This window comes from Cyrtonyx montezumae, unplaced genomic scaffold (assembly GCF_038088225.1).
Source record: "Cyrtonyx montezumae isolate F1298 unplaced genomic scaffold, pur_monq_1.0 scaffold_13, whole genome shotgun sequence".
Lineage (NCBI taxonomy): Eukaryota > Metazoa > Chordata > Aves > Galliformes > Odontophoridae > Cyrtonyx > Cyrtonyx montezumae.
Window position 1 is genome coordinate 32354029 of NW_027071859.1, and position 72089 is coordinate 32426117.

General features: G+C 39.7%; 2 protein-coding genes across 2 annotated transcripts; one reads left to right on the forward strand and one right to left on the reverse strand.

Annotated features, from left to right (window-relative positions):
* The first annotated feature begins 4798 nt into the window (after window positions 1–4798).
* Window positions 4799–15426, forward strand: MRAP2 (melanocortin 2 receptor accessory protein 2). The gene is made up of 3 exons (XM_065731151.1): window positions 4799–4925; window positions 9742–9841; window positions 15027–15426. The coding sequence occupies exons 1-3, from the start codon at window positions 4799–4801 to the stop codon at window positions 15418–15420; spliced, it is 621 nt and encodes a 206-aa protein (XP_065587223.1). The 3' UTR covers window positions 15421–15426.
* A 4548-nt stretch (window positions 15427–19974) lies between these two features.
* On the reverse strand, window positions 19975–57795 carry CEP162 (centrosomal protein 162). The gene is made up of 29 exons (XM_065730967.1): window positions 57755–57795; window positions 57334–57437; window positions 53010–53142; window positions 50745–50855; window positions 48418–48567; window positions 46742–46888; window positions 46095–46280; window positions 45290–45343; window positions 43994–44061; window positions 43328–43355; window positions 42839–42961; window positions 41997–42188; window positions 41759–41840; window positions 40630–40894; window positions 39480–39735; window positions 37960–38102; window positions 36969–37196; window positions 36179–36316; window positions 35872–35984; window positions 35029–35134; window positions 34251–34377; window positions 33209–33372; window positions 31424–31531; window positions 30125–30349; window positions 28179–28852; window positions 27265–27406; window positions 25571–25669; window positions 22618–22752; window positions 19975–20169 (listed from the first exon to the last, which is right to left on the reverse strand). Exons 2-29 carry the CDS (start codon window positions 57391–57393, stop codon window positions 19975–19977), a joined length of 4452 nt encoding a protein of 1483 aa, XP_065587039.1. The 5' UTR covers window positions 57394–57437; window positions 57755–57795.
* Window positions 57796–72089: the final 14294 nt, after the last annotated feature.

Sequence of the window (72089 nt, forward strand, 5' to 3'; positions counted from 1 at the left end):
AGATAATGCTGCCTCAGAACTGTTTATCCTGGCTATAATTTTTAAGGCTTTTGGTAACAGAGTTAAACTAAGCTAGCTGCTTCAATGTGTAGCTCTCTACTAACTCTGACGGTTCCCTGTGCCTTTATTGTCAGCTCGGGATTGAAACTTTTTAAGAATAGAAGGAATTTGTACCTTTATGATGTCTCATTAAGTACAATTTGTCTTTCTTCAAAGACAAGGCTTAGATGTGAGTATGCACAGTATTAACTTTGTTATTTACTCAAATCCAGTAGCGCAGTACTGTATGATTTTGTGTTATTTTCTGCCAATCTTCGTGTGGCCCCTACTGAGTGGATGCTGATGTTTGCATATATGTTTACAACATCTTAGGAAAATACTTAGCCAACTGTTTTGGTCTCTTCTGTATTTTAAATTTTACTTTAAAGTCATGAATTAATTGCTTTTAAACTGGGCACAGACAGCACCAATACGGTTAGCATGCAAACTGTACGCAACAGTGTGGAGACTTCCTGCACTGCAGCAAAACTGCACAGTATATGAAGTGTTTATACGAAGGAAAACTAGATCTATTTGTCAGTAATTCATATGCATGTTGTACAAGCAGTTTGTTGTTGGAGTCTTGTTTACACTTGACAATTGTAAGGATATTAAAATGTATGCTGTGTGAGGTATAAGCAGCAATACACAGTACAGATGTCTGTAATTTTTCATTTCTTGACCTTAGTTTCCTGGATAAGCTGTGACTAAAAAACAGTGATTGTCCTTACCACTGTTAGAAAGTCCTGTGGTGATGAGTCCTATACCATTCTTACTGCTTTTGTGCAATAGCCCATGCAGAGGATGAGCTATTAACATTAGGTCTTTCAAAGAAGAGTCCCAGGTGCTGTGTACTTGAAATTAGCACTGATTTTTAATTGAGTGGTTTTCAAGTATCTTGTTATTTTTCTTACTAGATTTTGCATTTTTATTGTTTGCTTTCCTCTATTTTTTGCAGGCAGGAAGATTGGGTATTCCTCATACAAGACCTTGAGCTGCATCTCAAGTCCTGCACATCTAGGATCTTGTGAACTGGCAGAGAAGCACAGACCGTTTGGCTAAGTATTTCCTGCAGACTCCTTTCTCATCTATTCTTGAGAGTGGCATGGCTTGCTCAAAACAATAGCCACAGGTTAGGGCTATAGGAAGCTGGCATCTGTATATGTTTTAGCTCAGTCAGAGCAGAATAGCTGAGTTTGTGCTTCATTTTCTCACTGACTACTTTGTCTGTCGTTTCATTTCTTAGTCCCTGTGCTGGAATAAAAAACAGTGCAGTGGTGATGATGGCTGGTTCCTTTGCTTCCAGCGTGCAGAATATTGCTGCTATTATGGGGAGCTGGGGTGCAGGAACAGCCTGAGTTGTTAACTTCTCATAGCCAGCAGCTTCTGGTTTAATTGCACTGCCTAGCCCATGGAGCTGATGCATCAAACTTACTTATCCTTGGACTCCACAATTCAAAATGTTGCTGCTTTCCATGCCTGCTGGCTTCTGGGACCTTCATAGTTTGCAAGGGGCTGGCAGTTTGTGTATTCTATGAAGTCTATCAAGTTCAGACTCTACAGCAGCAAGCAGAATGGAAGCATGAAAAATTAATGCAGGTTTTGATTGAAAATGTGCCTCATTGCTTGAATCTTCCTTAATGGTAGTTTATCTTGCTTCAGATATTAAAAGTACATTGACCAGTCTGCATAAATTTACTGTTGTCCATGCAGGTCGAATTTGGAGGTGGTGATTGTTAGTTACATACAAGGCCAGTCCCAGATGTACACAAAATCAGATTTGCCTTGGTGGCCCCAGTGGCAGCTTAAACCGCGAAGCTGTGCTTCAGACATGGTGTGTGTCCATTTTTTCCCCTAGAGAGCCTTGGTGTCGTTGTGGAAGGTAAGCAGATGTGCAGAGCAGGTTTGCTGCTGATATCCCGAGTGATGCAAATAGTCCAGCAGCAGTTCAGAGATAGATCTTCAGAGTCAAACTAGCTTGCAGGGGTACCACTGGCAGGCAGTTGTTACCGTATGAACTTTTACAAAGCCTGAGTAACAGGTTACCCTGGGAGCTGGTGACCAAAATTTCAGGTAGTTTCTCTCCCTCTGATAGTGGCTTAGTGCTTACACCAGAAGTATGCGAAGAAATGCTTTTAGCTGGTGGTGATACACTGCAACTTTGCGTCTGAACCTACAAATACAGCAGGACAAATTTTCTGTGTTGTAGAAGTGACTCTTCTCCACGTAGGCCATAAATGGACACAGTGACTAGTATGCAAGAGGTACCTGAATGTGGCCCTATTAATCCCATTTGCTTGCGTTAGAGGTAGAAGAAGCATTTTTTTTTTTTTGACTCTTTACATAACCAGTGCTGAAGTTTTCTGCCTGCAGATTCCTGCTCAACTTTTATTATAATACTAGGAGAGAGGGGATGACAATGAACGAGCTGTATGTGAAATACTGAAATGAAAGACTTCTCTAAAATGCTGCAAAAGAGGAAAGCAGGCTTAGACAGAATGTGTAATAAAATTTGGCAAGAGATGCATCATCGAGAAAGCATTGAGGAGAAGGGGGAGAAGATGATGGGAACCCTCAGGGGTCAGTCACAAAAATGAAATGCAGAATCCAACAAGAGACAGCTGTGCTGGGAGCAAACTAGGACAAGAGTCATGGTCTTTGCTTTGTGCCATTTGCTTCTCCCGGAAGGCAGCAGTTAACTTAGCTGAATTTAAAACCAAGTCAAGTCTGTGTAAAGTTTGATTAGACATTCTCTTTTATTCCGGGAAATAGGGAATGTTTTTCAAGTCACTGAGAAAGCAAAGGAGGAACTTCCCTGTTAACACAAGCACTTAAAATGCTTACCTTTCTCTCCCATCTTCCTTTGGACACAGGATGGGCCATGCACTGGATTGTCCATTACAACCAGTAACCAGTCTTCATTCCTCACTCTCTGTGCTTCATGCTATTTAGTTTAGCTGGGGCTTTTCTTAGTGGCTGAAGGAGTGCGAGGGTAATGTGAAGCACTTCGTTTTGATGTTTCTTCCCCAGTGGGTGAATTGCTAATGCTGAAAGCTAACCTGGTTTGAGTTTGAAAACAAGGCCCATTTATTACTTTAAATGTTCTGTCACTGTTACAGAAGGAGAACCCTTTTTTTGGTTCTTTTTAAGGAGCTTGGAAGGAAGGCTGCTTGTATTTCTTGTCTGAATTTGTGTTCCTCACTTTGTGGCCAATTCCTGTTCTTTATACATGGCCCTCCTAGTGTTTGAGCAATGACCTTTACTTGCACACAGCTTTACTCAGTCTAATGGAATGACTGAAGTTTTGGCTGCTTTGAGTGACATGGGTACTTAAGAGACCTTTATTTTCTTCTTCTTTTTTTTTTCCTTCACGAAGCTTTATCTGGATTTGACTTTGTACTCTGAGAGATTTCCTTGTCCAGAGAACAACTAACTGCATTAGTTTTACAGACTGCATGAAGTCTTCACTCTGCTGGGTTTTGACTGAATGCAAAATTACCCGAAGCTCAATTTACCTTTAGAAAAGCACTGAACAGTTTCTTATGGAATGCTGTTTTATCATGAAGCTCAAATTAGATGTTCTGATTCCAGCTGCTGCAGCAAGTGTTTTGTGCAGAGATGTGCTCTTTTCTGATGTATGCAGGATTGTCAAATATTGTGAAAAATTAATTCTGAAAAATGCAGCTCCCTAGTGCAGTGCTGCGGTGTTGTAATGACAGAATGAATGTTGGGCTAATTTTGAGGCTAATAAGTGTTGGACTGCAGTTTTTTTTTGATCTATGGGAAAAATCAATGCTCTCTTACTTTCCTTCTCTAGTGGCACACTGAAACACTCCAACGCAGAAAAATCAAATCTGTGTTGGAAGGGACCTCTGGTGGTCATCTGGTCTGATCTCCTGCTCAAAGCATGTTCAGTTAAATCAGGTAAATTTTTCCACGTACCTAACTGAAATTTCCCATGTCTCAACTTGTACCTTTTGCCTCCTGCCCTGTTGTCCACCTCTGGGAGGAGTCTGGCCCAGTCTTCCCTCCACTCTCTGACTGTAACTTTGACTGTAGGGAACACTGAGGTCTCCCCTGAGCTTTCTCTTCTCCAGGCTGAGCAAACCCAGTTCCCTTGGCCTCTCGTGCATCCTGTGCTGCAGCTCCCTGACCGTTTTGGTGGCCCTCCACTAGAATTTCTCTTGCATACGTTCATGTCTTCCCATTTCTCAGGATATGATACCCCAGGTGCGGTCTCACTGGTGCTGAATAGAGAATGAGAAATGCTTCTCTTGATGCACTGGCTGCAGTTGTTCCTGTCACCTGAATTCTCCAGCTTGTCTAGGTCCTTCTGAATAGCAGTCTACCCTTCAGCCTTTTGTCAGTCCCCAGGTAATCCTCCGTGAACTTGCTGCCAGTGTGCTCTGACACACTGTCTAGCTCTTTAAGGAAGATGTGCAAGAGTATTAGCCCACCTCAGCCCTTGAGGGGGCCAGCTGGACTTTGTATGAATGATGTAACACTTTGAGCCTGGCATTCCACTCAGTTCTCACCACAGATTCTCATGGCAGCATTCATCCTAAACTGCCAAGGATGGTAGTCTTTGGGATTCAGTGTTTTTCAGCCATAAAAATTATATTCTGCTTTTCATACCTTGTATACTTACTGACATCTCTGTAAAGGTGTGATTCTCTCTAAAAATCAAAGATGGGTTAGAAATATGTATTCTTTACCAATGCATTTCCTATCCACAGGCATATGTTTATTTAGGTGTGAGATGTCTGACCTGAGGTTGATTTCTAACAGTACCTCCCAGCAGGCCTTGTCTAACTCTGATTACACCTGGGAGTATGAGTACTATGAGTATGGACCAGTGTCATTTGAAGGCCTGAAGGCTCATAAATGTAAGTTCAGTATGGATGCATTTTATTTCAGCTGTGCTTCCCCATCTTAAAGTTCCTGCTCTTCACTTAGAAGTGATTATTGTACTGAAATCTCTCCTATTTTTTTTTCAACCAATCATTTATTGGATTATTGTAAATTTTTCTGTCTTTCTGCTGGCTGCTTTCCTTATATATAGCAGTGCTTGAGTTTCTTGTCCTTATTAGGAATTCATTACTACTGAGGACTGTCTCACTTCTAGGAACTGTTTATAGCAGGAAGTGTTACACCCTGTTACTGTTTGCTCTGATCCTTGTTGTTCTGTCCCTGTTCCCATTAATGCAAAAAAGGCACTGGTGGGCAGCCTTACTGCTTTTGATTTTATTTACTAAAAATATGTTTCAGGCTTTCAGAGACTTCAAGAAGTGTCTTTTTCTGAAGAATTTTTTATTATTAGGAAATTCTTCATAGAACATTTGTGCTAAATTCAGTGTTGCACAAATGCGGAAGCTGTTTAATAACAGTACAAGTAAAAAGTGGAGAACAGAGGACAGAGAGACGAAAAATATGTGTAGAAGTGGAGAGGTCATTAAGCTAGTACAGGCTAGTGCACAACCAATGCCTAGTTTGAGCCTAGACAATAGCTTTGAGTTCTAGAAAATTCTTTGCTCAGAAACTAACTCAAAACTACGAGATGCAGTGCAAGCACTTTGCCAAAGAGAAGCAAACCATCTTATTCCACTGCTTCTGAGCTGAACACTCTGGACAAGTGTTTGAGCACCAGTCTTTGAAGTAGTGGAGAAGGATCCCCATCTGGTACTGGAGCACTGGTGCTGGGTGGGGTGCATTCTTCCTGCCTCATCACTATGGTGAGGATTCAGACTGGGGAGAAGGAGTACTTGCCATGGCAGTCAGTAGCCCAGGAAGGCCTGTCTGCCCTGCTTCTGCACAGCTGGGAGAGTCGGGAGGAACTTAGTGAAGTTCTTAACACGTCTGAAAGGCAACAACTAGAGCAGAAGTTGCTTTTTGGCCTGAATTGTACTTAACCTTTAAAATCCTTAGAGTTGGAAGGGATGTCTGAAGGTCATGAAGTCCAATTCCCCTGCAGTGAACAGTGGCACCGCAGCTAGATCAGGGCCTGATCCAGCCTCACCTTGACAATCTCCGGGGATGAGGCATCAGCCACAACACTAGGCAGCCTGTTCCAGTGCCTCAACACCCTCGCTGTGAAAGATTTTTTCCTTCTATCCAACCTAAACATACTCTCTTTGAGCTTGAAGGTGTACAACATCATCTTTTTAGCTCTGTGTGTCAGAGTGGAATGGGAGGAAAAAACACAAATGAGAGTTACCTCTGGGTTGGTGAAGGTCCAGTGGCAGACTGTACCTTGGATTGCCATTGAGCTGATTGCCATGCTGGGCGTGGTAGCTCAGTTTTACTGCCTGGTTGTGAAAAGCAGGAGGGTTCTGGACCACGCTTATTGTTGGGACAGAAAGAGCAACTGCTTTTAGGTGGAATGTGATATATTTATGAAAAAGAGGCTGACAGCAGTGTTGAATCAGTGACCTTTTACTGACATGTTGGAGTTGTGTTACTGCACGCATTCTCAAACAGGTTGATATTAATTTCATGAAACTGTGTGGGTAAATACATTCTTTGTCTGTTCTGCATATGTGATGACATATCCATAAGTTTCTTGTTCTAGATAATTCCAGCTGAGCTGGGCCTGCTGAGGAATTTGGAGGCAATTCAGACATTTAATTTAATAGAAATCCAAACCTGTGGAGGAAGTAGGAGAAGAGATTGTGTTAAGATTGCATTGTCATGGAGACTTTGAATACTGACAAGTCTTCCTTTTTTTTTTTTCTAACCACATAAGTCTTTGAAATCTCGTAACTTTTGGCATAGCTGTCTGCAAGGTGATTTTCAGTCTTCGCTGACAAAATCTTAACTTCTCTAGTGGCAGGCTTCACAAATGGCAGTGCTGGGGTTTTGTAGATGTAATCCCACTAAGAAATACTCAGTCTTCTTTGCCTGTGCTATTCTAAGTTTTGCTGTGATGGTTGAATCAGTGATTAAAAAAAAAATGGATGTGAAGGCAATGAGAAAGGCTCTGCTTTGGTGATCTGGCTTACAGTGTGAATTTAAAAGGATGCTGTCGACTCATCTGTTTGTTGTTCAGTGAGTTGTAATGAAGGCAAGGGAATAATGGCCTGAGCAGGTGGTGGGGAGGTGTGTAGTGCAGGCAGAAAATGTCTGTAGTGCCATCCACACAGAAAACACCAACTCGCCTGGTCTGAAAAGCAGGAGTGGCTGAGGGCCCTTCTTATTCTTCTGCCCTGAAATTAGAAAGGACCTCTAGTGGAATGGTCTTTGAATGCTGGTGGATGTATGAATATGAGTTCTACTGAAGTCTAGAAAGGAGTCTACAAGAAAGATGCTAGTCGAACTGGAGAAGGGATATTAATGTATGCCTGTAACTTATGCTGGAAAACTTAAAGGGGTGTGGACTCCAGTTTAGGTGATTCAGACTGCAGTGGCACATAGCTGCTGTAAAACATCGCTGGCCCCTCTTAAAGCAAGAGGTGTATGATTTCATTTCTGTTACACCAGGTATTTCAGCTGACTTGAGAGGGAGCTGCATTGTGCCAAGAGGTAAGGTGAATTCTGCAAGAGGCCAATTTGGGATTAACGTTGACCTTGCTATGGGGGAATAGAGGTTCCTAATAACTAAACATATAAAAAGGAATTCAGAAACTTGATTTTGGAAAGCAGGAAAAACTAGGTACAGTGATCAGTGGAGATAAGTGTTCACAAAGCAATCCAGTATACAGAAAACACTTTTTTTTTTAATAATATTAATAAGGTAAAATGCAAGATGCATCTTGAACCACTGAATACAGGCTAAACGAGCACGATTCTGAAACTGATTCAGGGTTCATAATGCACAGAATTGCAGAAATAAACTCTTACCATTATGCTTGGAGCTAAAAGGAGTATTCTAAACTTTGAAAAAGCGTGCTGGTTGTCAGCATGGGATGACTTTTTTGCCCAAATCTACTTTCTATTCATCATGCAGACCTATACTTGAATCACCCTTCAGTTTCTTTATAAAGATGTTGAGTGGGAAGGATGTGGAAGAGTATAGATGGAAAAAGCCTTGCAGTGAGAGACTTGAAACGTAACCTTCTTAGTGTACCAGAAAATGTGATTAAGGAGTGACTTGATTGTGATAAAGTATTTTCTCAGGGAGACGGTGTTGAGTCACAACAGGCACTTTTACTTCACAGAGAAAGATCAAATGATTTGAATTGATTTTATCATGGAAGATGTTTCACAGGGGGAGCATGATTAACCACTGGGGCCAAGTGGCAGGCAGGATAACCAAACTATGTTTTGGTTAAGGTGTGCTCTGCCTGCTGCAGTGGGGCAAGTGGATCTGTGAGGTTCAATAGTTGCTGGGAAATGAGAGGTTGTTCTGATTGAGACTTTCCTCTGGCATGCCCACATGTTAATATTTTGAACTTTACAGTGAAAGTTTTGCATATTTGCATAAACTGAAAATATCTGACTGAAGGACAAGTGAAACAGCAGCTGCAGGCTGTGGGTCTTGGACCACCCCACATTTTGGCTTTGTGCTCTGTAGCTTCGGGCTACGCTTACCAGCTGATTGCTGTATGGAAATATTTGTCTCACCTGTGTCATCTCTTAATCCCAAATGTACCTAAATGTTTTGAGATTTGTTCAGAAGCAGCTTTAGGTCTTCCTTGAACTTGTAAGTGGACCTAGATATGTGTTATGTAGTGCTGGTGATTTATGTGCAGGTCCATTTGCTATAAATGAGAACAGAAAGTACATTTTCTGCATATGGACAAATCCTCCCCCCCATTTTAGGGAAGCCCAGGCAGAAGCTATAGCAAGCTGGTTGATCTGTGTGTGGGATAAGAAACAATGGGCTTTTATTAGAGCAGGAGATGCCTAATTGGACATAGGAAAACAGTAATAATAGCATTTGGGTTAGGCTGCTGGTCTGGAACCTTCCTCATGAAGGTTTTTTAATGGTCTAGACAGCTATTTCTCTAGAATGAGTTAATTATGTTTTATCTTGCCATGAGGCAGGAAGGAATGTACTGCGTTACTTCTAAGAGGCTGCCTTTCAGGATAACAGTAAGACTGCATCTGTATGAGGCTATTGCATTGGTGTCTTCCTGTTAATTGATTTTTGTTTGCTTTTTTTTTTTTTTGGGGGGGGGGTCCAGATTTATTTGACTCCTTTGAAACTGTGTTACAGTTTTCCGTATGAAAGCCAGAAACTCAAAAACTAAATGTTAATTGTTGAGATTTGTTATTTTAGAAGCCTTTATTTAACCACTGAAAGAAAGCAAAATCTTCCTGGGCCTAAGGGATCCATCAAAAACTGGAAGCCTTGTGATCTCAGAAGAGAAATCATTCAGAATAACAGGAGCTCTGTGCAACAGGGACAGAGGTTTTTACTGAAAATCAAATAATCCTCTTGTCTGTGTCCTAGTACTAAAACTGTTTCTAAAGCAATGCTTGGACATCAGCCAGACATAACAAAGGGAGCTGCTCTTAGTTTAATAATAAGGAGAATCCAGCCCCTTCCCTCATGTAGTTTGTCTAGACATAACTAAAATACAGGCTAAGAAGGAGGGCTTCGGTGGCAGTTTTCTGTTTAAAAACAAAAGTCAATCTGATCATCCTTCCCCTTTTTTCAGCCAGTAATGAGATGCAAAACCTTTTGTAATTTGCAGTCAAACTGCAAACTTTCTGCACGTGTGGGTGAAATACTGATCATATTGTTTTCTCTTTTTTTGGCAGATTCCATTGTGATTGGATTTTGGGTCGGTCTTGCAGTTTTTGTCATCTTCATGTTCTTTGTCCTGACCCTGCTGACAAAGACAGGAGCTCCACATCAAGAGTGAGTCTGAAAAGCGAATGTGGCAACTCTGGAGTTCAGCAGTCCATGAGCAACCAGCAGCAGTGCCGATGTTGCACTGGATCAGTGCTGCCTTCTCTGCTCTGTTCTTAGGAAAGAATCACAGAATTGTCGGGATTGGAAGGGGCCTCTAGAGGTCATGGAGTCCAACCCCCTGCCAAAGCAGCTCCCTAGCCCAGGTTGCATAGGTTGGTCCTGAATGTCTCCAGAGAAGGAGACTCCACCACCTCTCTGTGCAGCTGTGCCAGTGCTCCATCTGTGAAGAAGTTCCCATGCACATTTGTGCAGAACTTCCTGTGTTTTAGTTTGTGGCCGTATCACCATGCACTGCTGAGAAGAGTCCAGCCTCGTCCCTTTGCCTCCCATTCCTTAGATATTTATAGATGTGAATCAGATCCCCTCTGAGTCTTCTTTTTTTGAGGCTGAACAGACCCTGGTCTCTCAGCCTTTCCTCGTAAGAGAGGAGTTCCACACCCTTTATCATCTTTGTAGCCCTCTGCTGGGCTCTTTCAAGGAGATCCCTGTCTTTATTGTCCCGGGGAGCCCAGAACTGGACACAATACTCCAGGTGAGGCCTCACCAGGGCAGAATAGAGGGGGAAGACCACCTCCCTCGACCTGCTGGCCACGCTCTTTTTAATACACCCCAGGATGCCACTGGCTCTCTTGGCCACCAGGGCACACCGCTGGCTCATGGGCAACCTGTCGTCCACCAGGACACCCAGGTCCCTCTCCTCAGAGCTCCTCTCCAGCAGGTCATCCCCCAACCTGTACCAGTGCATGCAGTTATTCCTTCCTAGGTGCAAGACTCTACACTTGCTCTTGTTAAACCTCATCTGGTTAGGCTGCTGTATGTCTTTATTTAAAATATTTTTTGTTCCAAGTGTTTGTAGGAGAGCAATTTTATAAAAGTATATGTTAATGCATTCTCTATTTAGCAAGTAGTTCATAGACACACAGTGAAGAGGATGAAATTGCCGCATGTATGCCCTTCAAGGCTGAAAGAAAGTCAGTGGGTAGGCTGCCAACCACACATGGCTTTAGATGACTGTTCCCCAGACAACTGGGGTCATTCAGAGTAGGCTTACCTTATGGTGGAGAGTGGAGCAGAGAAACGTGGCTATTGGCAGCGTGGATACAAATAAAATGCCACACAGACACTAACTTAAGAAAGCTGCAGTCTGGAAGATTTTATATGTTTACATTCGAGTCCAAAATGTGGGTATTGTTTGCATTTGCAAGATGTTCCCTAGCCCTGTAGCTCACCAAGCCTCCAGGTGTCTCAGTTTCTGCTGAAAAATTGCAGATGCTGTAGACCAGATCCAGCTCCATACTTCTTAACACCAGAGTCCTCTTAGTCACAATCTTAAGTCTTTTTCCACTTCCTTGTGACTGCTAAGTATGTGCAGACCATGTCCTGGCTGAGCCATTTACCTGGAAGTCTCATACTTAGAGCAGTTGTGCAGCTTGCAGCTGCCAGTATCCTATCTGAACTCGCATCTCTTCCTTTCAGGCTTGCTTCTCATTGAGTAGAAACAAAAAGGCTTGCTGGAGGATGAGGTGGCTTGCAGGCACGTAGCAATCATGAGAAGCTGATTGTGAGAGGCCATTGTCTGTGGTTATCACAGAAGCAGCATGCCTTTCTTTGCCTTTCGAGGACTGTGCACTGTTTAGTGGTAATGCAGGCTGTGTCTGAAAGCTTGTGTTAGCACATCTCTAGAGGCAGGTCCGTGTTAGGGAAGACCTGCAAGCATTGTGAGCTCCTGTGCATTGTTGCTTCTGTGAGGAGGAAGCGGAGGCATAAGAATTCAGCTTTCCAGAGCTGACTTGCTGCATTTTGTAGCTGGTATTTTTGCTTTCCTTCTGCATTATTTCAAGAAAAAAAATAAAGCCACACCATGCTCCCAAAGATACTTAACTTATGTAAATATTGGTGCACTGTCTTTTCCCTGGCGATCTTTTTTTCTTTGCTAAACATCCAAATCTGTAACTCGTGTGCACAACGGGACTGGAAGCAATGAAGTCAAATACATGATAATTAGAATTTTACATAGGTTTTTGTCAAAATGGTTGTATGCTTTTAAAAGCAGACTTGGGGGTAGCAGAGGGCTGCTTGGTATCTTCTGCATTTCTCCTTTCTTCATCAGTATTCTCAGAACAGGCTGTCCAGAGGGTGTGTGAAACCTCCATCTTCAGTCAGCTTCTGTGTCCAGAGGAACACTCAGGCAACCTGAGCTTGTCCAAGGCCATGGACTCAAGACCTCCAGAGTTCCCTTCCAGTCTACATCTTCATGCTTCTCTTCAGCTGTTGAGCAGACCTCAGTCAATTCCTTTCTACATGTATTTTTAAATCCCTTTGCAGCCCTGAGAGATATGTGCTTGAATATTTTCCCACTTACTACATCCGCTAAATTGGCACTTCTGACAAATTTGAGCACTGTTTTTATTTTTATTTTTTTATATTTGATATTGATAGCCTACTGTGTATGGTACCGCAAATAGTGCATCCAGAAATAAGCTAAGAGTGGTGAATGCCTCTGATGATTCTTGGTTTTGCTACACGTATATAAAGACTGGAGAGTATAAATACCTGCCTGCAAAGACAAGATAGACTGTGGGTTTGTTTTGCCTGCATCTTCCATCTTTAGAACTGGCTAGATTCTTCGTGACTCATTGTTTCATTTGTGGGCTGCCTTGCAGCTGTCCTTAAGAAATAGTTATTAATGGGATCCCTGGGTCTCAGGAGGAAGCCATCCTGATTGATGGACATGTCTCTGACTTCAGTAAGTCAATTTGGCTGTTCTTTAAAGTAACGTTAACGTGAGAGATAAATGTAACTGGATTCAGATGGATGGATCCAAAATAGATCACTGACTTTTCTAGTAATATGCTTTCCTTGGTTCAGTATAAAGGGGTATGATAGCATGCTTTTTAAAATTACACAGGATGTTCAGGTTTGGATTCATTCTCAGCCCAGGGGAAAAGGTTCAGGGCATGGATGAGGAGAGGCAGAAATGTAATTAGTTACAGGAATTACGCCTTTAGCACTTACCTTTTGTTCACTTGCATTAGTAGGTGCACAATCCTAGCTTGTGCAAAAAAGAAAAAAAGCTTTTTTTTCAGTATTTCTGCTTAATGCTCCATCCAGCAACCAGAGCCTGGCATGGCAGGCTGGAAAATTCCCTGAAGGGAGCTTAGTTCCCTGTGTTATTCATTGGCAACTGCTCGTTTTGAGTGTTATTTTCACTAAGTCTGATGCTCAAGATGCCTGGCATTCCCCATCTTGCTCTTGTTGACAACTTCTGGGACTCAGAATCCTTTTGGCCCAAATACCGCAGTAGGGATTTGGTGCCGAAGTAGTTGTTCTCACTGCTGTGGTCCCTATAGGATTATGCTCTATAATAAGTTCTCAAAATTTTGGTCATTTTAACATTTATCTGCATCTTCTATTCATCCACTGAGACCAGGTTGCTGTTGCCAGTCCTGGGTGCCCTTCTGTGCAGTGAGCCTTTACACCTTCACAGCTTTCTGGAATAAGAAAATAATAGGAATAAAAGAATTTCCATGACTGTGAACTAGCTTTCTTCCTAACTCATTTCTTTGTAAGCTTATAATATTTGTTCTTTATGTGTTTGCTTCACTCTGTCACAAAACCATATAAGCAATTCACGTTCAGATAGGTGCCTTATAAATTCATAACTGCAGTCATCTGTTCCAAAGGCTACTGCAGCATTATTCCTTCCAGTTTGGCTCCTGCTGTGTTCAGAGTAGATTATTATTTATCTACTCTGACGTCTTACATCAGTTTAAAAATTATATTGCTTCTACATTTTTCACTTTGAAATGTAGAATGAACTGACACTGTCTCCACCAACTATAGTGCTGTTGTTTCGAAGTCACAGAATCACAGAACTGTAGGGGTTGGAAGGGACCTCCAGAGATCATGGAGTCCAACCCCCTGCCAGAGCAACTCCCTAGCCCAGGTTGCACAGGTAGGCGTCCAGGCGGGTCTTGAATATCTCCCAAGTCTAACATAAGTGCTTTTGTTAGGCTCTAAATCTCACATCACGTAATGGAAAGTAAATTAGCATTTGGGCAGAAGGGACCTCTTTGCTTAACTCTGAGTGAAAGACTGATGGTGAGCATCTGAACTTGAAGGTTTTAGGGATGGATCTGTGAATGTGCCAGACGAGGCTTTCAGAAGCCTGTAGCATTTAACTCTTCCAGCAGACTCTAGAGTGTTCACTTTGTGTTTCTCTCTAAGTGTTGTGTGCATCTTTAGGAGTCCAAATATTTGGCTTCAGTGCCATCTGCTACTTGTTCACATCTAAATGGTATAATTCAGTAATGCTTACTTGTCAAAATGGTAATATCCTGAGAATGTTTTTATTTTTCACTACTCATCTCTGAAAGTCTTTACAGCCTTTCAGATGCAAATAACTTGCTTTTTGTGATGACAGCATATAAAGCCCGACAGAGAATGTATTGCTATCTGTAAAGCTTCATCATCTAGCTGGAGCTTTCCTCACCCCTAGCTGTTGATAGCTTCTCACAAATCTACGTAGACTGCGGCTGTTCTGCACTAATGCTTTTAGAAAAGAGAGATGTCAAGGCGTCTTTCCCAGGCTATGTTTCTGTATTTTTAAGTCACCCAGTCTTTATAGCACTCTTCTAGTTTGGAAAGCTGAATGTCAGTGGCTGTGGTCAGAGTGAGAGGCAGTTTGATATCTAGACAACTGACCACCCAAATTACATCTTTAGTGACTGCAGCGTTACCTGTGTCTGAAAAGTTCCTGCTATCAAAGGATCATTCTCGAAGTATTCTCTAAAACGTTTCTTTTAAACTTCCACTGCTCGCCCTAAGAGGAAATTCTGTAGAGTTCTGAGCTCACTCAGTGATCTGATTATTGACTTACACTGATGTCTAGGAGTGCCATTAATAAGTGCTGGCATTGGTAACTTATTCCCATGGAAAATTACCCCTCAAATCAAGGCTTACAGGAGCTTCAGGTGAAAACAATTAACAATGCTGGCTTGTAACTCTCATAGATGAAGCTGAGGGTTTACTTCCTTCCTGGTCGTAATGGCTGCTGAAACTAGATTTGCTGTTAAGAATGCCAGTGAGTCTAAATTCATGGTCTCACTGTAGGTTGTTTTATTTTCTCTAGGAATACAGAATCTTCTGGAAAAAGATTTCGGATGAATAGCTTTGTGGCAGATTTTGGAAGACCTCTGGAGTCGGAGAGAGTCTTTTCTCGACAACTAGCTGAAGAGTCTCGGTCGCTTTTCCATTTCTGCATTAATGAAGTGGAACACCTAGACAAAGCACAGCAAAGTCAGAAAGGTCCGGACCTAGAGAGTAATATCCACTTCCAGGAAGTTTCCAGGAGCAGTGGAACGCTGGAGGAGGACCTAAATTGTCTTACAAAATTTAACATTCCTAACTTCGTGAACACTGAGCAGAGTTGTTCACTGGGTGAGGATGATCTGCTCATCTCAGAGCCACCTAGAGTTTCAGAAAGCAAAATGACCGTGCCATCTTCCCATCGGATCCTTGACTGAAAATTCCTGCAGGTAAAAATTCCTGGCTTTGTCCAATTGGAAGCCCTTCTCCGCCTTCTAGCTATTTTGGTAGGAGGTATTTCAGGCATGGTTTTTTTTTTTTTTTTTTACTGTATATATGAATGGCTGTGCTGACAGAACAGTCCACACGACAATTAAAACACTGAATGCTTAATTCCAGTGCCTCCTGTGCTCTAACCCTCTTGTCTGGCGTTAAGTTTTCTTCCTGTTGGGTGGTTTGGTTTTTTGGTGGCGTTTTGGATTTGGTTTTGGTTTTAAATGACTGCCTACTTCCTCCAGCTTCTGAAGATACCATAATCTGTGGGGACTGTGAAAGCTGGAGACTGTTTCCGGGGATGACCAAAAAACTGTAAGCCCAAATTGAAGCTGAAGCAATTACTAAGCAGGCAGCACTTGGGGTGGTTCAGCAGCTTCTGCCAATCCCAGAAGGACATCTGAAACAGAGCAGAACAGCGGACACCTGCATGGTATTAACTGCTCCTTCTAACTGCTACCTGCTTTTAGGTACAGGTGAGACCCAATGAGCAACCTTACTGAGGGAGTTATCTTGTATATGAAATGGATCAGTTACAGTGTTTACAAACTGCTGCCACCACCTGCTGCTGCCTAGGAAAAGCAAATTGAGACCTGCAGTTACAGTACTTCAGTGTGACATTCTGTCAGCTGCTCAGTGGTGCCCTGAAACCACTGTTCCACACATGTGAACGTGATCTGTATTGATGTGAGCTTCCAGTAAGTGCCGAATTCAACTGCTAAATCACAGAAAATGGGATAAAAAATATTCTTCTGTTGCCATGTGATTTAACATGCCACGACTGTCGTTTCTTTTGCATGTAAGTTGTGCTTTGCTTCATGCTTTTCAGCTATAGGAACTGTCCTTTTTTGGCTGGCCAGCCAGTGAAGGGCTGCAGGGAGGCTCTGAGCTGGTCTGAGGTGGACTTGAAAGCCTGACTGTACTTGTTCCATCTTTCTGTAGCCAGCTGGGGTGGTATTGCAGCCACAGCTGTTTTCCCAGGTAAGGGTTTGTAAGGCAAACGAATATACATCATTTCAATCCTTGTGTATCTTCTTTAGAGAAGGAATAAGGTTCTGAACCTCAGCCATTACTACACTTTTGGACTGCTTTCCTGCAGGGTTGGTTAACTAACAGCCAAATAGCTTTAAGAGCAGATTTGCTGAGTGCGTTGTAACAGTGCTTTGCAGGAAGCTCCTAATTCACATCAGACTAGGGAAGTTGAGATCATTTGCCTAACTAAGTTTTTTTGGAAGTAATTTGCTTTTTATGTAACATCTTTCTGTCCCAGAGGAAATGTTACTGCCGATGGATTGCTTAGACACATTCAAATGAATTCAGTATTCTCCTTCCATGACAAATAGTGAGAAAAAGAAAGGGTTGTGCACTTAAGTAGAGGAGGAGGGGGAACCTCCCATTTTTCATCTCCTGTGCCTTCATTACAGCCCACCTACACCTACGTTTTGCCGCTTTCAAATGTCATTTTTTTGCACCGTATTCTTGCATGCTAAGTAGGGATCATGGTTAAAGCAAAGCAGAGATGTGATGTATTGTTTGCCTTTACCACACTTTGAAAACAGAAACGCTGCTTAAGTAAGGAAAAACGTGTGCAAAAGCAATTATCCATCTCCTTGGCTATTGAGAAATGAAGCTTACTTTGAAAGCATTTAAAACTACATATCAGTCATGCAGGCTTCACTCTAGTAAAAGCAAAACTTGCTCTTCACTGTAGTCTAACTGAAGCTTTTCTTCTCCCTCCTTGAATCTTCAAATCTCAGGTGCAGAACTGCTACTGCTGGAGAGAATGCTGACACAATGCCTGGATTTGGGTATTTAATCAAATGACCCAAGGGCTAATGCCAGCTGAGTTTGCTACACCACTGAACTGTATTCTTGGTGCCCTTCTGAAGCACGTGTTAACCATGTGGGGTAATTAAGCATTCGGTTCCTGCTTCTGTTACTCTACTTTTTCATCTTGCCACCCTTCTGTATTTATTATGTCCTCACACTCCTTCTTCCAGGAGAACAGCTTGGCAGCCTCCCTCATAGGGGAGGACACTGGTACAATAATCAGCATCTTTTCCCCAAAAATCACCATCAGGCAAAGGAAGATGTGTTGAGGGGGGTCATTGTGCACAAGGAGTTCTCACAATTCAGTGGTGCACCTTAGATTCTGCTAGGACAGAGTTGTTTTTCTTCATAGTGTCTGCGATGATACCGTGCTTTGGTTTAAGGAAAAAAAACATGCAGACAACATGCAGGTGCCTCCAGCTGTTGCCCAGCAGTGCTGTACAGAGCCATGGCTGTTCCAGTTTGCTCAGCTTCTTGTACTGCTGTACCAGCAAAGGAGCTGGGGGGCCCCAAAGAGCTGGGAGGTGACAGGATCAGGACAGCTGACCTCAACTGGCTGGATGGATATTTCATATAAAGGGACGTGGTTTACTGTGGAAAGCCTTTTGGCTTACCTGAGCTGCACTGAGTGAAGGGGAGGTGTCTTGGACCACAAACAGGTAGGCTGCTCTGAAAATAATTATTTCCACATAAGTAATATAAGTAATATTTATAATTAATTATAATAAGTAATATTTATTTCCACATAAGTACAACTGATACAAAACACACAATAATGCCAGTTGTTAGAGCCAATTCTCAGCTGTAGAAAGCTCTTTTTCAACACAGTCACCACCATTATCTCTGCATTTTTTTGCCAACAATGAACAAGAGCCTGCGTGCCATGCTCATAAACATCTGCACCAGCAGAAGTGACCCACTGTCACCACTGCTGAAACGTATCACACTGCCTCACTGTGCTCACATCCACTGTTTGCTCTCAGCAAGTGTCAGTGAATATCAATGGATGCCATTTTTCCCCACGTGGAGGTATTCAGTGCCGCACCTTTGCTTCAATTCACACTTTGATGTCAGACTCCATGTTGTCAGACCATTTCTTTGCTGCTGTCTGTCACACAGCAACAAAATGTAATGAAGTACTGGTGGGAAGGTTCAACCTCTGCTTCCATACCACCACCATCTGCCTCTTTCATCATGGGCCAACATAATAAAATTGGAGGTATTACATTCAGAGCAGCCCACATAAAGTATAGAACATAGTTAATAAAACATTAATTTTTAATATTATTTATTAAAACATAACATAAAACAGGAGGGCAACACAACCATAAAAATACTGGAATATTTGACCTTGTTTTTGTGAAACTAATGCAAGAGCCTGGCATGAGGGCAGTGGTTTTGACTCTTAGTGAACTCTCAGGGTGTTCAGTAGAGATTTTTGATAGAATTTTACTCCTTCCGTGCTACATCCTTGAAAACAGTTCCTCACAAATGTGTGCACGGCCAAACAGCAATGACATGAATAAGGCAGACTGTGAAGTGAGGGGTATTTCTTCCCCCTAAGCGAGGACTGACTTGGAAATACACCAAAAGAATGAGAATGTTTCAGCAGTCTTGAAAGCTACTCTCCAATTCCTTTGTCAGAACGGGCAGCACAGCTGCCTATTTTTCACTGTTCGTGGGGCTGTGTTTAGCCAGTGTATCAAAATGGCTAATGCAATGAGCCATAACTTCAGCTGGCTTAGCACCATGCCCTGGTTTCAGCCCAGATGGGGCTAATAGTGCACTGCTGTTTGGTCAGCCCTGAGTGATAGACAAGCCTAGGCAAAAGCACATAGGCACAGGCAGTAATTTTCTGGTATAATTGGTACTATTTGTGGTTTCATGCACATGCTTCACTTAGTCAAAATGCGTGGTTTACTGCTGGTCCTTAAAGTGTGACATAGATACATACAACCCTGAACAATTTCGCTTTTGACTTCAATCTTAGCTTCATAAAATAAAACCGATGATACAAAATACAGCGTAAAATGCACAGAGTTACAGGACAGAAGCTCAGGAGGACAGCCCCGCCTTTAGTTTGTCTTTGCCCTAAATATAGATGGTTGAGCAAAAAAATCTCAGTATGCATGCTATGCACTTTTTAAGGACTTGCAGTGCTGTCAAACTCAGAATTTACTGATTTTATTGTTCACAAATCTTACCAGAGGATCTCATGCCCTACTGCTTGAAAACGCTGGTAACACCAGACACTAAAAACACAACCAAACGTATTACTGAAGTTGTTTGAAAAGGATCCGATGCAATACAGACATACCTAAAAATTTTTAACTGTCATTCATGGTTCTACAGTATCTGAACCACATCACACCTGGAATTGTTGGCAAATTGGATCACCTGGAATGGTACCTGAGATTACAGAATAACCTCAATGTTCCTACGGTTTAGAACGAGCACGAATTCCATCTCTAACCAAATAAAACAATCTAACTGGGGCGTAGCTTAATGCTCTACGTTTGGACAAGTGAGATTTCAGATAAGATCAGAATGCAATTCAATTTATAAGCACTTTACTGATGATTTGAAAGGGGACAGACTTCCCTATCCATAAATTTGACCGTTAAACTCCTGCTTCAGTGAAACCACACGCATCTTCCAACGGGTACCCGTTACTTCGAACCCGCGCAATTAGGCGCTGGAATAACAACCCCTTGTTTCTGCAGCTCCCGCAAAACATCCAACATGGAATCCAGTTCCACTCGAAATCTCTCCAGCTCTTCGTTCTTCCTCTGCGCCAGTTTACGCCACTTGTCAGCTTCATGGCTCAGCCCTGCTTCAGCCATGCGCTGCGTGAGCCGTGTGGCCTGCCAAGGACAAGCGAGTCAGCATGGGGGATTGGGCAAATGCTCAGTCAGCCTGCCCCTCTGCAAAAGTAATCCACTTCATTACATCTGGTGCTGTCTCAAAGCCCAGAGCTGATGTTAAATGGGAACAGTTTGTTCTAAATATTACAAAAATTGTCCTGGTAGCAATAAATGCCTTTGAATATCTGCACTGATGACAGAAGAGGAGAAGCCATTATTGACTAATGATCCTCAGGAGAGTTTGACTTATCCTCTCCAAAGCAGCAATTAAAAGTCTGAAAACGTACAACAAAGCTGAGTGCACACACAAAGCCTTTTGGAACCAGAATGACTTTCTGAATTGCTACTTAAATGTGTTAATTAAAAGAACACCGCGACAGAAAAGCAAAAGCTACATTATATGTTCCCTGCTACTAACGTGCTTTTAAAAGCCACCGGTTGTAGGAATTACCAGAAAACATCCTATATTAATGCCCCAGGCTGCTGCTGGTACAAGGTTCACTTGAATCCATGGCACAATCCCATGAGATTATCCAAAAGGAACTGTCAGAGGAAATCAGAATCTGCCCGCCCCTAGGAAGTGTAATAGCCCTTTAAGGGAAGCTCCGTCACTTAGAGGCCTCTTGTAGTATGATACTAAGCACAACTTGCCAGTTTCTTGTTCAGCAGCCTTTTTCTACGTTGTTCAGTTTGTTATTGTTTGGTCTGGGGATTGTTTGATGTCCCAAAAAAGAGGAGGAAGGGTGCAAAATTAGGACAAACGTAAAGCTGAATGCACAGCAAGGATAGTAACAGCGAGATGGATGGAACTACTGAGTAGAGATTGTGTTAGATATTATTATTTCTGCTTTTTAAAAAAAAAAAAAACAAAAACAACATTACAAAACATCTCAGTCAATATTACAGGTCGTGTAAGGATTTCAGTGGAGATGGATCACAGACTAGGCAGCAGTTGCTAATCTCCTACCATTTCTGTCAATTATCACGTGAAACAAATGAATAGTGTAAAGAAGGAACTGCGTGACAGACGCCTGGAAGGACAGAACACAAGCAAAAACAATAAAGTCATCAGTGGTGGCAGATGCCCAATCTACACGCTGGCTACAGCCACAGTTCCTTTTTGGAAGAACACTGAGCACCTGATAAAGAAAGGTATGAATGTCTTCTACCATCAACAAGTCTGTACTTAGAAGTGAATTTCTTGACATCTGGTTCAAAACTGCAGAACAAATGCCACAAGCTAAGAACTGCAGCAGGTCTGATCATAATCCAAGGGATGAACACCTCTCCTACGAGGACAGGCTGAAAGAGCTGGGGCTGTTCTCTGGAGAAGAGAAAGCTCCAACGTGACCTGAGTGGCCTTTCAATATCTACAGGGGAGCTAGAGTTAAAAAGGGGACAGACTCTTTAGAAGGATCTGTTATGACAAGGAGAAATGTTTCAAGCTTACAGAGGGAAGAGTTAGATTGGATATAAGGAAGAAGTCCTTTACAGTGAGAGTGTGGTGAGGCACAGGAACAGGTTGTCCAGAGAGGGAGTGGATGCCCCATCCCTGGAGACTTTCAAGGCCAGGCTGGATGGGGCTCTGAGCACCTGATCAAGCTGTAATTGTCCCTGTTCACTGCAGGGGAGTTGGATTAGACGGCCTTTAGAAGTCCCTTTCAACTTTTAAGGATTCTATGATCCTGTGATCATCTTTCAGTCCAGCTGCCGTTCTTTGACTTCATGTATTTAGGTAAAGCCAAAGCCAAAACACTAATGAACAGCTATAGACACCAAAGTGATGAAAGCACTGAGAAAATCTATGTGGAAAGAAGCTCCCAGATAGAAAAGATCAGGATGGAGGCTACATAATAAAATAAGATTTAAAAACAAAACATGTAATAATTAAAAAAAATGCAAAACTCTTTTACTCATGAAGTGATACAAATGTCAGGTACTAAAAGCTGTGTCAAGAGATCCTACTGTCAAACAAACAGTAGATGACTATCAAAAAGTGCTAGTTTGTAAAGGATAGAGGTGGTTTTTTGGGTATTGAATGTGGGGGACTGCTGGAGGATGCTTCTCTACCTTTAATGCAGCTGTCCTAAATGGAACTTCTAAGACTGGAAGGTAAAATTATTAGTTGAGGAATACATCACATCTCAATCAGATTAATTACAGTTTTGTCACTAGCAATTTTCCATGGGGTAACTGAAATATGACATCACAGATAGGTGAGAGAAACTTCTAGAAGTCATGTAGCCCCACTGCCTGCTAAAGCAGGGCCTCAGATGAGGCTGTGAGGAAGTGCATATGTTAACTGGTACCAGCAGGTGACCAAGACAGAAAAGTATTTACTCCTCTCCAGTGTGGGGTAAGTGAATCTATGCTCATCTTATGAAGTTACAGTTAGGTTAGGGTTATAAATTTCACTTGAGAAGTAAAGGCAGATATGGCATGAGGTACCTTTTGAAGTTCTTGTTCTCTTACTGCATGTCGGGTCTCAATGTGCTTGATTTTCTTTTCCAGGCATAAGAAGTGTTTCATTTCAGGACTCTGGCTTTCCTTAGCCTCTCTCAATTCTTCCAACAATTTTGCCACCTAAAGTTTGAGATAATTGATGAAAATTGTTATTATGGTGTTAAGTAGTGTACAAAACAAATGCCTTTCAGAGTGTATTTGTATCGTTCAATCACTCTATTCAACAGCTGCAGAAGGGAAGACTTCAAAGAGAAATCTCCTTTATTCAGAAGCATAGAAAAGGCTCAAGGACTTAGATTAGGATCTTTCATTTGTACAAAGTGGCCTAAAGATAGGGAAGTCTGCTACTCTTTGATAAATCCTATCCTGTTCATAATACATCACTAAGTTATTATTCAGTCCATTTTTGTATTTCTGAACACATGCAAAAATTAACAGAAAATACTATGATTAAATGCTCTAACACTCTCTGCTCCTCACGCTCACTGGATGAAGACCAAATACAAAACGCATCGGTGAAGATCATTTCTACAGAATATATTAAGACACACTACTAATACACAGTGTTACCAGCCCCTTTGGTCTAATAACTGCTGGGTGAAACCAACAATGCAATGGCCTGTACCTGAATCTCTGGAGGCTTAGGAAATCAGTTAATTTTTCTTGTAAAGCTCTACTGGTTTTTTGTCACACTCTTAGTGTAAGTAAACTGAAGTCTTTGCCTTTTACCAACCTCAGCTCCCTTTATCCAATATCCGAGCTCTAAACTTTTTCAAGCACTTTGACATCCTTGGCTCTCTGCTGCCAAATCCAAGCAGCTGGAGGCACTGTGAGAAGATGCTGCTGTTGTTACTCAGAAGCATCTCCAAAATGGCTTACTGTTATTTCTGCTTTTCAAGCTTGGTTTTCTGAAGTAACAAGGCCTACATGACTCCTTTTTTGCCTACCCATTTTTCCAGCAGCTTCGATCCCACAGGCCAATTTTACCCCAATTTGTCAGAGGAGTTTAAGTCTTCATACTGTCATTTTCATAGGATCTCTGAAAATTGAGGCACTGCTGCTTGTCTGCTCAGCTGCTCTACAGAAGGAAAGAGCTGATGGGTGATCTCCAGCACATTGTGAGACAGAGAATTCATGCAGGTGAGACTGTGATGAGAGGAAAAAAGCCCCCCAAGAAAAAACAGGCTCCTAAACACAGGGCTTTCCTATGTGCAGGCTGTTAGCAGAAGTACATAGTTGTGGAAAACGTCCCTGAGCAGCATTTCTGCAATTAGTACTCATACAGCAATCTTGCAGCAAACCTCAGAACAGAAGCAGGAAGGTTTCTTCTCTCTTTTAGAGTGAGAAATCTCAATTGTGTCAGAAATGCCAGCAATTTTGCCTGTCATGACTTCCTACATTTGAAGTTTCAGTTGTTTTCATTTGCCAGCGTAATTTACTTATCCATTTAATGCTTAAAACCTATTTTCAAAGCAGCATAAATGAAGTAGTCATGTGAGAGGGCAAAAGCAGGACTTTGCTTTGGCATTACTTTCTGCACAGTCCTGAAGGGATTTTCGTAGCAGAGGCACTCCATTATATTTTCTTAAATGTCAGCACCTGAAACTCAGCTTGCAAAATATAGCTCAGCTGTGATGAACACCTTCTTTTAACCAGCACCATCAATAAGCCTTAAAACAAACAGGCAGCAAACAAAGCTACAGAATAACATTTGTCTCACTGTATTCCCTCTGCATCCTGCTGGGATGAAGCATTATATACACACACTGAAATCCCTGGCACGAAGCAAGATTAACACTCACTGTTCTATAAAGACTTGACAACAGAAGGGGAATTTTGCACGACTACGATAAATACTGAGTTTATTGAGATAAAGATTAATGGTATCAAGAATGTACTGGAATTTCTTTCATTTCTTCTAAATTGGAACAGTAAAGAAGATTGAACGCCTGAAGTTTTCTCAGTCCTGTATTGAAAAGAGTTCTCCTGTGGTGAAAATTAGCTGTGTTCATACATTTAACAAAGGACAGGAAAGGGAAGTTAAGTGTGGGTATGGTGCTCAAGGAGCCTCTGTCATCCTCTGAAAGAAGAGGTGAGAAAGCTAAATTTGTCAGCGCCTCCAGAACCAGAAAAAACATAGCTGATAAGTCAGAAAAGCTGAGCTCCAAACAGACAGAAATTTTACAGTGTTAATCTCTGAATGAAACCACAAATGATGATGATTTTTATGTATGTGACTTTATGTATTGTGACGGAGCAGTGGCACAGCTGCACAGAGAGGTGGTGGAGTCTCTTTCTCTAGAGACGTTCCAGACCCGCCTGGACGCCTACCTGTGCAACCTGGGCTAGGGAGCTGCTCTGGCAGGGGGTTGGAGCCTGTGATCTCTGGAGGTCCCTTCCAACCCCTACAGTTCTGTGATTCTGTAATTTGTGGCAATAAAGGATGAAAATAAGAAGGCTTTATCTGACCAAAAGCTGTGCAATCAGTAAGAAAATATCCCCTTGAAGAAGAGAAACTCCTGTGGTTTATTTACTACCTAGTGCAACTCCCAGAGACAAGGTTACAAACGCTTGCCATAACTTAGCACCATAGAGTCACCAAAGTTGGAAAAGGTCTCCAAGATCATCCAGTCCAAACATCCACCTATCACCAATATTTCCCCTTACTCATCAATTTGCATGAAGACATCAGGTATTTCTAACTAATTTTAAGAAGAAGAGATAGAAGTTCCACCTTCTGTACTCCGTGTTGTCTTGTTCATACTGGAGAAACACATCACATTTTTAGACAATGATTGATGCGGGAGATACTGATAAAGACTGTGCTACTAAGGCCTATTTAACTATATACAATTTGAGGCATTTTCGTTACAAGAATGAAAATGAGAACAAAAACAATCATCAGCATCAGGTACTCTAAATCCACATTCAAACATACCTCTTTTTGCAGGAATTCCTCTCTCATTTGTGAAACCAGGAGGGCTTCCTGATGTCTCTGCTGTTCGCTGATTTGTTCTTGGAGATGTTTTATTAAAATCTGTAAAAATATTAAAAGTGTGTCATTAACATATTCTCATGACAACATATGAAAACCAGTACAGGAAAAACGTGCCAGAAATATAGTCAGTATGGCAGTACTGCAGTTACAGGTGATGTAAATATTGACAATACTAACTTTCAAGTGACCTATATCGTTAAACAACACACCTGTTCTTTTATAATACATGTAGCCAAGTTTCACTCTCCTCAGTTAAAAAATAAATAAACACATTTGAAGATAATCTGAATCCACTAGCAGTTCCTCCCTTCATTCACGGGGTGCATTTTCCCCCAAGTCACATTGCACAAATATAACTATGCCCGGATCCTATGGACAACTTCAGTCACCCCAGTATTTGCTGGACAGCACAAAGCAATCCAGAAGCTGCCTGCAGGGCACCGATGATGGCTTCCTCACCCAGGCAAGAGAGGAACTGATCAGAAGAGATCCTCTGTTGGGTCTCAGACTCACAAACAAGGACTCACAGGGGACGTGAAGGCAAACAACAATGGCAGCAGGGATGGTGGAATACAGGATCCTCCAAGTCTAGTTGGAGACCAGTAATTTTGGGGAACCCAGGCGTTAATGGTGGCTCCAATCCCACTCAACATCTTCAGCAACAATCTGGACAACGAGGCAGGGAATTCTCCACAAGTTCGCTGATATGATACAAAACTGAGAGCGGTTGATGACTGTGCTTTCACTGAGTGACCGGGTCAGGCTGGAGAAATGGGCCATTCCATGAAGGAGGAACACAGACAGTCCTGGCTGTGGGACAGGGACAACCCCAGGCACCAGGACATGCTTTCCAGTTGGTTGGACTCCAGCAGCTATGCAAAAATTAGCCTGGGATCCTGGTGGACACCAAGTTAAAAACAAGGTGACTAGTATATGCTGGGTTGCATTAGGAGTAGTATCACCAGCAGGTCAAAAGGAGGTGATCCTTCCCCTCTGCTCAACACTGGTGAAGCCACATTTGGAGTATTAGGTCCTGTTCTGGGCTCCCCAGTATGAGAAAGGCACGACAGACTAGGGGATACTTGCAAAGGACTGCTAAAGATGATGAAGGGGTTGCAGCACCTTTGCTATGAGGGAAAGGTGACAGCTAGGAAAGTTCAGGCTGGAGAAGAGGAGGCTCAGGGCAGGAGGAAGCTCATAAAGGTTTATCTGTACCTGAAGGGAGGGAGCAGAGAGAGACGGGCTCTGCCATAGTGTTGCCTAATGGCAGGACAAGAGGCAAACAAAACTAACTGGAACACAAGATATTCCCTTGCTACACCAGGAAGCACTTCTATGCTGTGCAGGTAACTAAGAACAGGCACAGACTGCCCACAGGCTGTGAAGTCTTCCCCTGGAACTGTTCAGAAGTCACCCGGACACAGTCCTGAGCATCCTGCTCTGAGTGTCCCTGTTTGGGCCCAGAGGTCCCTTTGGATATCAGCCACAGTGGGACATTCTGTGAGTACCGTGATACAGGTCTAGTTTTGAAACAATACAATCTACTTAAAAAGAAAATAAAAGTTACAGTAATATAGAAACAAACAACTTTAACAGATATCTTTGTGTAAACGATATATCTACCGTGTACTTACCTCTTGTGTTGAAATTCTGCCATTTAGTTCAGCTACTTTGGAAGCAGAATGCTCCTTTGTGTACTGAGACAGAATCTTCTCTACTTCTCGTTGATGGGAAGCTTTCAGAGCTGCAATATATTCTTCTGTGTCTTCCTGTATCCTGGACAGGAGAAGAAAATCAGCTGCAGTAGAGCAACTACAGAAATTTCTTCAAAAGCGAAGTGAATGAAAATCAAGATCACGTGAACCATATAATCTGAAGAAATGTTACAGCAAACGTGTCTTACAAACTTCATACAACTCTGCAAGAGATACCACCACCATTACTTTTGCTGCCCTGGAGGGATGGCAGGGAGGGAGCCTACAGGGGTGGATATGTGTTTCATGTAACTTGAGCAAGAATACTGAAAGCTCAAACAGATATCTTTGTGGGTCTTCTTATGAAAACCAAGAAAGAGAATGTATATGCTTTTAGATCGTGGTTAAGCTGTGCTATTTGAGGTACGTACTTTAGAATAAAATGGAATGTAATCTAAAAGTCCTTATCACTTCTACCTCAAGGTACAAAAGGGAACGAATAGAAACTATGTGAAACAAAGTTTCTACTGCTGGTCAAATAGCTTGCACTGAAAGCACACCCAGTTTGAAGGACAGTGTATGTTCCAGGCATTTAGGATACAATGATTTATATCAAAATCTCCTGAGAGCCATGACAAATCGTAGCACTGATAAAAAGAATGAATACAGGTTCCCCTGTAGGAAAAACTGATTACATGCTGTTCTGAAAAGCCAAAAGAGCAAAATTTACAGAGAAAATTGACAAATTAGAATTACAGAGAAGTATAATGTAGCTTCACACATGCATGATCATAACAACTCATGACCACCAGCTGAACTAACAAGATTTTTAAACGAACACGTTGAGCGTTTACCTTCGTATGTGATTTTCAGAATAAGCCAGCATTGCCTGAGACTGCACCCTCTGATGGTTCATTTCTAGAGACAACTTTTCTAGCTCCTCCTTCAACCGCGCATTTTCTTGCAGAACTTCTGAGACATCAGAATCAGAAAAGGCATGTGGCTGGTATATTTTGTCATTGTTAAAGATGCCTATCAAGGGATCGCTGTTGCTGGAATTCCTTTTCTCCGTTGCTAAGGTATTCTTTTTCAAGATCTCTTGGCAGTTTTCCCTATTATCAGTTTTATTCCTCAAATTACTATCAGACAACATTGCCATCCTTTCTTTTTGAAGTTTCTCTACAGTTTTTGTAAGATCTTGTATTTCTCTGTTCTTTGTGATCAGCTCTTGATTTAGTTTCAGCAGTTTCTCTTTTGTGTTACCTTGTTTCATTTGCCAACCTGTTGATTGCGAGTCTTTATTATTATCCTTTTTAGTTCTGAGTTTTAATTGGGCGTTTTGACTCTTGAGGCTTTCAATTTCTGCCTGGAGGTTTTCAATGGTGATCTGATGGGTCTTCTCCAGATTCTGAAGCTGCTGCTCAAGTTCAGTTGAATTTGCTTTATCACCATCCAGTTTTGGTGATTCACTCTTCCATTTGTAAGCAAGTAGCTGCTCAAGCTCCACAAGCCTTTGCTCGTACTGCATCTGGAGAAGGGATGGGGAAAGAGGGGAGTGAGTGGAGGAAAAAAGAAGATAAGTACTGTACACTAATAGCTTCTTTTACAGTTCTTTATCTTCTCTCAGCAAGATTCTGTAAGGACACATATCAGTTACAAATAGCACCACTCAACCAGTTTAGAAGTTAGTGAAGTGTAATGAGTTTTTAAACTCAAGAAACAAAAACAACAAAACACACAAAGCAAACCTAAGTCTGCTGTAGAACAGAAAAACTCAAAACATTTGCTATGATTTCATCCTCTACACACAATGGATACAGTTGCTATGGAAAAGGAAACTAAATTGACAAGAAACTATTTCATTTTAATGTAATTTTGTTCTGTTCAGATGATACAGACTCAGGCAAATTAACATTTTATTTTCATACAGCAAGAAATCTTTATTTCTGTTAGAACTGTCATTATGTTTGCTCTGTTTGCAAACATTGCCTTATTTCTCAAAATTGCACTTCATGTTTTTAAAATTAAATTCTAACAGGACAGATTTTTACTTTCACTTATTTAAAATATGGAAACATCAATTCAGAGATATAGAATTTTTCTCTGTAATAAGCTGAGGAAAATCTAACTCTTCTTAGCCTGGATAGCCTCTAAGGAGAGCACAGCGAGTTAACTCAGGTTGGATATTAGGAAAAAATTATTCTCAGAGTGATGAGGCATTGGAACATGCTGTTCAGGGAAATGGTAGCAGCACTGTTCCAGGAGGAATTCAAGAAACATGTAGATGTGGCACTTAAGGATGTGATTTAGTGGTGGTGATATGTCAGTGGTGGGACTCGATGATCTTAGCACACTCTCTTTTCCGACCTTCATTATTCTGTGATTCCCACGGAGAAGGGGAGGAAGAACTTGCTCATTAAGAACCCAGGCAGTGCAGCTTTCCATGAAGGAAAACGCCAGGTTTCAGTGCTTCCTAACACAATTCTTAAAGAGTTGCTATCATATTGTTTTATGGGTAGAATGTTCCCTGCAGAAATGCCAAGCTGGCAGGAAACCACACTGCTGTGTGTACAGCAAGTACAGCTAGGCCCAGGAACTTCTCAGTTCTGATTATGATTTTAAATGCTCTTTATATCATATGTGCCAAAACCACTGAAATTCTAGTTATAAATTCTTCAAATATTTTCTTGCTTCAGCATAGTCTTTGACTTCTGTTTTCAACAATGGTCTCTGGTAGAGACTGGTGGCCTTACAACCACCAATTGTGGTGCAGGCTTCCCAACAAGCCTCCAACTTTTACCTTGATCTTTTGAAACTGTTGTTCCATGGCACGGAGACTTGTTTTAGCTTCGTCATCTTTACCCTCAAGTTCTGTTTCTAACTTTTTTATTCTTCTTTCCAAGAAATCAATTGTGTTTGTTTTAGCTGAAAGATTGTCAGTTTTCTCAGCAGCAGCAGCAGCAAAAATCAAAGCAGGCAAAGAATTTGGATAACGCCTTTTTAGAATGCCTTCCATTTCTTTGATCTGTCAAAAAGAAAATAGGCAGAAGTCAAAAAGAAGAAAGTTCTGATGAAATGTGAACTGAAATAAGTGACAGAGCATTAAGGAAAACGATCCATTAAGTTTGGTGAGGAAGTCAAGATGCATTTACTGAAGAGTTTTTGTTATAATGATTTTTTATACTTTGTGTTCTGTAAGACTCATCATCGCTTATCGACTGACTTCTGATACAACACCATAGATTTAAAAACAGCGTTGCTCTGGTCTTCAGATTCAAACAGATCTTTTATTTTCTTTCTATACATTTAAGCCATATAAGGCTTTTAATGCTGTTAAAATATTTGGTTTTCTTACAGACTTAACATTCACACTTCCACATTCCAATCTACTTTTCCATCTGCTTCAGAGAAATTTCATAACAGTTGGGAAATTATTCTCCCAGCAACACTTTAAATGTCTTTTTTTCCCCATCATTATTTCATTGCAGACTCCAAAATAAACTAACAGCTTGTGTGCAAGACTGACAAATGCCCCTTTTTAGTCTACAGCTAAGAGCCCTTTCTGTATCAGAATGCAGCAAAGACTCTTGTTCTGCATCCCGGCCTCTTCCCAAGCTGTTACCTACAAATACTCAGGAATGCACAGTTCCTCGTGCCTTCTTCCTCAGTAGAAACATGGGTTTTAAGATCTCTACCCTCCCAGTTTTTGTGGCTCTTGTAGGAATTTCAACTCCTACTCTTGAAACAATTTGGCTGAAATTGGTGAGAACATTAAGAATGTACTGAACAGAGACAATGGGAATCCTAGAAGGTAAACAGGAAGCTTGCACGTGCTTTTCCCCTCTTGCTCCTTTCCTGGAAACCGAACAGTACTTGAACATTAATGGATTTTGAAAGGGTATAAGTGAATAGCTTAATAGAACACAGTGGCAAGAGATTCCTTCGCAAATAAAGCAATTACAGCTGTTTGTGTTGAGTACTACAGAGTGCAAAAGTTCCTTTGTCACAGAGCCTCAGTGCTTCATCCTTATAAGAGCACTATTAAGAGTAAGGGACCTCATCTGAGATGAAGGGTAAGCACAGTTCCGTTATTACATACTTGTCGTTCGAGGTCCTGAATTCTTTTAGCATCTGCTGCTCTGTCCCCCAAACGCTTCTTCTGTTGCACACACTGATGATGTCCAGCTTCAGCTCTGAGCTTCTCGACCTATCCAATTTATAAGAAAAACTGAAACATATACATTCAGAGATGTTTTCCAGTAGCACAGAAGTAAACATTTCAAATGAACACAGTAATAGAAGTATTCTACAACTTAATAACTGGCAATAATTATTTGCACACAGATTGCTTTGTCAAGTTTTTAAACTAAGTTGAAGCTTCTTCAAGACACTTAAGGTCAAAGGACCTAAAACTGAAACTAGCCACAGAACTCTAGAAGAAAATGTTCACTCTGGGACATTCTTACCTGCAAACAGTAAAGCTGCTTCTTTCTCCCATCTCTCCAGTACGCATTGGTCAATATGAAATAATATAACATTCTACAGTACAGTATATGAATCCACTGCCATTTAAGGAAACAGTCTGTTATTTGCAAGGCCATGCTCAGTGATGAGGCACTGAAACAGCCAAAAAGCAGTTAAGCCTGAAGAAATCACGAGTGTCAGGATCAGGAGAAGAAGATGGCAGCTAATACTCCTGCACTCCTGTAAACTCTCACCACAAAGGCTAAAACCTTTCATTTAAAATTGAATTTCATAGAATCATAAAATCATGAAGGCTGGAAAAGGCTTCTAAGATCATCCAGTCCAACCCTCCACCAATCACCAATATTGTAACCACTAAACTGTGTCCCTAAGTACCACATCTACACATTTCTTGAACACCTCCACAGATGGTGACTCCAACACATCCTTGGGCAGCCCATTCCAATGGCTCACCACTCTTGTGGAGATGTTTTTCCTAATATCCAACCTAATATTCATACCTTTATCAGCCACTACTATCAACATACAGGAATATTTCAGCATGTCTAGCTGGAATTATTCCCATCTTGATTTCTCTGTCATATTGGCAATGCTGATATAAGCAGTATTCTTAAGCCAACATACTTCTTGACTAATTTGATTGTTTCTATAATTTAAAAGCTGTAAGGAGCTTTGATTCGTCAGCTGATCCTGGGGAAAATGCAAAGGAAAAACACTTTATGTCACAATAATGTTATTTTTTGCTATGGTGGTGTTTAAGGGATTTCATTCTCCAGCCTTTCTTTCAGAAACACCTCCTTCACCTGTGATCTTTCTAATAAAACATCACTGAAAATTTCTAAGATTGATAATACTTCATGACTGTTAAAAATCTGTGCGTTTTAAGTCAAATCTACTGACATGTAACTAATGCACAATCTGAAAAATATTCAACTTTCATGTATTAGTATTGCTTGCTCTCCATTTTGAACATTTTCCTCCCTGCTACATCAATCAGAGATTTTCACTTTTATGAAAAGAAAGCAATGGGAACTGGTACTTTGCAGAAGAGTTAACCTGTGCTACCATGGAATAAAAAGAAGAAAAGCAAATAACAAGAGAGATGTTCCAAATTGTTGATCTAGCAACAGTTTGTCTTAGTCAAGAAATCTGCAGGTCTTAAGGAATTATATTAGTTTTGTTTCCAGAAGAATCATCAAGTCCAATGCAGGCAGGTTTAAGCATTTTGGACTTGCAATTCTGACTGCATATGCAGTTATACTTATTTTGACTACAAAGACACCCACATTTGATTTAAAGCTTATGGTTTTTCTTCAAAAAGGTGTGAGCATTACAAAGAATAAAATTACTTCAGAAATCCTCAAGTGCCAACACCTTAAGTTAAGCTAAATATTATCACCTCTTGTTTTAGTTTTTCAATTTCTTCTCTTGCATCTTTAAGACGGGCTGCATCTCTATCCAGAAGGTCCTGATTCTCTGCATACCAATGAAGCCGCCTTTTTAAATGGAGAATTTCCTGTTTGTATGACTCTTCCATAACTTTAAATTCGTAAGACTTCTCACCTACAAGAATAAAACTCTTCTATGAGTTGAAAACATAATACATAATTCAGTGTACTTGAATCTACTACGCGTTGGATAGTGAATGCTATTCTCTTCAGCACAATTCATACCAGAGGAAAACTAGGATCCTAAATGCAACAGTACTTGAAAAACCAAACACAAAACCATAGAATAATAACTCTCTCACATATAGTACTAGTCAATAGTTCAAAATTTACCACAGGAAGTATTTAAAACAGAGTCCGAGAGAGATCTATTCTTGAATGAGGTTCTGGTAGACATTTTCAGTAACATGGATGACTAATAGAGAATATACACTTTGAAATGTACTGACCATACTCTTCCCACTCAGCGATCAAGCATTCTGAGAAGAGCTCTTCCAGCTCTTAATGCTTGTGATGCTTGATATGGGAAGTGAAGAAGTCCAATTTCTGGACCTCCTGATGACAATTCAGAAGAAGTTTAGATAAGAACATATAGAAAAATTCACAACGCGTAAGTTAGGGGTAAAAATGGAGTAAAAAGTTTAATGAGCAGATCTAAATAGCAGACTAAGAGGCAATGTAGTAAATCTTCCCTTACGAACAGAAGAAGTGTATAAGTGGAATCATTTTGCCCCCTAAAAGATGGGCAAGCAATCAAGCTTAGTATGCAACAAGGAGTTTCCTGGATACAAGAAAAGGCTTTCTCATAGACTGCCAGAGGTACAGTGGCTTCTCCTGCACTGCATATTGTTATTAGAAGTTTAAACAATGTCTGACACAGTGAAACCTATTGAGGCCTTCTCCATGCTACATGAAGAAGCAAGTTTTAGTTACATATTTTTCTAGGGAAGGCAAGAACAGACAAAAGTATTCAAGAAAGTAAAGGTGTTTTACTTGATGTGGATGCAACCTGGACTTTTGCTAGATCTCTCTCTTTCTTTGCTTGCCCCAGGTCTAACTCAAGAGCTTGTTTATCTTGTTTAAGCCGTCTTATCTCTTCTTGTAATTTAGTTTCTTCCTTCTGAGTTTTAGGGGAAATAATAAGATATAATAATAAATATAATAATAATAAATTATATACAATTATTTTTATAACTTATTGTTTATATAATACATATAATAATAATGGGAGAAAAACACACACTGTCATACGAAGAATACTGATCATGTTTTTCACTACATAATGATTAAATCATTATGTTTGTATTGAACTACATACTGGTTTTGCCATTATTCTCAGGCCTTGCTACTGCAAGAACTTAAGTTAAACACTAACAAATACAGGTGCTTGTGTTTCTGTGCTATGAGCAAAGGCATAGTCATTCAAGTTGTCCAGGCTGGGCCCAAGGACAGTGAAGCGTAGCAGCAGCAGCAGGTATGAGGTTAAAACTAGGGGAGTCCCTGGAGCCTTAAAAGCTCAAAGTCAGCACTGTCAGATCAGGAACAATGCCACTGGTCCTGAAGCTTCCCCTACAATCTACTTAACCAGTTAAAAAACAAAACAAAAACAAAAACACCACCACCAAAAAACCCAAAACCCATTGTGGGAAGTAATTAGTACTTCAGAAGAGCAGCATGTTCAACAACTTTCATTTATATCTACAATATGAAGGTTATACGTTGGTTTCTTGTTTTCTTTTTTATCTGAACACTTTAAACATTTAACACCTACCCGTGCAGCTCGAAGCTCTGAAATCAATTCTGTGAAACTCTGATTTCTGGTTGCTTCAGATTCTTGTACAATTTGGGACTGGATATTAGTCCTTTCTATCTTTTCTCTAAAAAGAAGAGAGAAAAATAAAAAAGGAATATGGTGACTTGTGTCATGCAAGGGGGCAACAGTGGCATATGAAAACAAAAAACAAAAAAAAAACCAAGCACAAAATGCTTAAGATTATAGTATAAAGTTGATTTGTGCAGTTTCAAGCCAAAGAAAGAAGTAACCACAGGACACATCTCTATACAAAAATAAAATAATTAAAAAAGTCACCTATAAGCTGGAATCTGGTCACTTTGCACAAACTTTTTTTTGTTGGAACTAAATGAGAGAAGGAAAGAAAACCTTCTCTGCACCACTGGAATTCTCTCTTCCTAGCAAAGACTTAAACATCAGCAGTACACACAGTTGCTAATTTTTTCCCCCTCATTATTGACACTGGGCACGAATCTAAAAGGATCTACAGTGCAGTGAATCTAATGGTTCCTCCACTAACAAGATCTCCTGTGACTCCTGATCTCCTGTCAGGGTTACAATAGCAACCAAACATTTTGACATTTGAGCAGAGACAGAATACAGAGCAAATGCAGTTCCCATAGCTTTCCAAGATCAGCAAGAAGAATTAAGTGTCCATAATCAGTGTCAATCTATTGTCAAAAGAGAAACCAAAGCCACAAAACCAAGAACCACCACAAAAACACGCATCCAACAGATTTGGCACTGATTCTTCATAAACAAAAATAAAAAAAGTAGCTGAAAAATCTAGATACTTTACGTTAGATGTTTAATTAAGCCTACCTTAGGGCTATTAATTCAGACATTAAACACTGATTCTCCTTATACATTTGTTCCTTGTTTTTTTTGTTTTGGATTTGCAGTTCTTTCATTTGTTTGTATAACCTCTCATTTTCCTAAGACAAGATAGACAAAGTTAACATTCATAGACAGGCAAAGAAATTTTTCCCCAGCTCAAGAACAATTATCTACGGCTTGCAGTCTGCCCTCTGAAACACCAAGTGTTTTAGTATCAAATTTACAAAATGGATATCTTTACACTAAAGTAGTACACAGTGACCTCTAAAACTTGTCCAGCTGTGCGGTATACCTGTTGATAACCTTGAATAATGACCTCTTGATCTGCCATTTCTTTTTGTATTTGTGATAGTTTTTCTTCAGGGACAGGAACTGTTGCTGTTTGATGGATCCACCTCTTCTCCTTGGACAGCTCTTCCATGCTTCTCAACTTTCAGAAAGAAACAGACAAACTGACACATACTTCTTAGCAGTATGGAATTCTCTACAAGACTACGTTTCACGTTATAAATAGGTCAGTACATATTAAGATATGAAAGCAAACCAATGAGCCAATGCTGTTACTGGAGTTTGACAGAAACATTATGAAACAAGTTTTAAGACATTGGAAAAATTTTTACAAAACTATACCCTCCCTTTTCTATTCTTCTCTAGACAGGAAGGTATAGTGAAATAACTTTAAATACGCCACACAGATACAACACTACATTGAAAAGTGCATCAAATTAACAAACAGCATCTCAACATACTTTTCAGCTTTCCAACAGGTGGTATCTGTTACTCTCTTGCATCCATTTGAAAAGAAAAATGGGTAAGAGCAAGTTAAACCTCTAAATACAAATATATCAACAAAAAATCCCTGCTGTAGGACTCTCATAATGTAAAAAAATTAGTGAACTCAGGATAATGCAAAAACATTACATCCTAATCACAGTAAATTTAGTTCTGGTAAATAATTACATACTACTTTCTACATGTAGGCTTTTTGCTTATTAACAACTCATCTGAAGTAAGATGCATTTAATTTTCAGAAGCAGCCATTCTCACTTTCTATACTAGTGGGATACAAAATGATACAGTACCTTGCTCTGAAGAACATAGTTTTCCTGACCCAATTGAGAAAGCTCTTTTTCATAGCGTGTTTTCAATTCTACTATCTTAGCCTCCATTTCTTTCTCCTTTTCTGAAACTGTGCTGTTAAGCTGTTGAATCACATCACGTGCACTGTTCAGATCCTCCTCAGCCGCTTGTGCTCGTCTTAGCAAATGCAGTTCCCTCTCACAACTTCTGACAGGAGAAACTGGTAAATCCTAGCAAGGAGAAATTCAGAGAACCATTACACTGAGTTGACTGTTTACAGAAAATTAATCAGTTTAATTTAACTAGCTTGTCTGGCTCTGAGACAAGGTACCTGAAGAGAAAAATCCCATCGCTCTAATATCAAAACATCCTATGCATTTTTCTTTTAATGAGTAAGTTTCCAATTTCTTAAATATGTACAGGGAAAACAACAGACTACTAGAAACAAACACCTCTCATATGAAGGCTACTGGACAGCCACCGGAGTTTTTCTATTGCCCACTTTCTTGAAAAGCAGTAACAACTGAAGCATTCAGTAATACATTCTTACACAGTTTATAAGGAAAAAGGAAAATCCACCATGGTGCTGCAAATTCAGTCATCCTGGAGAAGTGAAAATACTCTATCAACTCGTCAGTGCAACACAGGTAGAAAAACAAACAGAAGTACCATTTAAGATTCTCAACTGAATCGTTTTTTTTATTTAAAACTTTACTTAGAAGTATGTCCATTTCTACAGAAAAACTGTTTTAGAAAACAATAAGCACTAACAGTACATGTAACTATCAAGGCAGTGGAGTTATCCAAGCAACTGAAAAACAGTATTATACGTACAGATTCTAAGAGCAAAACCAAGTATTTGACTAAAGAAGTCTTTATTAAATATTTCAGCATTAGCCAATCTTGTGAATATTGCTAAAAGTCTTGACAGAACAGGTGTGTAAAGCCACACTGCATGTGCTATAATTGGGATCATCACTAATTAGTACTTACAGGATGATGCTGTCTGCAAGAATCCACAACCTGGTGTCCAAGATTACAAACAACTGATTGGTCAGACACAGCTCTGTAAGTATCTTCCTTAGAAATCCGTTCATTTGCTGCAGATCTTATTGTCCTTGTAGTAAATAAGACTTCTTCATTTAGGCAGAAAGCAAAGCATAACAAAATTAAATTCAGAATTGAGTGTCCTCGATAAAAATCTCTTCATGTGATCCACCCATTAAGCATGCAATTTATGTGTTCTACAACTCGTATTTTGAATTAAATACAGAAACTTCAGTGCAGTGAGTCATAAAAATGTAGTGATCACCAACTCCTTACACATGCACAAAAAAAGAAGCAAACACTACTACCACCAAAAACACAAAACAAAATGAAACAAAACTCTAGAGAACAACTGAGATCAGTAGCTGGATAATAAATCCTCCACAAAACAGGATTAGTCTTCTGAAATATAGATACTAGCTACAACTGTCATTTCATTTCTGCCTATAGCAATTAAATCTAAGAGCTCCTCCATCAGGATGCCATACATAAAAACAAGCAAGAAATGATCATTTTCAGGATGAAATAATTTTTGTAATGCTTACACCTCTCACATAGGTGCTTCCTTAGCACTGATAGTTAGGGAATTTTTCTCTTCAAAGCTACTTTCTTCCTAGCCACATGGGATGCTGCAGAATGCACCTTGTTGCAAGTAACTTCTCAACATACCCAAATGTGCTTTGGAGAATGGTCACAGGTAAAGAGGGAAGAACATATCTGAGTGAGGCTTAGTAGCCTCATTTTCTCAGGACTCATCTTTCTTTTCCGTCACCTCCATCTCCTGCACATCTGCCTCATTCACCAGCTCCACTGCAATGCTCTAAGGCCCCTTGGTCTGACAGCTGCCACTGAAGTACCTCCCTAAGCTGGGCAACATAATGTGACACTGGTTTTCCTAACACCCCCTTGCAGGGTTTTCAAAAGTATTACAAGACAGAAGAGTCCTAAAACCTGGGCACTGGGGGAAGTTATCTCCCCATGCCTCAAAGACTGAAAATATGACTTGGTGAAAGACGGTCAGCTTGCAATTTGACTTTCATGGAACTACTGTTCCTTAATGCTACAACAAGGGATGTGAACAGAAAAGAGGACTTCATTTTAAGAAGTGCCTTCTCTGTATTAATGAAAAATAAAAAATAAAAGAAAGAAGTTGAGAACAATAATTCAGCATCACGTGTGTGTGTGTGTCAGCAAATCTTTGCTTTTATTGTAATATGTCATACGTACTTATTTTTTGAACAGCAGCTCTAACTGTTGTTTTGGTCATACTGGTGAGCAACAGAGGTGGATTACATATAGAAAAACAGAGAAAAGCTTCAGAACTCCACCATACTTAGTTTTAGATTTGTTCTACACCACTTGGAAGTTTTTTTATTTTTTATTTTATTTTTAATTAACGTGAAGTATGAACAGTAAAGCTCTCTGTCTCTTAAAAGAGAAATTCAAACCTCTTAAGATAGAATTACCTTTAGATCTTGCTCTATCTGCAGGACTTCTAGATTTCATAACGTTTTTTTTCAAAGTTTCTTTTGGAGTTTTCCTTTCAGAAGCCGGAATGGACTGTTTTGAATATGAAGTGGATTTCCCATATCCAGAACTTCTACCCACTCCGTGAGGACCATATGAAGACTTCTTTTTATGTAAAGGTGTTGTACTTCTGATATTCTTGTACAACACTTGCTTAGTTGTTGCTGATTCTGATTTTTCATTTTTCTGCAGAATCTATAATAGAGGACATCTGTTTAGAAAGGTTTTAGGGCCTAATGTGACCTGAAGTTAGCTTTTGCTACCAGAAAACATAGAATCAGTTTCCAGAATTATATAGCAGTAAAACTACCGAGGAGGAGGGGATGAAAATAAAACAACCAGGGGAAATAACTATTTTTTGCCAAATGAATAACCCAAAATTATGAATAATTCATTATCCTTTCCTACTTCAGAAATATATAAATATTTCACACTGGATCTGTTTGATTGTTCTGTGACGTTGTATTTTATTACACCATCTCTACCTTACCAGAATGGGTAATTTTACATGTTATTTGACTGCAAGCTAAATCACAGTGAACACAGAAAAACAGGGCACTGGCACAGCTGCACAGAGAGGTGGTGGAGTCTCCTTCTCTGGAGACGTTCCAGACCCGCCTGGACGCCTACCTGTGCAACCTGGGCTAGGGAGCTGCTCTGGCAGGGGGTTGGAGCCTGTGATCTCTGGAGGTCCCTTCCAACCCCTACAGTTCTGCAATTCTGTAAACTGCATCAATAAAAACTAAGTGTCTGACTCTTAAGACCAAAAAATGAGAAAGTTTACACTGCTGGCCCTGGTAGAAAACCCACCAGGATGTTCTCCTCAGTGCCTTGCAGGCTGAAGGAGTGACTGCCTGAATGAGTGTGGGGTTAATTAAGGGGATGCAGGGAGAAGAGAATTTGGAGATTGTGGAAATCCTGTACTGCAAATTAGGTGGAGGTGAGGACTAATATGGATTAGGTAGAAGCAAGTGTGAAAAACAGACAGAAAACAAGATTAGAGAAGCCAGCCAGGTTGATGGCCAGCATGCTGCTTGTATATTTTGAATGTATTTTCACATAAATTATATCAAACAGATTTTTTGTTACCTGTTTACTGTTGCTGCCTTGAGAAAGCAGACAGTCTTGTATTATCTTTTCACTTAGAACATCAGGTTGTACTTCAGTGGTCTGAATTTCTTTCTCAGTCATCCTCTGAAAGCTGTCTTCATTTGCAGCTGTTTGCAGAAAGATGCTATCTTCTCTGTTAAATTTTTCAAGTAAGTTTGTCTCCCAAACTGAATCATTCTGGTGCTCTTTATAAGGTAAGTGATTGACAAGTTCATTTACTGTGCTGCCATTCAGCTTCACAGGACTACAAGAGAAAGGAATAAAGTCAGTAAGATTTATACAGTAAGGTTTTTGCCCTTTGTGCCAGTCTGGAAAAAGCTGGCCATTTTCCCTTTAGGTAGCACCTGTATAGACTACTCAAACTTGAAAGGATCACTAGGCTCTTTTTAAAAAAAGAACAATCATGCAGATTTAGTTATCAAAACAAAAAAGACAGGTTGAAGATTCACAATGTGAGAAGACTGTCTCTTGTGCTTTTGTACCAAACTGGGTAAACACCTGCAAGCATGCAGTCAGTGCTAGTAAAACAATGAACAGTAATTCCTGCAGAGTACATTTGTGTGTTAGCTTCCCAGTACCAATCCACTAAGCAGAACCTATTTTTGGCAGCTCCAGGACCAATAAGGTTGAGAGTTTATTCACTACACACAAATGGATGTAAAGCTAAAGGAATTATGGAGCATAGGTTAAGTAAGAATTACAAGAGTAAGCAAAACAAAATGATGTGATCTTTTCCCATACTGAAGAAGATGGAGAATTAGGATAAGATGTGGACTGAAACCCGTGTAGAGGGGCTGATGCATAGAGGTGGTCCTTAAATGCAGAGATCTTATTTGTGATAGTTGCCAAGACTGAGAAAGACTCATCCAAAATGACTTGGCAAACACTGCTTCTTATTCCCTAAATAAAATTTGGACATCTCCTATATTCTTTTTACAGTCCTCTGTAAAATGCCATAACGCCAATGCAGAACATAATGAAATTTCAGTCTTTAACTTGGGAAAACAAACAAACAAACAAACAGGCAAATCATTTTTTAAGCTGTTTTTCATGAGCAGTCAATGAGCTTGAGTTCATAAAATTCTTAAACACAGTCTGAAATAAATACCTTTCAGGTTCCAAATTAAAACCTCTGGCATTATAGGAATCTCCTTTAATAGGTCTCATAAATTCTTCGACAGTAGGTATATCTAATTAGTGCAAAATAAAATCGTTTTTAAATGTTTAGAAAATGCATTTGTAAAAAGGGCATTTAAAAATATTTCATAGATTTAAGTATTAAAGATTTTAATAGCTCACTTATTTCACATTCTTGCAAAGAACATCCTTTCCTTTGGGGTATTTACCTGACTCAGCAGTTGATGTGTTTTTCGAATAGAGATCATGATTTTGTGAAGTAACTTGCACTAAGCATTTTGAGATGGCTGTTGAAGAATCATCTATTTTTTGCTCAGCAGTGTCTCCCAAAGACTGATTAACGTGATGATACGCACGGTGCAACGCTTCAGTGTCACTGGTAGTTTGTCCATAGGAAATACCTGTGGAAAATGCAGGCTCATGAGAGACACTATACACCCTTCTGCTTGGGAAATATCCCACCACTATCTGTTTCCATGACTGGCTTGGACTGTTATCAAGTGAGCACAGTGCTTTTCATTTTGGAAAAAAAAATATATATATATCTCTATACATATATCATTTCTACTACAGAAAAAAAAAAGAGATTAAGTTAATTAGTACTTTATATTACTGACTATTAATGCAAAATCTACAGTTTCTGTGCCTTTCCTGCCCCAGCTACCAGTATTTTTTTCCCCTAAAACTAATAGCATATGTGACACGACTCATTTAATAAATGCCATGACAATGTCATGCTCTGGATATCAGTTTGGGAACAATCTCAGTATACTGCTGTGTATTTTACAGTTGTGTTGAACACTGACAAAGTAAAATTTTAGCTATGGTGAACTGAAGGAGATTATATTTAAATCAGATGGCAATGCAGAAAGCAGTTTTACATTAGTAAGTGCTAAGAGGTGTGTTTCTGCTAAGGCAACAGCTTTTTACTGAAAAAGTACTTCCTTCTCTCAAGATCTGTTAATAAAAGCCAAGGGCTTCATGATGACTGACAACATAAGAACAAGTGAAGACTCTTGGGAATTTTGTTTGTTTTTTAAACAACCTTTACCTGCTTCGTTCATTTCAGTTCCACTACCTTCCTGGGGCAGATCATGTTCACTTAGAGCTACACCTGATGTTCCAACAGCTTTCTGAAGTTCTGTAGTTGAATCTTGTGAATCAAGTAGTACAACTAAAACCAAGACAAGGGTTAAGAAAACCACAATTTTCATATTTGTAGTCTAGCTACACTATAGAAGATATTATCTTATACTATCTTATTGCTTTCAGTGTGCAAAAAATACCACATAGACAACTACAGTGCCATTAATGCTAGAACTCTGAATACAAGCATCAGAAATACTAACTAGAAAAATAAAACATACATAGATTATCACCTTGATGTGCTAACAGATTTATTTTTTACCATTTCAGTCCAACGGATTTCCAGTAGAACACAACACTATTAGGTTTGAAGTATCAAAAGAATAAATTCAGATGAAAAAGTATCAAAAAGGTACATTTAGTATTCTTGCACTGATGAAAGATTGTATTTTACCTTTAGCCAGCATGACAGAGTTTGGTTCCTATGAAAAGTAAACAAATAAAACAATTAATAAAACTTTCTGAATTTCAGGATAGAAGAAAATACAGACCCAAAACCTATGAACTAAAGCAGTTCTTAGTGCTTCCAGCATATGCACTTCTCTCTAAAGCTCTCCTCTCTCAGCATCCTGTACTCTAAAAACCCTCTTGCAAGTGACTGGGAACAAAGTGCTACTCTGCATAAATGAAACAGTATTCTCTGCACCTTCTTGGTTCACATCCATCAGTATACATTTTGTACTCTCTGTCCAAACTGTTTCTCCATACAGATCTGATGGCTCTGTGTCATTTGCTGACATAAATACCACTTAAATAGCTTAAACACTTCAACAGTCATTCTGAGGCTGAGGCTCCAGCCAGAGCTCATCATTTCTGGACTCTCCATACAGTTCTTAATTCAAAGGAGCAGTAAGCAGGTAAATCTATGAAGAACTTAACGCTAATAGTGATGTGTCACGCAGAAGTGTATATCCTTAATAAGCAATATAGACCCATGACAATTATATTCTTAAGGACAATACATTCAATATGAGTTTAATATGATTCAAGGAAGTAATATAAACATTTGCTAAGTTACACTTGGCTTGAGCACTTAAACTCCTGACATATTTTGACTTACCTGACTTCCTTCAGTTTTAAGGGCAGGATTAGCCTCTGTTTCTTCTTCAAAATCTTCACTGTAGCTGCCTGAAGAGTAAAATAAACATTAAACAGATGAAATATCCAGAGAAGACAAAGCAGTACGGGGAAAACTATTCCCTTACTCAATCTCTAGGGTAAGAACATCTACGGTTACTATTACTCTTTTTGAGAAACAGAAGTTTTGATACTGTGCACGGTACAACATCTACAGAAAAAAAGTCTAATGTAATATCTCCAAATTAAAATGAAGTTTGCTTTATGACCAGATATACTTCATCTCTGTCTCCTTCTTCCCTACTGGAATTGACCCTTAAAATAAATAAATAAATAAAATCATATTCTACTTTGGGATTAAATGATACAAAACTACAAAGTCGCCATAGCGTTTCTGCTATGAACTACCACAGCCCCCTGTGATCTACAGAGAAATCAGGCTTCCAAGGAGAAAAGATTTCCTACAATTTAGAAAGAATCCTTCTCAATATTTGGGAAATGTAAGCTGTATCGGGATCTCTCAACAAGAGATCAAACTCAGATGTGAACAAAAATATGGAAGATGACAGTTAAAACAACAGAGTACTTCAAACAGAAAGAGCTATTTCAAAATCAGGGTCAGGTGTTTTTGTAAGCCTTTGATGGACAGATCTTTTCATCCTTTATCCTCTATTTCCCTTTCTGGCATTGTTCACAATATATTAAAATTGATTTCAAAAATAAAAAATATTTTTCAGGAAGTCAAAAGCAAACTCCTAAACTCACCTATCTGCACACCAGCTGCACAGACATACTGTATAATGCTGATGCTAAAACTATAGATAAATGCAGATCAAACTTTTGGATCAACCTAAGCCTTATCCACAACAACAGGAGATAAGGGAACAGAAGTCAACTGGCTTACATACTACTCTAAAAAAAATTCACTGAGGATGCTGGCCTATCCTGTGAACATGAAACCCAGTGCTAAGTTGCTTTCTGCCATTAGGCCAAGGCAACACAGAGAACAAAACAAAATAAAAGCCCGTGGTATCATTTCCCCCCATCCAGACCTTTACATTTCATCCCATTATAATATGAAGAGCCTGTGCTAACCTCTGATGCCCTGCTATGAAGACTTCTGAAGACTCCGGATTTGAACTGCAGTACACAAATCCACAGATTGCAATACTGCCATTGTTTATTCAAGCTCTCATAATTAATATCATACGCCGTAAAAAATAATAATAAAAAGTTAAAAAAAGCAAGATTTTTCAAGTGAACAGCTTATTACCATTACCACATTTCTCTTCAGGTGTGGATTCCACTTCTCCTTTTTCACTTTCTTCATTTCCAAGAAACAAAATAAATCCTTTACCATCTCTTCTTGGAAAGCAAAAATATACATATACTTCTTAAATTTATAAAACTTATTAAACTTATAAAGTGTTATCGCTAATTCTAAGAAGTATCAGAAACTTGAATCTGTTCATCAGATCAAACTATAGGTAACAAAGATAAATGTCAACAGTTATTAATATTTATATTTTTACAACTCTCCGTATTTCAAATTCTCACTCTAACCCCTTAGTATCACTTCCTTTCTGCATTCCTTTCAACATCTACGTCAGATGGTCAGATAAAAATTTATCAGATTTGCTTCTTGCTCTGACGTGGTCAATATGAATTAACAAAAAATATATATACAAAAACAAACAAAAACAACCCAACCAATGAACAAAATAAAAAACAAAGAACGTCCTCCTTTCTTTCCCCTCTCCAGAACTTCTGACCTTCCAACTGCTGCCGTTCTTAACTTTTGTCATTCGGTTACACTTTGCTACTACAAAGATTAAATCAACTTGTAACTATTGAACTGCACTGAAGGTGAACATCTTTGTTCGACACCAAACCATGTCTTACTTCTTCCTCTTCTTTATTAAGCTCTCTTCTGTCCTTGTCTTCAAAAGAAAAAAACCACTACACACGCCCAAGAAGAACATACATAATCTTGTCCCACAGAATCTCGGTGGTCATTGTATTCAGATACCCAAATCATATATGCCCAAAACACAGTCTACAACTTTTCTTCCCTCTAAATTACCGTACAAGTGGTGTTTGTATTACAGAATCACTGGAATTCAGCTCTGTATTTAATCTTGCATAATCAACAGGTGATAAAGCTTCTTGTTCAAGTTTAGCAAAAAAGCTTTCTTTTTCCTCCTGTTCTTCCAAGGTATCCAATCCAACTCCTGTATTACTTTGATTAGGACCAGAAGCTACAAAGGAACCTAAATTTGAAAACACAATAAAAACAGTTAACTACAGACAGACTCGTAAAAGCTTACCAGTACCAAATGTTGTAGTAGGTGTGGCTGGGACATCGGGATGTGATGCAACAGGACCTCCCCTGCTCTGAGACTGATTAATGATGTGTGCTTAGGGGAGTAGATGATGATAGATATATGTATACAAAGAACTGCTGTGCCTTATTAAACGCCATTTTCTACTTCTCCATATTGGTGTCTATGTGGAAGTGACCCTAGCGTGGAAAATCGCTAGCCCTCAGCGATCCAACCTTCAAGAACGGAGTCAACAACCAAATTATCACAAACTAGTTTAAGGAGTTCCATAAGATGCAGCAGAGAGAAATAAAGGATCCCAACCAGCAATAAAATAGATGAAATCGTTTGTAATAATAACCTAGGTTTAGAACTAACTAACATGAAACAGTTGCACTCTCAGTTCTCACCATTTGTTTCCAGACTGTCTCTACTCAATGAGAAAGTGACCCCATCACTCTTTTGAAGCTGCATCTTTTCTGGATGCACACTCTCATCAGCTTCCCCCGTAGGTGGCAAAGCTTTCTTGACAATGCTTTCGCTGGCTTCCAGGATTTCTAGAAGAAAAGTTGCAAAGGTTCTGACTACCTTAGAGGTCTTTTCCATCCTTAATGATTCTATGATTCTATCAACCTAAAAGCAGTCTGTATGACATTTCAGTCATCTTCTGGAACTGCTTTCTTTTTTTTTTTTTCAATGGGGATCTTGTTACTGCTACAAAGATGCTCACTCATAGATCATGTTCGTCTTACCCCAGTTTCTATTATACATAAACCTTGTTTAATTAGAGTTAATTAATCTACTGTATACATGGGATAAATATAACAACTATAAAAACTGACTTTCTGTAAGACTTCTCATAGAGAACAATTAACATTTCTTTGGTAAGAAATCCCAGAACCTAGCCTTTGTTAAAAGCCCATTAATTTTCTTTGCTCTATTATCCCAGAGAAAGTATCAGACTTGGAAAAACTGTGGCCATTGCTTTAGCAGTTACATTTGTAGTAAATCAAATGCTCTAGAAACAAATAATCAAACTTCCTTAGAGTTCACTGATGAAAATGTAGTTCTTCCATTCTGTACCTTTTTACAACTGCAACATACTGTCGCTCCCCTTACTGTAACTTCATTTTTGAGAGAGTTCAACACCACTGTATTAACTTATGTGCAAACTCTGCTTTCAAACATAATTTCTAGTTAAATAAGCTGTACCAAATCCCTTCTGCTTGTCCCTAAAACACACACTTCTAGGCTTAAATTCTTAAGAGATTCTCTTGGGACCGTAGGAAGAAAAGCTGTTTATGTATTTTATTCAGAGACAGATGAGATGACTTCACAGTTCTCACAGAGACAACGTCTGTCTTTTCCAGCATGAACCTCCAGTCAGCAAAATAAAAAAGGAGATACATACATCAGTAACTTCAGATCAAGAGCACTGGACAGGTCTTCCATGTGCTGACCAAGTCTTTCAGTTCTAGGTTATTACTCTGCCCTTGTACGACTGAGTTCTTCAAAGAAATGTCATACTCATCTAAATAAAAAACATTTCGCTACTACATCGAAGATGACAAAATGAAAAATTCAAGATGTTGGACTGTTTGTGCTTTGATCTTCTGTACATCTCTGATGACCAAATGCAGCAAATTAAGGTACAGTGGATGCTCTGAAAGTATTGCCTATGTTATGACGTTGGCCCATGATGATAGAGGCAGATGGTGGTGGTACAACAGTAGAGGCTGAGCCTTCCCATCAATGCTCCGTTACATTTTGTTGCTGTGTGACAGATGGCAGCAGAGGGGCAAGTCTCCTAAAATGGTGTTTGGCACGGACCTCATGGTAAGTGGTATTCTTACAAGTCCTGCTCCTTAGAATCAATTAAAATAAGAATCTAAGAAACACGTGCATAAGTGAAACTATTAACATTTGCAGAGGAAAATGTAAAAACATAAATACCAAGCACTCAAGCCTAGCTATAATAATAAACGTCCATTTCAAATCTCATGTCTAATTCTGTATCTGAGCAGGACTGAGAGAACTGAGCATTTTTAACTTTCTAATATCATATAAAACACAGTAAATTTGTTACCCTTAAGACTGTCAGAGCCATCTGAAGTGAGGCTTCCTTCTTCTTCGTTTAAATATGAATCTTTCTTGTCCTTATGAAATTTTTCCAGCGTTTTGACTTTAGACAAAGCTTTGCTCGGAGACGTACTGGAAGAACATTTGGGGGCAACTACTTTCAGGTGTACACAAAAGTTTACGAGTTTTAATGCACAACAGACATGGAATACAGAAAAATAACATGTGAGAATTCAAATCACCACATCTGAGAAAGTAACACAATTCAATTTCTTGTAGGTTGAATTATCTACAGTTTTGCAGCTATAATTAAAAATTAAAAAGTCAGCACTTAAACAACTCAAACTAAAAATATATTTTGCTTTTTAAATAAAGAAGAAAACAAAAAACCACAAGAAATTGCTTATTAGTTCTTATTCCATATTTACCTTGCATTCAAATAGATTATTCTAGGAGCTCAATTTGTACATTACTTGAAAGTAAACAAAATTAACACAACTGTTTCAACAACACAAGCCATTTTGTACTACAAATCTTGAAAGAAAGCATCTAGATCAGTTAAAAGAAAAGCAGAAAAGCTTAGGTAAGATGTGTATCACTGCTGCCTTCGCCTCTGGCGGTTAAAAGAACTGCAGTTGCCTGCTTAAAACCATTGGATAACTTGCTTAGTGGCCACCAAAATCAAATGCCTTCCATTCACATCACCAGTAATCAATTTTTACATAACAACACCAATGTTGGAAACTGTGCTTTCTCATGAGACTTAAGTGACTGTCATACTCTGCATTTCATATATCTTAGACTAACTACATGAATGGTACGAGACTAACTTGTCCAAAATTTCAAGCAAGTACTTGGTGGGGAGTAGCTTCTAAACTGGATGATTCAGAGAAGGTTCTTAGTTCCAGAATTAACAGAAATAACTCTTAGTACAGCTATCCTACATAAGAGAGCAGAGACTGCCTGGGGAATGTAGCCAAGTACTTCCATCGTCTAGAAACAGGACTGTGGGAAGATCTGAATCATACAGAATGACCTGGGTTGGAAAGGACTTAAAGATCACGTTGTTCTTCTGATCAGAAGCTAACACAAATCAGAAACATCTAAGACGACTAAAGGAAGTTGGTGAGCATTTGGCAGATGCAAGGCAAAAGTCAATATATAAAAAACATTAAAAAAAAAACTTTCCTGGTACAACACTTAGGTTCTTTATTCCCATGACTGATGTCCACTAGTGAGACATCACTTCTCTAGCTTTGTGTTCTCCCATATCTACTGAAAAACCAGAAATGTTGACAGCATGCAGTTTGCTGGAAGCAATGCAAAAACCCAAGGCCTCTCAAAATAGTAATTTGAAATGACTGCCAAACTTCTCCCACAGCTCCTATTTCAAATATTAAGCCTAATTTGAGGCACAGTCAATTTTAGTGTTTATATCCCAGATCGAGATGCTTTAAAACTATTTTGTGCAAAGGAGGCTTACAAAAAAAAGGACATACACTCTAGAAAGGTTATATAAGGAAAACATTCTATAGGCTACACAGTCACAAACATCACCTAAAGACCAAGTGCCAAATATTTCTTTGTCATGGCTGAATCGTCTTGAATTCAACACCAAAACTGTATTTAACCTTATACATCACATTAATTACCACTGTACTTTAAACAAAAGTATTTCACAGAGCAACAATTATCATTCTTAATTATTCTTTGGAGTTTCTCCTCAGATAGATAAAAGATATATAAAGATATTATATTATACATAGAGATATTATTTAACATAACATAACAGGTTAAATCTGAAACATCAACTAAAATATTCCTGCAGATTAAAAACATTGAATTTGTCATTAAGACACCAACGGTACTGTTTCAATTTCAGATGCAGCATGCACAGGTGCAACCTGCTGCTCAGCAGAAAGAAAACCATCATATCCATAGAAAGTGCATGTAATACTTACACATATTGGAGTCTTTCAACTTAAACAAAAAGAACAGAGAATACTAATTTTCTCAGCTATGAAATACAGAGAAGATATTTTCTATTTACGAACCATGCTGATCCTAGTTAAGACTCCCAGTTATTTTCCTCCTGTTTCCTTACATTCAATACTGTCTGTCTGCCTACATCACTAACGACGGTGATGTAAGATGTAAAGCAAAAGTTCACCCACTTTATTAGTTTCTTCTGAAAATGACAAATCAATTAAGTGGCAGCTTGCTTTCGTGAGAAAACTACGCTCAAAAATCCTGTGAAGGATGTTCTACAGGAAAAGCACTACTAAAATAAGGCTGATATTAAATAAACTGAACAAAACATATTTAAGAAAATACCAGACTGGAAATCTGAATGAGGAATCTTTTGTTCGCTATTCTCCACTACTTCATCATGGCTCTCCAACCTTTCCTTCTTATTTCTCAGTTTAACAAAGCTTGTTTGAAAATCTTGAAAAGTGAAACAAACAACAAGAAGAGACAGGCAAGTGTTAAGACAGGACAAGAGTTCTGATTATCCAATTTATCTTTATCATTTAAGTGACAAAAACAAATAGACACTGTATTAGCTAGAGGAAGGTCTTTAACTTGTCAAATATGGAAGGCAGTACCTTGAATCATAATTTACACATTTAAGCCTAGAGCTGAAGAACAGACTTCAAACGTGTCTAGGATAATAAGCAGAGTTGTTTGAAAAAGTACTTTATTTCTCTTAGCTAAATGAACAGAAATAGTTTACTCAGGTTACTATCAGCCTACAAAACTAAATGAAAACAGGCTATTAGTGTAAACCTGTACCTATTTCCCAGCATTTCTACAATGACATGCCTTGGAAAAATCACCCAATTAACAAATAAATGCATAGTATATTCAGTCCTCCATTCATTTGTCTTAAATCTTTCTGGAATGTACAATACAGATCCTGAAGTAGCAGAGAACAGTAGCAGGAAGGAGGAGAAAATGAACACCCCAAAATGGAGACAACCTTGGTGCATCATTCAAGCTAGTTAGCCAGGCTTTGTACTTCATTAACATCACAGTACAGTGTAATCCAACAACATGAACTCATATGGAGCTAGCTGACGTATCTGTAATGCTACACTGGGGTGAAGGAGATTCATACATTTGTTATCATTAATCAAATTTAAGTAAAACACCTTGAGAACAATATTTATTAACAGGCTGTCAGGTAACATGTGAGTCTTAGCTCCAAACCAAAGCAGAGGTTCAAGCCTACAAGAATACACAAGGATCTGAAAGGTTTTGAAGAATGCCAATTTTACACTATTTAGAATTTAAATTCAGCATATGCCCTTATTTGTTATCATCACAGCAATATTATTGCTTCTGCAGGACAATTATTTTGCTATTTAGAGCACATTTAATAACCTTACAAAAAGCTACAAAACTAGATCACTCTTCCTCAGTTCATCCCTCGCAGCACCTTATGTTGCAATGCTGCTGTGCCTAATAACTAATCCATTATTCACATACCTGAGCAACATACTACACAATATATATCTGCTCAAGAGTATCAGACAGAGAAAAATTTGACACATCAGCAAAAGCAAGCAATTCAAAAAAACACAAAGAAGAAATAAAAAGGAGCAGTTCTAGAAGCCTATCTACACTGAATTCCTCACAGTAACATGAACTGTCATTTTAAATCACTACACATACATTCTGACCTTCAGTCTTTTTCAAAAGCAGTAAGAAAATCCCACCTCATAACTACCATGACTCCCTTGCACTGCCTGACTGATAGGAGCTCCCTCACATCCACTGGAGTTCTCCAGCAATATCTTAAAAGACAGAGATACATTAAGAATCCACATAACATCAATTAAGGTTTTGACTAAATTACACCATTTCTGATTAAGATTTGACTGAATTATAGCAATACTAACAGGAGAGAGCTCTTCTAGAAATTAGAAGACTACCAGTGATATCTTAACCTCACCATAAGAAAACATGATTTCTGGAACTACTAAGCTCCAGCTCAAAGCTACTCAAATCATCAAAATAAGAAGCCACCAATTACCACAAGAACAAGATGCAGTCACGCTGTGGAAACTCTGTACTCACACAGCTTACTACCAAAGGGGAAAACAATGATGGAACGGAACCTAGAGGTGGAAAGATTGCAAACAGTATTTTCTTCTATAACTGTGTGTACTCAGTCAGCAACCACATTGTCACAGCCCTTTTCCCCTTCAGATGTGGTTTATGGCAAGGGAAATGCTGAGAGTACTAACAGCAATGTGTGCTTTAAACATCTGCTGTTGTTATTAGAGTCTTTATGAGAAGTAAGTCGGTTACAGAAGAAATCTACAAATATTTCAGCTCAAATCCTAAGCTACATTTTCAAATTACTATACTCTCCTTATTTACTCTTTACAAATTTCAGTAACTTGAAAGCTACAAGAAAAAAAACCAACAGCATTAAGCTTTCTTACAGCTTGAATATGATCTCTTTTTAAAAGAAAAACGTGATTACATTTGAGTTTCATCATTTGCAATGCAATGTTCTAATCATTTCATTGTGAAAAGAAAGAACTAGCCCGACCCCCTGTGGCCAAGAAACTACAAAACTACATTATTTACCACCATCGTTCAACTCCTCCTCGCTTAACCACCACGGCACCGCATCCTTTGTTTCCTTTTTCCTAGGCTGCCCCAGTGTCTCAAGAACGCTGAGCTTTTTTTCTGAATTTCCAGGTGAATCGTCTGAAAGAGGCTGAGTCAATTGCACACAAGATTAAAAACAGGTTTTACGTTTTCTCATTGCTTTTCAGCAACACAGTTCTTGAACCTCTGAGTTCGGCTGTCTTGTCTTCACTCCCCACTCTCTGCCTTTTTTGTATATGCATAAAAATACCGAGTAAAAAGACAATAACCATATTCATGTGTATCAACACTGCACATAATATAATAATAACTTTACTGCCCGGATACGGAGGTCTTAAAAGTTAACTGCTTAGTAGAGCATATGCTCAAATGAACATTATGTTAGTTCAATATACAGCAAGCAGACAAAATCCTGCCTACAATTCTAAATATTAAATAAAAAGCAAGGAAAAAAAAAAGTACATTAGAGTAAAACCTATTTTGCTTAGCTAGGCTTTTTACATGGGCATCAATTAATATTCTAAAAGTGAACCTTCACAAGCAGCTTCCTAGCTCTTGGCAAATTTAATTTCAGAAATGCACTTGGTGCTCTTCTTCCTTCAAATTAATAGAAATGCCAGAGCTATTCCTAACTGACTGCTATTAAGCTTCTGTATGCATTTTTTCAGTTATCTATACTGATCCAGAATTATGGCTGACTTCAGTGGAGAGAAAAAAAAAAAGTCTACAATGTCTAAATTGAAATTACTGAAGAGCAACAAGAAGAAAAAGACCTATAGATGCTTCATAAGGTAATAACACTTTTCTGACATGAGGCAACTTCAAAAAAAATAATAATAATATTAAAAAAATCTCTGGTCCTCTCCCTTATTAAGTCTTTGTGGCTTATGGCAGTACCCCAGTTCGGCATCAGGACATGCAATAAAGAACTATATTTGTGCAGAAAATACACCTTAAGCTACACAGGAAACCTGATGATTCCAGTCTTTTTCCTCCCTTGGCAGACTCCTGCTTTCTCTCTCCACCTCCACTACCAGCACCAAAGATTAAAAGAATTATTCTAGCACACTGCAGCCTTACATAGTCTTTGTGTTTAAATTCAGTAAACATGAGGTTAAGGGGTGTGATATACTGCTTATAGCCTAGGTTTTTAGCCATCATCTTAAAAATCAAATGTCCTAAAATGTCATAAAGAACACAGTAAACAGAGTAAGCAAAAGCCACAAAGTGCAAGCCACGAAGAATTCACATATGAAAAACACGTTATGGCAAAATTTCAAAAGCTTTACTTTCCCAACAGTCACAAATACGAAAATGTGAGAGCACAAACAGAATTCTAGAAGCAATAGGACTGCACATGCTTAATACATAAAGTGAAACAGCATATTTCATTAAAGTGACCTTCTGTACACCACTGTGAGACTCTCACTGTACAAAAAGCATTACTGAACTCTTAGTAATTTTGCAATGTATATACACCTCACAGGAATATCAATAAATCAAACACCAATTCTCATGTAAGAACAACATGTAAGAAAAAAAAAAAAAAGAAAGAAAAAAAAACCCAAACAAACCACAATCTGACTAGTATATCTGACCAAAAACATGTTCAGTTTCACCATTAAAAACTAAATGCCTGACCAAGCCTCCGAAAGAAAATTTGAGTGCTCCAAGACCTGCAATTTAATGAAACAGAGTTTTTGTAAATTACGAAATTGCCAGAAAACAGGATGTATTGCAATTTCTTTATGTTGGCTCAGTGACACAGGACAAAAAAGTCTTACATTTTTAATAAATATCCTATAAATAACAACTTCCTTACATTAGTCACTATATAAGAAGTTGTCCTCAAAGGACTTGGTTGATTCTTGCTGGCTGCAAGTACCAACAGGTCTTTAATGCAAGTTTTGTTGTGGCTTGCTGTTTCTTTCACAATTAACAGTATCTACTCTGCAGTCATGACTTCAGTGATGCTGGTCATCCCTGGAGTATTGTAACTAAAGAAGAACTCCCAGCTGTGGCTCTCAAGTTGTGTCGGGCCATCTTGCCAACTGCATACAGTAAAGTTGTAGCAAAAGAAACACTGGCACAAAAATGCTAGAGTTTTTTCAGCATGCCCATAGTTTTAACAGTGAAAATTAAATATTTATTTTCCAAAAGGAAAATTAAAGAAAAAAAAAATCAAATCTTTAGACCAGTAATGGATTTTCAGATTCCATTATAAGTGGCACAGATAACCCTTATATTCTGTCCCCTATAACAGAGCTTCTCGGCCTTTCAGGAACATAGTCAACAGGAAGAAAAAAAGAAATTAGCTGTTTAATCACAACCAAAATAAAAGCAAAATGAGTAATTTTGAATATCTAGGACAACTGTATGGCAATATTGACCTTACTACCTCCTATAGACAAGGAGGAACTTAGGAGAAAAAGAAGTGCAGGATTGGATATGGAGCCCATAAGCAGTTGTCCTAACTATTTCACGAAGTAAGGTTTGTTCAAGAAAATAAGTCTACCCCAAATGATGGTATCTTAATATATTTGATTTGTAATAAAGAAAACAAAAACATTTTTTTCCAAACATGGTTAAACGTGAAATATTACCCTTCTAAGTATTATTCTATAGATTCCTAATTAAGGCGACACAGCCTTTCCTTCTCAGCAGTATGTGGAACAAAAGCCAACCTAGAAGTCTAGAAGCAGGTAATAGTTTTGTTAGTTTTTTTCCCTCTAATTGTGCTTTGTTCAAAGTGTCATCAAAAAAAGCAAGTAATGGAAGCACTGTGCCCAAAAACAATTTGCATGGCATATCCTAAGGGAACTTCACAGCCCACTATCAGCACACTCACCAGCTCATCAAAATGACAGATGATACATAAAGAAAATGAAAGTGACAGTAGGGCAAGTATGCTAGAGCTGGTGGAAGGCAGTGGAAGCATCACGGAAGCTACGTAGACAGTGAAGAAGAAAGAGGAATTATGGATGACAATGGGCTGTTCTAGAAAGTAATTTGGAATAGCCACGACCTGAGAGAGGAATCACTGAACGGATGATTCTGCATGCAGCAATTGCTGTTATAGATTTGTGTTTCTTTTTGTGCAATGGAAAAAAGCCTACAAAATGCTCTTCCCTGATAGTTGCAGAAATCCAGTGCATACATCAGAAGCTTTCTTCAATTTAATCCCCCTACTAGACCTACATCATTCAGCTGTACCTAGTCTGTCTTTTAACTTTGTTTTCATCTCAAACACAAGTACTATCCTTTCAAAACAAGAGTTTCACTAAGTGCAAGAAAGAATTAATTACAAGAGAAAAAAAAACACCCTACTCCCTTTCTTCTCTGAAATACTTGCTTAAATAAGTCTTCTGTGAACTACTAAGAAACAGTTTTTGCTTTTTCTCCCCACTTAATATGCTCAGTCACACATGTCATCTACATAGCCACACATCCCAAACAATAGAGCACATCAGTGTGTATATAGTGAGAGAAACAGAAACCAACACATGCTTGTAGTGACTGTATTGGGAGCATACACTTCATAAACAGTGCTAGTTTGAAATGGTAAAAAATAAATATATTAACACATGAGTTGTGAAAAAATCACTTGCTTTTCTTAAAAAAAGATGGATGCCATTTAGGGGGAAAAAATTAAATCACAATAGCTGTACTGAATTATTCTAACCCAATCATACTCTATCTGAGCAATAACTAAAGAACAAGAAGAGCATATCAAATAAAGAATGAAATACAAGGAGTCGTCACGCGCAGACTTCTGTCAGATGCACAAAATAAATAAATCAAAAGAATAAATCTCTTTTCCTCAAAGCAACTTCAGAGCAATAGTTACAATTTATTATTTACAATAATAATCCCAGTGAATTCAAAAATGTTATATCAATCATATTATAAAATCAATGGCCAAAATACTTTATGAATCTTAATATTCAGATGATATATGTACTCTCAACTTAGTACTGCTCAATTAAGTTATATTTATATTGTAATTTAAAAAGTACCTCACTGTCAAGGCAGAAATAGTGATTTACCTGGGAAAGCTAAAATATTAATGAAAAAGAAGTCTACTGTTATGTTTAATTATGAAATCATTCTCTTGATTGCAGTGAAGCCAATATGAATGAATTACAGTTAGCTATAATGTTGCAAAGAGTGACACATTACACAGTTATGTGAATATAACTGTGAAATATAGAAGCATAGCCACACATTCTATTTCATAGTCTTCCATTTTTCTTTTGTATTTTAATGCAGAATGTAGAAGTGACTTTGCTCTGAAACATACCTCTTTCAGAAACTCTTCAAACTGCTCATCTAATTCTTCTTTTGAACATTGATGAGCCATAATGTGTTACTGGATGTTACCTTCTAAACAACTGCCTCTCAGTACTAAGATTTAAAATAAGAATAGAGTTAATTAAATAAAATCATATCTAGCCAAGCAATTTGCTACTTTAACTGAGCTGTAAGTAGAAAAACTTCCACAAATTTGCCACATTTCATCCTTCCCAATCCAAACACATTACCCAGGTTCTCTATAAGCAAAATACTAACTTCCTAAACAATAGGCTGAGTATTAAAATTTTGATGGATAAATAAAATGCCTCGTCCCATCTTTATTCTTCAAAAGATAGGTCTTTTAACTACTCACAATTAAGAGTTTCATCAATGACCAAATGGGAATACACTACAGTAATAATTCCTACCCATTTTTAAGGGCTTTTTATTTCTTATTATGATTTTTTTTTCTTTCAAATTTGGAAACAGGTGGCATTTTAAGTATTCTTTCCTAGTCTCTGCTGTGCCTGGGACTCAGAAATAGATGAAAGACCTCACGATTGGAAGATGGCATTCAATTTGATGTGTCCTGTCACAGAAAGCCCACAGCACTCTGCCAAAAGTCTTTGTTGATTTCTCAGGTATAAAATATGCCCCACACTCAGCACGTCGGGAAGCTTTTGCTTATTGAAGTGCTCAACATTCATGGCTTCCTTCAAAACTGAGAGTGCATGGCAGCATTAAACTACTCCAGCATCTCCAGCATCAAAGCACCATGCAAATATTAAAGGGCTCAACATTTGCAGAAATGCTTTTACCATGAAACAAAACTCAGTACGCAGGGCTGTTACCTACCTGGTAAACTGATTGTGATAGGCAACCTGTGAGAAATGCTTCCCGCTTCTGATCCTTCTCTATGCTCAGACCATCCCACACTTTGGCTCTGAAAGGTAAGAAAAAACACCAGCACACAGTTTGAGCGGAACCAGTAAGAGCAGGCTGCCCATGCGTCGAATTAAACCAGATATTGTTATGTAAGCACTCGGAAACATCTCTGAAAGCACGGTAAGGAGAATAAGGACGTTACCTCTCAGGACACACGTAATCTTTTATACCTTTCCACCAAAGGCTGCTGCAGACACAAGCTCCTTTAGCAGTGTAACAGGCAGTACTTAATTCCAGCCGGGCCAGAAAAACAAACTGCTTCTTCTGGTACATGCTCAATTACATTTACCTCAAAGCTACGGCCCCTCATAAAAGCTAACAAAATAGAGGAACGCGACTCTCAGAACCCTTTGTAGTCATACCCTTAAAACAGGAGGCAAATCCTGTTTCCGATCCCCTCGCTGGGATCTGCGGCCCGTGAGGCGCTCCAGACCGTGGAGAATTACAGCTTTCGCGCGGCCGCGGTTGCCACGGAAACCCTCCCGGACACCGTAGCGCCCGCCGGAGCTGACCGCTCGGGAACGGGCCACGTGACCCGCCCTGAGCTGCGTGAGGTCATGTGACGGGGGAGCGTGACTGCGGCGGGGGGGAGAGCTGTCTCCGCCGGCCATCGTTACCGTGGCAAACAGCAGGGTCACGTGGCGTGCCGCGGAGCTGCGCCCCCTGCTGGGCGGCGGGCGAACAGCGCCGGAGGGGCCCTGCGGAGCCGGGCGGGCGTGCGGCGGTGCTCAGCGCTCCCGCTATGAGGGGTCACGGCAGGACGGCGCTCCGTTAGCTCCGCCTGCAGCCAGCGGCCGCGGAGATACTGGGCAATGCTTGAGGCGCGCCCTGCAATCGCTGAATCGCCTAAGCGGAATCCTAAAGATTCTGGACTTAATGTTATTTGTTTCAGCGTGAAGGCAGTAGCTAATGATAGCACCCATTTCCCTGCTCAGCCATGTGCAGCTGGGCAGCACGTCGCATGTCCCAGCCAGAGGGGGATGCTCAGTGATGCTGTAGCATTGCAGAGCGGTGTGCTTCCAGAGACAGCTGAAAGCATGTTGCTTTCACAAAGGCCAAAACAGAGTCAACCCCTCTCACCCTTCCTCAGAAATCTCCTAACAGCTTTCCTCGTGCTTCTGCGTGCCAGAGATGTGCTGAGATGTATCAGAAGCACAGCTCTTCCGCCGCGCTTTTCATACGTCTTAGCACATCTCTGGCAGTGCTTAAAATACGCCTGGAAATGAAGGATCCCTGCTTCCCTGACCACTGTCTCTCAGGCACCGCAGAACAATCGCAGTCTGTGCTTGCATGTGCTGTCCAGCACGGCGCTGCCAGCTTTGTTTGTTGTGAGAGTCACGTTGCTTCAGGAATTTGTACGCCAGCATTTAGTAAATGGCAAAATAAAGCGAGCTCACTTAGGAGTACAAATGAATATTGTTCACGCACACACATTTGGGTTCTTTGTCAAGCAGACTTGAAAAGATTTTGAAAGGAAGTTTTCTTCAGCCAGTCTTGGATACTCGTCGCAAGTGAGAAAGTAGTTAAAATTTGATTACTGTCTCTCATTTCCTGTTAGTGCAAGAGATAAAGACCCTGCTTCCAATATGGCCTTTATATATCCCAGATTGTTTTATGCAAGCATAAATTAGAGTTTATATTCAAAGACGCCAAGAAATATGGGCCCTGTATTTCCCATTCAAGTCTGTAGAAGTTGCTTTGCTGAAGATGCCACAGCACTTCCTTCAGTCAGGCCTTTTGTCTGCAGATGGAGTATTTCTTTTTGCAAAATATGGGTCATTAGTTTTGTCCTCGTGTGCAACTTCTCCTGCTGCCTTTGGGAAACGTGGGAGCTGATCAAGTACAGGATGCCCACGTAAACCAATATACTAGAACAATTTGTTAGGCATGACAGCCTGAAGCTGGTGCAAACATCAGTTTCCAACATTTGCTCTTTTCTCTCGTCTTGCAAAGCAGCATGGAGCAAGGCACGAGCATCTGAAGAGAAATATGGAAATTAATTAAGAGATGTCAGTCTCACGCTGCATGCCTTGATCCTGTTCACATTTAAGCCAGTGCAAATTTTGCTATTAACTTCAAAGCGATAGCCGTGACATCATTCATTGATCATGAGAGTTATTTCATACATAATCAAATAATCACATCAAGGGCTCGGTCGTCCTGCAAGCTGCTAAAGAACTGTTGCAGATTGAAGCCTTTCTGTCTGCAGAAGTGGGTTCAAAGAGGTTTTTACAAAGTATAGAAAAATGTGCAGAGGGATCAGTGCTGTTGGAAACCTCAGTGCCCATATGGGAGGAAAAAACCCAAACCACTCTTGATGACTGTTGTGGAGAGGAGGCATTGCCTAGTGTTGAAATGTCATCCAGTGCATTCAAGTGACATGCACAATAGCCACTTAAAAGATTTTTCATTTCCTTCTAATGCCAACCAGTTGTTGCTCTCAAGAGCTCTTAACAGTGAGGCTTAAAAAACTGAGAGCAGGAATAACCACGAATTTCAGCAAGGAATGTGGCCATTAATGCAGTGTGGCAATCAAAGCTGAAGCATAGCTGCAGGTTCTGAAGTTGATCCTGCTGGTTAGAGCCCCAGATTATAAGGTAAAATTCTATCTCTGCTGACATCAGTGAGAGGCCTTTGTTGACCTGTGTAAAATTGGATTTTGCTACCGTACTCACTGGCTCCTCTTTTAAACGTGGCTTGTGTACACTTAAATGCTTTTACTTGAGATTGTTAAAATATAAGGCTTTATATATGTGTATAATGATTTTGAGCTATTAGTGTTAAAATTAAAAAGGATAAGATACCCATACTTTTGTTTTTGCATGTCTTAATTCAGATTCATATCATCCGTAAATGTCAATGGGGAAAAAGACATCAAATAAAAAAGAAACAAAACGTCTGCCACATCCACTTTGGCTGAGGCATTGCATTAGATAGTATTTCAGTACTGAACTTGCAAATATGTGAAATATGAGATTATGATAATAAATATTTAGCCATATTCTTAGTTATGTTTTTTTAAAGGTTAACAGTTTCATACTGAATGAAAAGCAAACAAACAGTGGTGAATTAAGAAGGTTCCTTCAACTGTGTTCTCCGTTTATGCCCACTGTGATAATACTTCCTTACACGACTATGCAGTGAAAATCCTTTCCACTATATGCATCAGATAAAAGAATAGCCTTCTGTAACACTAAAAGCTTCATAGGAAACTGAAGGAGTATGTGGAACTGTATTTTTATTTTTTTTGCAAGAAAAGAGTCTAGCATTGTTAAATTAGGATTAGTGATAAAATAGTTCACCTAACTATAATTTCAGATTAAAATATAATTTTTAATGCTTTCACTGTTGTGTCACTGCACATCTTATTTTGTTCCGTTGCTGATTAACCGTAGTCCTCAAATCCTAAGGGCCAGATTTACAGTAGACTTTGTCACAGTAGCTGAACTTGACTTAGCATCTCACCCACCAGGTCTTTTCCATCATTCAGTTTCTCCACTAGATGACAAGTAAACTCTGCTTAGGGTTTTAAATTGCTCCAGCAGCTTAAACCCATTGCTAATCTTTCTTCTGTTTTGTACTTGTGTCCCTTGCAGAGCTGCAAGTTTGGAAGCTTTCACATTATTGACCATTTCAAGGTTTGTGTACATTAGCAGACACAGCCTACGACAGTGTTTCTCAGACGTTTTGAAAATGAATCCTCCCTTTTCCTCGTTTGTATAAATGCTGAATTGCCTTAATGCTGTGCTCTGTGCTGCCAACGTTTCAGTTCCTCTGGAGCAGAGGGAGCACCAAGTTGCTGTAATTGCTAGCTGCAGGAGAGAAAGCTGCTATCGCCAGCAAATACAAGCAGTTAAAAGTTCCTTCAAGAGGATGAAGGTCTGCAGTCAGTAATTACAGCTGCTTCTCACTCTCTCAACTTAAAAAAAGTGCATTTGCCAATATCCAACACTGCTTCTTTCTACCGTTTTCCAATCCTCTGTAAATTTTATGGGAAAAAGTTGCTCTGCTAGATAATTCAGCCCATCGAGCAAGATCCTCTTAAGAGCTTTCACTTTCAACAAATCCTGGGAACTTTATTGTGCAAAGACAGATGCGTGCATGGTTGGATGTCAAACCCTAGCACGTCTGAACAACTCAAAACCCTATGCCTTTTGCACATCCCTTTTTGCCAGTGAGAGGTCTCAGTGCTTGGCATACCTGAGACTTTCCCTCAGACTGGAGAAACAACACGATTTGCTTTCACCGCAAAGTTATTTGAACTGCAAACCCTTATCTATCATCAATATTCTACTTTGTATACAGAGAGCAATAATCAATTTTTTCTCTCTGCATGAAGGTACGCTGCAGATCTTCAGTTCAGAAAAAAAAATAAGGTAAATGTTTTTGTAAAAAATTCATAGTGGCCTAGCACAGATCAATCTCAGAAAACTCTGCAAGGAAAAAGTAAGTGTGCTCATTAATTGCAATCACTCAGATCTGTAAAATCTCTTGTTAATTCTGCCAGCACATATTCTTCACACTGGCAAGAATATTAGCTTTGCTTTTCAGGTTTTCACTTGGTTATTTTTAGTCCTTCTGAAGCCTGGGAAATAAGAAATATAACCGCTTTGAACAGCCTGAAAGAGCCAACTCTAGCAGGGCCTCTGAATCTGATTAGATAAAACAACAAAGAGGTTCTGTTAGGGCAAAGGCAGGAAGAACTAAGGTGGGTGGCAATATCTGTCATAACTCAGGGGAAATGTAGCCTCAAAGCGCTCAAAAGTGGGTGAAAAAATAACATAAGCAATAGGCAACTTTCCCACATCTTAGGTCACTCTACAAATGCAGTTGGAAGAATTTTCTTTGCACTCAACTTTTTTCTTATTTTTAAAGTACAATAAACAGCACATGCATGTGTGTTTATCTTAAAAAAGCTTATATAGGGGAACATCATCTCTGCAGATAAGTGTTCGAAAAGGCTCCGCATGGCAAGTGCAATTTCATTTGTCAGTACAGACACGGGATAAAATCTCAAGTGATGGGTGTGCAATTTAGACACTTTCTTTCCAAAGTAAGGTAGCCTTAGGATTACCGGAATAGATTTATCCCCAAAATACAGCTAGCAATAACATTGCGTTTTGCCTTACTGATTGAAAAAGGATCAAACAGTTTTGTTTAGTGCACTTGGGAGGTCTTCAATTTTGGGGGGGTTGATTTAAAAATGATCTGTTTTTAGAGTGGTGGGAGCCTGGAACACCCACTTTGCCAAAGAACGTATTTTCCTGCTTTCTGCTCAGGATGGTTATTTTAGGTCAGAGTTTCTGCTGAAATGAACAGATAGAAAGAAGGATCAGCTTCTCAGGAAGATCACTGAATGTTTTTGACATCATTGTGAATCAACAATGTTAAGATTTGTCTCTGTCAGGACTGCGGCTGTTTCTTATTTGAAACCAGCAGCTACACATGCCCACACCAACAATGCCTGCACTGAGGCACTTAGTGCTTCATCAATGCTTTCTCCAGCCGATTCTTTACCTACCTGAAGCTGCTGGCATGTCTCCCATAACTACAGGTTTGTATTCCCTAAACAGACATAGTGCATAGCAGCAGGTGTGTACATACGTGATAATTCATGTTGATCTGATACCAGCAGCTCTGGCCTGCCTAGGAACACGGCTGGAAGAGCTGCCTCCTGCACCAGCAGCATGGCAGCCAGACCAGACCTGGCCACAAAAAAAGAAATAGATGCCACAGCTGGATTGCCAGTGGGATCATAGAATTATAGAATGACAGAATATCCTTATTTGGAAGGGACCCACGAGGATCCATGAGGATTGTCAAGTCCAACTCCTGACTTCACACAGGACCACCCAAAATTCAAACCCTATGTCTGGGAGGATTGCCCAGATGCTCCTTGAACTCTGGCAGCTCAGGGCTGTGCCCACTGCCCTGGGCAGCCTGTTCCATGCCCACCACCCTGTGGTGCAGACCCTGTCCCTAACCCCCAGCTCAGCTCTGCCCCTCCGCTCCCTGTGAGGAGCTGCAGCCGCCATGAGGGCTCCCCTCAGCTCCTCTGCTTTGGGCTGAGCAAACCCGGGGACCTTGTCCGCTCCTATTGCACCTTGCTCTCAAATCCTTCCTCATCTTTATAGCCCTCCTTTGGAAACTCTCTAATAGCTTTATGTCCTTCTTCTATTGTGGCACACAAAGCTGCACACAGTGCTTGAGTTGAGACCAGGCAGCACAGAATAAGCCAGCTTTGTGCTTTCCCATAATACCGCAAAGGAAATGTATCACGTTAAGGGCCGAATTTCAAAGTAATCAGAGCTTCAGATACTCAGCACCTTTCAAAGCCCGAGGCCAGGCTAGGGATTTCATCACACTTGCATGGCTTTTAGTATTGCAAGCACTGCAGGTCAAGCCTGATACTGTTTGCTATTGAATCTAGCAGCTCTGCTGGACTCTTTGTGGTTTCTGGCAGAAGGCTTGTTGCAATTATGCTATTGAGGTAATTTCATTAAGCAGTGAGTTACCGGGCAATATTCTCTTCTGCCTTGGAAGGTCCTTACTTTGTTAATGGATCCCTTGCTTTGCTGTATACTAGCCTACATTTTTAGAAAGAAAATTTGGAATGAATATTAATTTATTTGCCAGGAGTTTGATTTAACTTATTAACCAGTAATGTATTCCACAGTTTTCCTGCGTGTCTGTTATAAACAGCATTCCTGCAAACCAAAGGGCTTGTTAGCAGTGTTTTTGTGTTATTTTCAGCAGGCTAGAGGTGGTTGTAGCGTGCTTTGGTATAGGAAAGATGGAGTGTAAAATTTATTCAATTACCTTTTTTTCTGAAGGTTTTTTCTCAATATGATTCTGTCCTAAGTTAATCTGCTCCACATTTTTATTTTCCTTTAGGCCTTGCTGTTAGGCTCAGTCCTCCATTTCTGCACAATCAATTCAGTGTCAGTTCTTACAGTCTAGCAGAACAAGATTAGGCCCTTGCAAGGAACTGTTGCCAGGAAAAGCTGCGCTCCAGCACACTGCCTAACTGAATGTGTAGGGAGGTGTTTTCCCCTGGTGAATGGGAAAAGGACAATGAGTGCCCATGGATACCCATTTCCCCTTTGGCCACTGGGATGGTTTCAGTGGGAGGTAGACAACTCACCTACAGCAATTGAATAGCCCCAGCTTCTGTTGCCCTGCACTGGCCAGGCTCTGCAGGAGGATCTGGTGTTCCACCAGCTGAAGCAATCTCTATGGAGTCAGCGTTTGTCCTTGCTTTTGGTTTATTTTTTCATACCTGTAAATAAAGATAAACTGATGGTCTCTGTATCCTTTCCGTGTATGCTTTCTGTGTTTTCAGAAAACAGAAGTCAGACAAATATTTTCTACTGAAAGGAAAGCTTCAGTACTCTGAAACTCTGAAATGTGGTCAGGCAGAAGATTTTATTTTATTTTATTTTATTTTATAAAGAAGGCTCTAGGTAGGGATATGACCTGTCATTACTTAGAGATTTTCAGCAGCTGAAGATCTGAAGGTCTGTCTGCCACCCACCTAGTACCAAAAATGCCACCAAGAGATCAGCTTGTCGATCTAGCAAAATAGGCCTTAAAGCTTAGCCTCAGAGCCCCATGACACCTGCCTTCCTATGTCTTCTCTTCCTCTCCATATCTATCCCACTAATCAGCTATTAGCTCCTAAGGTGCCAGAAATAAACACTAGCAGCCCAAAGATTCAGACAGTGTATATTAAGACCTGTGAAAACTGCCTTTTCCAAGCATTTGTCTTGAAAGTAATACCTAGCTTAAGGGTTTAAAATCTAGTGAAGTTTTTTGTTGTTTCAGGCTTTTGAGAAGTGGTCATTTTCTTAATGTGATAAGAAACTGAAACGTTTTCAAAGAAAAGAAATTCAGATGTGTGGCCTAAATGGATTAGTAAGACTGGAAGCTGCTGTTACGTGAATCCCTTAATTACAACAAACCTTCTCTGTTCAGCAGCTATGTTTACTTAATAGCACATTAAGCTACAATTTTCACACGTATACCAAAAGTATTTAGATGTCACTGTTTTCTTGCAGTGTAATAATATTTGATTTGATTTATTTTAAGTAGAGATAAGCTTGGACTTTTGTTCATTTCCTCCATGCTGAGGGATGAAACAGCCCGGTGCTAAAGCCTTTTAAGATTTGACAATACTGTTTAAGCTTGGCATCTGCAACTAATAATAAAGACTATGCAACTTTGAATGAAAATATGTCTAATTATCGTGGCAATGGGAAGATGGCTGACTCATCTTCAGCAGTTTGGATTACATGTGTGGGATTGTGTTTTGGATGGAGCAATCCAGAATAGCAACACTCCATCAAAAACACAATCATGCACCTGTATTCCAAATGGCTGAATAAGGCAAAACACATGTCATAGGAACACTGTGAATCAAATTTAAAAAAAAAATTAAAAAAAAAAGGAAAGAAAAGAAAAGAAAGCTGGAAGAGAAATAAAGACAAGTACCATAACATTGGTGTGTGTGAAGACTTGTTTCTCTAAGGCTCCCTGAGTGATTTATTTATTGCTAAACCTCTGTTCACAAGCCATGTTTGATTTTGCTTGATGCTGATATAGACACTGCAACCGGATCTTATGGAAAGGGCTGCCAGCAACTGTTTGATCCTGATAAATTACAATAGCAGGCACAGTTTGCAATGAGAAACTATTGCTGCTCCTGGCCCTCACGTGTGATGAGGTTTGAAATGTGGTGCACTAAAATTCTCGTTACCCTGTGGCCCCCTTGGACTGCTTACAGAGGAGTGTAAGAGAGCCACTGAGCAGAAGAAAATCACATACAAAGCAAGAGTCAGCCCCAGCTTTATATCAAAGGTGAGCATGTGCATGTATGTGTATCTGTGCGTGCTTGAAGTGAAAAAGACATTGTGAGGAAAAGAGATACAAGAGGAGTGCATAATTCATGTGTTTGGAAACTTGTGTGCTAAAGGAGAAGTCCATTCTCCCAGTTCCTTCTGCATGTGCACACACACCAGCATTTATGCCTGCTCTGCATATGTGTTGTGAATATTGTAGTATTCTCTTTGGAAAGTTAATTGATGACTGGCTGCTTATTTGATCTTCACAGTGTCAAGTTCATAATGTAATAAGCTATAAAAAAAAAAAAAAAAAAAAAAAAAAAAAACAAACACCCAATGGCTGAATGGGGAAGAAAGTGCAAATTCAGGAGGGGATGTGAAGCAATATGAATTAGACCCCCCGTGTATTTTTTTTTTGCAGTAGCATTCCAAGACACCTGTCCCTGATTTCAGCAATAAATACAAGCCACCGTCCCCACCCAGAGATTAAAGACAGATTTCTTAAGATATTTCCTTGCCTGGAAGCTTTTGATAATCCCCTCAGATGCTTTCCCGCCTTTTTAGGGAACTTAGAGTCTAATTAGATTAACATACACACACTTACTGATGTGCCAAAAGTCATCTCTTCTGGAACTCAACTCAAAAAAGAGATAGATTAAAGAATGGACTGAAATGAAAGTGAAGTTGCAAGGAAAGGAGGTGCAAGAAAATGTTATAAAAAGCATGTTTAAAAACTTGTGTGTTCTCTCAGGAACTTATATTGGTGGTTCCTCCTATAGGGATGTGTAAAGAGGCAGAAGCGACAATTTCATACTTCTGTCAGTAGAATGACAAAAAAAAAAGTACCATGAGAGACTTGCTGAGAGAAGCTTCAGAAAGTTTCTGGCACAGTGTCAAAGTCAGTGGCACTGACAAATAGTTTCTGAGACTTCTGAAAGACTGTAATGCACACTCTCCTAACTCCAGCCTTCAGGATGGGTTAAATGAACCAAGTCTGTGTGGTAGCTCTTGCCTGACCTCACCTTCTGTTGCTTGTCTCATCCAGCTGCTGTCAGACTCACAGAGGACAGGTCCAGAGAGGGTCAGGAGATCTCATCTATTCACAACATGATTCTCCCTTGCCCCAATGGGTATATGCACTTGCACACAAAAAGCAGAAGCAGTCCTGAATTCTCCTTTCTGGAAACACCCTCAGACCAAACTTGTCCATGCCCTTTGCCTTCTATAGTCTTTGGCAAACAAGCTGTGCCATTTCTTGACTTCTTCCCCCTCACTTCCCAAATGAATATGTACATATATTTCACTATTCACCTTCTCATATGCAGAAATATACCTAAACATGCACATATGACCTTTGCTCACCCCGGCTTTTGCATAGGCTCAGAATCTCCCATGCTATGTGTTGGAGAAAGACAGGCAGAAGTGCTGGCTTATTTGAAATGTGAGTGTATGTTCATGAACGTTGATCAGAGCAGTCACATGCATTCATGTATAGGTACACCCCTGTCTCAAAATGTGAATGATTTACTCAAGGAGAGTGAACCTGGAGGGAAGAGAACCCGAGTTACAACTCATGGAGCACAGTTTGAGTGGAAAAACTTAGAAAAGGTCTGAGAATGGAATATAGGTCTAGAATGCAAAGAGACTGAGGAGAGGCAGACATTTCTGTAACTCTGTGTGCAGAACATTTTATGACAGCATCTGCCTTTTGTTTATGAAGGGGCAGACCACCTGAAAAACAGAAGCAAAATTCCAATGGCTGAATAGGTACAAGCTTGTATTAACTGGAAACTTGGATGCCAAATATTAAGTTGGAGAGTTACAGGCCAGATGCCAAGGTTATACACTTATTAAAGAAGCATATAATAGAAATGGCAATTAGACATGTCAAATGGATCATAGAGAAAAAAAAAAAGTTGAAGACAAAGTACTCTGAAGGGGGAAACAGCTTGAAATGTATGGTCATGGAGTTAAAAAGTGTCCTGAATATTCAAAATTAGGACACTCAATTGAAAATGCCTTGCATTTATCTGTTTTTCCAGAGCATGACCACTCAAATTGCCAGAAATTAACAGAATTTAAGACTTTTTTTCAGCAGACAGCTGTAAAACTGAAGCATTTTTCTCCACCTCTTCTGCAAATGTGTTCCAGAGGTTTTTCCCCGACTTACACCAGGGAAGTGCTGAAGTTTTGTGCTAGAGTGCAACTCAACAGGAGGGGAAGAGCTCTCTGAGGCCCCTGGAGGAGGAACAAGTGTGTCACCATCCTTTCCTGCACTGCTGTGGAGTGGAAGAAATGTGCACGTGGGTCTGGGGGCTTCCAGAGCATGAAGAGTGAAGAACGTCACGCTATATTGCTTCATCTCCTTTCAGTCAGGAATACCGTGGGACTGTGACTGAGAAGTGCTTTAACCATGATCTGCCTTCTAGGAAAGCAGCCACAAAGACATTGCTTCCCCTAGTAACTGGTTCTCATCAGTAACAATGATTAATCCTTTTGTTAAAAGCCCACTGAATTCATCACTTAAATGTGTTTGGCTGGAGCCTCCAACTTGTTAAACCATCCCCTGTTAGATTAAACAGCCCTGGAGTATGCTCCACCTCATCTCTACAACAGCACTAACAGAAAAATCACTTCTTAATCTTCTTTTTGACAGTTGTGACTTGAAGCGAGCTTCATAAAACTACGGAAAGTTATTCAGTTCTGTTCAGCATTTTAAAACCCTGCCTAGGATAATTTAACAGCAGGGTGTGTAAGTGGCTGGGGTTTGCAGTTCCACCTGTTGATTCTGACTCCGGCTAGCAAGCACGGATGAGAAAGCAAATGACCAGAGAGTACAGCCGACCACATGTGGGCCCCTAAATGCCAGCTTTGCCTCAGCCAGGCTGGTGTGGCCGCGTGGGGTTTTGTAAGTAGCAGAAGAAGGATTTCAGGCATCCCTGCTGCCTGCTCTGTCCCATAGGCTGCAGCCTACCTCAGGCAGTTCAGGTTTCATTGTGGGTTGTGTTTACTGAGTTGTCAGAGATAAGACCAGCCTTGCGGGCAAATGTTAGCAGGAGGAACAGAAATGCCAGCAGCGAGCACATATGGCACTGTTTGTACTCTTAAGTTTGAAAGAACTAAACAAGTTAACAAATACAGATGTTTAAAATCAGTAAGAGTGTTTAATGAAAACAAACAAAATACTGTAGTCTATAAAGCAAAACCTGTTTTTCTTTTGCTCCTTTTGACCAGCTGGGATTAGTGTTTTTTTGAGCCTATGCCCTCCTTTGACATATGGGACGTTTTTGAGGGACATTAGTCTGAGCAGATGCTGGGTGGTGCTGGGGTGGATGCCTCTGATTTTTAGTTAGTTAATAAATCAGCTTTTACAACCATGTGTATCCTATGATTTAACACATGCGTAACAATAATACTGGATTAGGAAGAACAAATTGTTTCGCTGCAAAGGATATTTTATTTCTTAGTACTATTGCATACAATATGAGCTTTTCTATAAAATAAACAAAGGATTCATGCTATTTTTTTCATTTAGCTGGTGCCCTTCATCCCTGTGGGTCAAACTGTGCTCAGAATTGCATTAGTACAAATGCAGAGTACCTCCGCTGAGTTCAGTAAAACTCTTTCCATTCACTTCAAAGGGCACTGCTTCAAACCTTATGGAGGCTGCTTGCTTTAGGCGTCGGCAGCCACTTCCTGCCTAGTAAACTGCCTAAGCGACGGTCCTTCAATTAAAATGCTGGCGTAATGCTTTACCTAGTCAGAAGGTTAAATACAGTGTCATGTCAGTTTCCCACAAAAAAATTAAAAAAAAAAATAAAAACCCACCTTTTTTTTTGTATGAGTCTTGCTCTGTTGTTTCAGCGAGTAAAACTTCCTTTTTAATCTTCAGGTTCCCACTTAAGATACGTGTAAAGCTACCAGAGCACATGACATCATCCTTGGCTTCAGCCTTTGTAAGAGAAACGGTGTTAAAAATATGAAATTCTGGTAGCAATGTCACACCCGAAGTTGAAGTTTAAAGCAAAACTGACAATAACATCAACTGTCAGGAAATGGACTATTTTTTAAATTAGACGTCAGTCGTGTCAGCCTTGGGTTAATCTTTGGAGCCAGCTCAAGGATGGATGAGGTAATATTTGCACATGTTATGGATAAGATAGAATGAAAATGGATTTTTTTTTCCTTTTGGCTGGTGTGCTACAGAGATTATGAGCCTGATGGTTGGAATCAGTACGAGCTGCCATTGAGGGGTTATGTGTGAAGCAGCAGATTAGAACGGTTTTAATATGTTGCATGATGGCCTCTGAAAGACTAAGGCTATGCGCAAAGTGTTATGCATAGGGCATTTGCAGGAGGCAGGAAGATAAGTGATAAGTGGAGGGTTGACATAATTCTGGAAAAAGCTCTCAGAGCCAACACATTGAGTGGATAAGTTTAAGAACTCAGTCTCATTGCTTTAGTTAAAAGTGTCGGAGACTTGAGGTTTCAACAGGGAGCCAGAACTTGGTGACAGAGCCAGCAAAAAGATTGCTGCATTTAAGTTATAGTGCAAGAAAGAAAATGAAGCACTGAATCATAACCTGTTATAATAGCAACAGCTTTTGCTATTTCAAAAAGTATCTGAGAATTTGTTTTTGTCTGTGTTAATAGTGTTTAAAACGCACGTGGATTACAGCTGGGGAAGGGATTCCGTGATTTCCTATTATGCATGCTTTTTGCAACAGTTTTTCTTAGCCTTGTCCGGGCAGTTCTCTACAACATGCTCCTGGCAAAGGCAAGCATTTGATCAGCATTTGCACCAAACTGCCTATGCAGAAACTCCAAGAGGAATAGCTTAGAGAGCATGGATCTCAGGTGGATTTTAACTATCCTCTTCTTCCTTTTTTGGTTGTCTCCATGGTCTTCTGCATAATCTTTGTTGCCAAGATCCATCTGCCCTTTCCAGGAACCTGCCTGGGAGTCCATGCTTCAGCCT

Bases quoted from the DNA above. Each gene is read 5' to 3' on its own strand.
- MRAP2 (XM_065731151.1), top strand. From the start codon at position 4,799: ATGTCTGACCTGAGGTTGATTTCTAACAGTACCTCCCAGCAGGCCTTG. The intron at 4,926-9,741 runs GTAAGTTCAGTA...TTTTTTTGGCAG, and splicing joins AGGCCTGAAGGCTCATAAAT to ATTCCATTGTGATTGGATTT. The intron at 9,842-15,026 runs GTGAGTCTGAAA...TATTTTCTCTAG, and splicing joins ACAGGAGCTCCACATCAAGA to GAATACAGAATCTTCTGGAA.
- CEP162 (XM_065730967.1), bottom strand. From the start codon at position 57,393: ATGGCTCATCAATGTTCAAAAGAAGAATTAGATGAGCAGTTTGAAGAG. The intron at 50,856-53,009 runs GTAAATAATGTA...TCACTTTTCAAG, and splicing joins GGAGGAGTTGAACGATGGTG to ATTTTCAAACAAGCTTTGTT. The intron at 36,317-36,968 runs GTACTGTATCAT...TCTTTCTGAAAG, and splicing joins ACTATGTTCTTCAGAGCAAG to TTGAGAAGCATGGAAGAGCT.